The 72,089-nt window shown below is 39.6% G+C and overlaps 1 protein-coding gene across 1 annotated transcript; it reads right to left on the reverse strand.

Annotated features, from left to right (window-relative positions):
* Positions 1-14,576: 14,576 nt before the first annotated feature.
* Positions 14,577-48,286, reverse strand: SPOPL (speckle type BTB/POZ protein like). The gene is made up of 11 exons (XM_042877855.1): positions 48,131-48,286; positions 33,289-33,422; positions 33,000-33,121; positions 32,590-32,741; positions 29,501-29,628; positions 25,173-25,350; positions 25,019-25,074; positions 23,390-23,512; positions 21,065-21,207; positions 20,926-20,979; positions 14,577-18,814 (listed from the first exon to the last, which is right to left on the reverse strand). The coding sequence occupies exons 2-11, from the start codon at positions 33,364-33,366 to the stop codon at positions 18,670-18,672; spliced, it is 1,179 nt and encodes a 392-aa protein (XP_042733789.1). The 5' UTR covers positions 33,367-33,422; positions 48,131-48,286; the 3' UTR covers positions 14,577-18,669.
* Between the last annotated feature and the right edge of the window lie 23,803 nt (positions 48,287-72,089).

Here is a 72,089-nt window from a genome sequence, read left to right on the forward strand (position 1 = left end):
CATTTCATTGATAAAATCTCATAGGAAAAATTACTGTTAAAATATGAAAGTAACGATTAATTTGTTTCTTCTTCAGGTGACCAAACTAAACGTGTGGTTTTGTTTCGCCAAGAACCTAACTGCTTTGCTTTCCTTCTTCTCATACAGAGTCCCTCCTGTTCTAAATAATGTTTTTCAGTTTGTCTCTTACTGTCGATTCCTACAAGGTGTTCTACTTTGTATTCTGTATAGCGTGTCCTTGTTCCAGCTGTATATAAGCTCGGATTTATTGCTATGAGTTCAGTGTCTGGTGCTTTTGTAACTTAGCTGTAAGCCATGATTTTATTGCCATGTATTTTTACTCAGCACTGTAGGCAATTGAAAGAAAACCCTACATGCTATTTATTGTAGAGTATGTGGAAACCATGTATGTATATACACTTGAATATGTGTACATATACAGAATATATGTGTACATGTATTTGTATGTAAATAAAGAGAGTTTGCTAAATCTGTCACTCACTCGCAGCATATTTGGTTGTGTTTTTTCTCCCAGTTTTGTTTGGTGGCTTTATGGGGACAAAAATAAATGACAAAACACTCCCACAACATATTGCTGAATATTTGTGCCAAGTGCCATTTGTTCTTCTGTGAGGTATTTTAAGTCTGCAGTACAGTGGGCAAAATAAGTTCAGTAGCATTCATGAGGGTCAAGGAAAGAAGTGCATGCGTTGCTCAACACAGTCATGAGCTGCTTCAGCAAATGCCCCCGAGCAGGCCACTGAAAGTAGAAGAGCTGTGCTAAACGAGAGGTGCTATGGAGCCTCAGGGTCTGCATTACAGCAGCCCAAACATCTTCCTGTGGAGGAGACTGCCTGCATGGAGCTCTGGCCCTCAGCAGCAGCATCTCACCACTTTTTGGGTGCTGTGCATGGTGTTCCAACCACCTCCTCCCTAAGCTTTGGCACAAGATGACAGTTGTGACAGCTATGCCAGAAAACTCACTGTGAACCACTGCATTTTTTCCAGTCAATGCATTAAAAATCAGGTTAAAAGCATCACGGTACACTTTTTCGAACCAATTTTGAGAAACTGACTGCAAGAAAAGACTTGTGATCTGATTGCAGTCAAAACCAGGGGAAAAAGAAACCGCTTCAACCTAGCAGGTTCAGCACAACGTGCACCAATGAACCTAACAGTATGGCTTTGCACGTATTTAAATACTGATTTGCATTGATATAAAGTCCTTGGTAAGTGTGCCTGTTCCTGTTCTCCCCATCACTTGGATATACATCGCTAAAGCTAGCAGCGGCAGGCAAATGATGATATGCACCGGAGTCAGGCGGCTCTTTTTCCTTCAGGCAGTACATCGTACATAAATGCAGGAACGGCAGCCATTTGGTGTTTTATTTTTAATCACTTCAATGGATGTGGAAACCCCTGAACGATTCTGATGTGGCTGGAAACGCTCTCACAGCAACGAGGCGAAGGCGTTGGGTGCAAATCAGCCTCCCGTGCTGCCCTTTCTCCCCCGTCAATCACGTGTAATTCAAGGACATTAGAATGTGCTGTTTGTTTTATGCTCTGTTGACCAGCGTAATCTGGATAATGTTTTATTTATAGTATAATAATGATTTGTCATTATCACTGTTCCTATTCAAATATGCACAGTAGAAACGACAGTAACAAGCCACAAACCAAGCAGCTCAATGAGACGCACATCACTCAAATGCACTTCTAGCTGTAGGCTGTCTCATCCGAAAAAACAGATCCTGCCATTCCCATCTGTGCCTCGTGAACACCTCAGACGTCCAGCAGAAGCAGTTTTAATACAGCTAAGAAAGCTAATAAAATGTTTCTAATGGAATGGCAACTGGTACTGAACTGTACTTTGAGAATGTAGTACTGTATTTGTCACTGACAAAAAAAAAAAAAGCCCCTACAAATCGGTGTAATTCCTTCCCAGGTTACGAGGCAACTGGATGGCAAGAGCTGAACCCAGGTCCACCACCTGCTCAAGTCTGCACTTGGAAGTGACACGAAGTGGACATGATCTCCTGGACACACAGCAACACCTTCCTGCAGTGCTGCTGCCTCCAGCCCAGTGCGTCGGTAGGCTTCAGACAGAAGCAGGTCTGCAGCTGTGGGTACTCCAGCAGGAAACCTGGAAACTGAGGCTGAATTTTGTAGGCAAAAATTCACAAAGAATGCTTTTCCTAAGATGCAGCTTAACACAAACTCCCTGGATGCTGGGATGCAGAGGCAGTGTAGTGGATCATTAAGGCAGTCGCCATGCCAGAGCCTCAGCTCGACATCGGGCCACACCATCAGGCCACATCTGACTTATAAAAGCCATACGGGGTCAGAGTGCCACACTCACCCCTTTCAGCTACCCAGAAGCTGCTTCTGAAACACTTGCTGTGTGCCATTGCTCTCACTTTGCCATTACTGGGAAGCAGCACAGTTCTATTACCACTGACCTCAGACCATCGCCTCACATCTCAGCTGTCACTCCCCATGCCCGCCCCTTCCTGCTGTACGCTTTAGCCACCTCAAATGCAAATCTGGCTTCTCTATTCTCCTGCCTCATTCCCAGACTGTATGTGGCTCTTTTGTCATTATGCAGCCAATTAAGTTTTGGCTACCTTATCTTAACAGCTCCAAATAAGCAGGCGATATTCCTGAAAGGTGATACATTATAATTGGGTCCAAATTGGCAAGGAAGGGAACAGTGAAATAGGAAGCAGTGAGGTTATTTGCATTAGCTCATAAGGTAAAAATGAAGAAGAAAGCAGAACCAAAGCTATCAGTTATCTCCTAGTATTTTAAGATTCGTATCATCTGCTACAGCCAATGCCACTTCCCAAGCTGTGAGACTTGGGATTTTTGGTGTGGGGATCCTACAGGTGACAGTGATGCTGCCAGATCCAGATGCACCAACTGCAGTTACCACATAACAACTTGCGTTATTTTCTTGTAGTCTGCTCTTAAAACCATCAGTCCAAGTTTTCAAAACGTATCAGGCTGATTTTAGGTCGACTGTTTCAAAACTTGAGCTGATGTGTTCCAGCTTAGTGAGAACTGAGCAGTGAGCTGCCTTTGGTCTACGTAAGTCAGTACAACTCTGTTCTTGCCCCATTGCTTGGGTGTTCCTGAAGCACACACCAAAACAGCAGGCGATGCTGAGCAGACTTACACTGCTGACCTCACATCTTGGTGCGGGATATTTAACACAGATTTCTGGGGAGGGAAACCAAGGGATTAAAAATATTTCAAGAAGCCACATTTAGGACGATAAGCGAACCTATTCAGTACCATACAGTACTTGAGAAGTGGATTGAAATTAAGTAGTTTTATGTCAGATATATTTAACTGCGGCGTTTCTGACATCCATCACTGAAGATTTGGATTAGCCCAAGAGCTCTGGGGAAGCAAAGGAAACGATGCTCACCTGAGCTGGAGGTGATGCTGGCTGCCAGCTCTGCTCCCTCTACCACCTCCTCCTTCCTGGCTTCCACACAGATGCAAACAGCAGACCGAGCACAACCTGACTGCTCACAGTAACAGCAGCACTGTAGCTGAATGGCACTCGGCAGCTCAGGCTCTCTGTTGAGATCTGAGTGGCAGCTGTCCTTTTATCTGGCCAAAGGAGAAAGGTATTTTGATACGTTGCACCAGCAGAGCCCCCTACTTAAAACTTACAACACCAGTATTGAGTGGTGTTGCAAGAGCAGATTAATTGCAGCTTCCAGGGAAAACGGAGCTTATTTCACAGTGACTTTTATTCCCACTTGAATTAAGTTCCTTACGTTGCTCTGCCTCATTTGAATTTTTTGAATTGGTTTTGCATAGTATCATTTACTGATGTGCTATCTTTAATTACATAACACACATGCTCTCACCAACTGCATTATTAATGGAAGCGTTTTTAATTAAATGGCTCTCAGCATAATATTCAGTCATTAATTTCACACATCCGGGACATGGAGAGATTCTATTCTGATGGTCCGGAGAAGTTTGGTACTTTAGATGAGGAATACTTCCACAGTGATAGTTTTAGAGTGAAGTTGGAAATCATTACAAGCACTGAATCACCCTCTCAGCAGCTGGTGCCACCGTTCTGCTCTGCTGGGTGTTATCTATTCTTGGGCTGAACTGCTCCTTTTGCTCTCCAATGCTTCACTGCTGGTAATTTTCACATGCCTCTCACTGGGCTCATGTATATTCCACAGTGCATAATATCAGAGTTCCTTCTCAGGAACAATTTGGGACAGTTGCCACTAAGGCTGCTCCTTCTAGAAGGAAAAACCCCACACCCTCCTTTCTAATTGCACCCTGCCCATCTGCCTCAACTCCTATGCTTTTAGAGCATCCCTGCTCCCAGGTCTAGGCCTCTCCCCCTCCTCCCCACCTCCGGTTGGAGGGAAGAGTGACCTTGGAAGTCACTTTCTGGTCTTCCTAAAGAGCTCAAGGAACTCGAGAGTAATAGGTTCACACTACACACGTTTGGTGGGTTTTGCAGTATGCGCCCATTTCTCCTTAAAGGCAATTTCACATACAAAAAATATTCCAGTAAGATTCTTTTTGGGACTGATCCTGCTATTAGTCTCAAAGCAATCAAGTCCTGGGTTGAAAAGGACCACAATGCTCATCTAGTTTCAGCCCCCCTGCTATGTGCAGGGTTGCCAACCAGCAGACCAGGCTGCCCAGAGCCACATCCAGCCTGGCCTTGAATGCCTGCAGGGATGGGGCATCCACAACCTCCTTGGGCAACCTGTTCCAGTGCGTCACCTCCCTATGTGAGTAAACTTTTTGAATTATACTCTTCCCAAAGAGCTGTTCTCTGACATCTTAGGCTTAAAAACCTTCCCCCACAGCAAAGATCAGAAGCCCTGCACGTCCTCTACTCTGCAGGGAGGTTGGACTCAATGACCTCTGGAGGTCCCTTCCAGCCCCTACAATCCTGTGATCCTATTCTTCTGGCTGACATCACATAGAGGTTCCTCTCTGCTCATGCTTTTGAGATTTCTCTCTGCTCTGCCTCTCTACAGCTGCAATCCTCTGACACCGTGATGCTGCAGCAAGACATGGCCCCACACTCCTCCAGCTCCACCTCTGCAAAGAGCACCTTGTGAATGAGGAGACACAGGGGCTGTATAAATCAGAGTAAGTGCTGTGAGATCTGCCATCGGGAAGGTGAAATCAATCTCCGCCTTCCTGGAGCATCAGAAGAACAGAAAGGACTTCTGCTATGACAACAGGATAGTACACACAGACCTCCAAGTGCATTAGAAATGGATTTCAGAAGAGAAATAATTCCAGTGCTATTATGTGACAAGACTAATTATAAAATATGCCCACATCCCAAGCACTTCATGTCTACATAACACATTGCACCATAATGAATATAATTGAAAGTATGACTTCCATCAATATTTAATTAGCATTTGGTGCTAACTCATTATTTTGGCACAATTAATTTGACATCTTGCTATACGGCCGGCGCAGATCTCCTTCTAGAGGGCTGTTTTATTGGTGGGGCACGAGCAGCACCAGACATGTGCACCTTCCCCGAGGCTTCGGAGAGCTATGAAATATGGATGGTGTGATTGACGTTTTAATCTACTGCGGGATATGAAAACATAATATTGATGCTCAAAATATGCGTGGGTATTGGGTTAATGCATTTCTGTAATAAGGGAAGTATTCTCCTCAGCTCATGTCTTCAGAAAACAAATTGTGCCATCATTCTGCCTTCTATCCCCGAATCATCTGGCTTATGCACAATGATCACTCAGTACGGCTGACTAACAGAATAAAGCAGATGATCACAATACAAGGTGACACCTATGTGGGATACGTTTTGCAAAGGAATCATAGAATTGCTTTTGAGTTGGAAGGAACCCTTGAAGGCCACCTGGTCCAACCCTCTGCAATGAACAGGGACACCTATGGCTCCATCCGGTGCTCAGAGCCTGGTGCTGCTTGACCTTGGCTGTCACCAGGGATGGCAAAACGGGAAAAGGACATCCTTAGCCAAATGCTTCTCACCCAGAGGATCCTGCACATGGAATCTTACTGTGATGAAGGAGAAGCAGGGCTAACAACAGCCTCAGCTGAAGGAAGCTGACTTGTATTCCCAGATGTTAAGCAAGCAGTTTGCGTGTGTGCTCTGAACCACCCTGTGCCAGCAGAGACCATTTCCAGAAACGGAAAGCAACTGCTTCCATAGGAAGCATCATCTTTTGATGGGAGGCAGCAATAAAGCTGGAAGCAGAGCCCACAGCAGTCTTGTCTGAGCGAGTAGGATTTCATGGTCATGTTTTGACTCATCTGATGAGACCTCAATGGATCAAGGCTCGTATCTGGAACACCCTTCCCCAACCACCATCTCCACCACCTGTACTGTACAACTACAGTTCTCCCCCTACAAAATAGCTCCATTTCAGCAAGCACTATGAACCACGGACCCTGCAGTTATTAATCTCACAGAGCGTAGGACTGACTGAATTTTGTGGTCAATTTCAGAAGGATATATGAGCACATTTAGTGCATCAGGACTCAACTCCTGTACTTCTCAGTGGAAAACCTCAGGTGCCTTACTATTTCGATTGCAGCAGTGTTTAAAAGCCTGCAAGAGACTCTCCAGTCAGCATAGTGCATTCAGGGGCTGCAGCTCTAACCTCTGCTGTGGCCATCTTCACACATACACTTAGTTAGGGACCAAAGAGAGCCTTCTGTAAGTAAAACAAATAATTGCACTTCCAAAACACCACTGCAAAACATTCAAAGTAGTCACTCTTTGGAAGCCTGACCAGTTTAAAGCATCTCAAAAGTTGGCCACTGAAATTTGCTTACATTTAAGAGGATGGAGTGTTTAACAGAGCTCTAAGTAAGGTCACAAATTAAGAACTGGTACCGAGAGCTGTAAGTGAGAAGTACCAGGATCTGTTTTAAGAGCTGTTTTCTCTTTACTAAGCACACATCTACTTGTGTTATTAAAGATGAAACTCACACCTGATTGATTGTCAGCATTTTCCTCACTCATAAGGACATTTTCAAACACATACAACCTGTTTTTAAGAGAAAAAGAGCTTTTTAAAATGATTTTCAAGTGAAGGCAAATCTAATGAACAGCTTCTATAACTTTGTCACTTTCAAAGGCTAATAAGACAGCAATATTCATGTCTAGCATGCTAATGCAGCAGAATATCTAAAGAACCACTAACAAATTGAAGAGCATTTCCAGCCAGCTCGACAAGTACCATTTACAACCTACAGCTTTCACCTGTCTTTCTCAAATCCCATTACAGGGTTCCAGAAGGACACTCATCTCAGTAACACAATTCTGGGCAATGAGCAAAGAGATGACTGCACCCTGTCTGAATTCCTGCTGCAGATTGCCCAAGTGCAGCTGTGATAACTCTGCCATCCACCTACTCAGAAACAGGCTATTGACCAGTGCTCACAGTGCAGCCAGAACCTATTTCTCAGTGTCATTGCTCCTCGTCTGCTCCTGGAGCAGCTGTCACCCTGGGGAGTGGAAACAAGAAAAATCTGCTAGGTGCAAATGGAAGGACGAGTTCTTGGCCTGCAGTGCGAAGGTGTCATGCCCTGGCAGCTCCAACTCACCGGAAACAGAAGGAATTAACACCTCTGCACATTCTTCTTATCAATTATTTGATAACAGTAGCAGATATTTACTTGAGGCATAGAAGAGATCTGCAACAGCATCTTTCTCCTTCTGGTTTGCAGAAGACATTCCCACCTAGGGACTGTGCCCATGCATAAGAATTAAGCATGAACAACTTAGCAAATCCTAGACTGGTGGTTTTGCTTTGTACACAGAGCTTATAACCATGCCAGCAGTGAGCTGAGCTGCAATATCCAACGATGCAGCGTGCTCATGGGGTATACGTTAGGTATTGATGCGACAGCTGAGTCTGGCTATAAGACACAGCCACCACCAAAACAGGCAGTGATTGGGGCCCCACCAATGCCCAAATGACTGCAGAAGCACACACAGACCCTGCCAGCATGCAACTGAGCACTGAGGTCCCAGCCGTGCCCTTCCCATTCCTTTGGGCAGCTTGGGGGCATCGCCGTTAGACACTTAAACCCTTCTTATCTGCAGGAAAAGGCAGTTCTGACACTCAAAATTTAGCCTTGAGGAGCCCAATAAAGATGACAAAATTATGCCCGCACTACTGATATTGCCAGCAATATTGATGGTTCTGCGATAGGAATCTCTACATACAGCTAAATAAGCTTTTACTTTTATTACTCTTGTGACCTCAGTGGCACTGAGCATTGCTGAAGCAGCACTGTATTTTTGTGGGCTTGTTTGTAAAGAAGGAAACGAGAGAGGGAAAAAAAGATTACATCAGGAAACATTTGTCTGTAATTCTTGCTAAAACACAAGCAAGGATTTTTGTTATAGACCCTCTGCTGCCGCTACACATTTTATTTGCAGAAAGTTAGAGCAGATGTGTAGTTTGTTGCCTGCTAACACGAGAAGAGGGAAGACACTGAACTTTTAGCTAGCACATTAATCATAGAATGAATCATAGAATGAATCATAGAATGGCCTGGGGTTGAAATGGACCACAATGCTCATCTAGTTCCAACCCTCTGCGATGTGCAGGGTCACCAACCACAGACCAGGCTGCCAGAGCCACATCCAGCCTGGCCTTGGATGCCTCCAGGGATGGAGCATCCACAGCCTCCTTGGGCAACCTGTTCCAGTGCCTCACCACCCTCTGTGTGAGAAAACTTCCTCCTGTCAGTTAACTCAGTTACCTAGCAGCCAGCCCAGGGTGGTCAGCATCTTAAGAGAAGGGTACTGAAATACATATTGGAGCTCTTACCTCAAACCGTACTTATCAAAACCCAACTTGGTTATCATCACTGAATCCAAAAGATGTCAAAGGAGAGACAGTACAACCAGTGTATTTCAAGTTGTGAACAACACTGCCCAATCCCTTCCCACCACATCCTGTTCTCTCTATTCTGTAGCTTTCCAAAACCTAAGCAGTTTTCTGTGCTATCTGATGCCCTTTTCGTGGCACTTGGACCAGCTTACCAAAAACACACGTGGAATATGTTATTCGGTTGCTTAGACTCCATCCCAACAATTCCTGGATGTACATACAACATTTCTTTCAGGAAAATTCTTTTGGAAAGCCAGCTTTGCTATTCTGCTCGAGTATTTTGTATGGAATATTCAGAGGTGAGCATGACCAGGGCAAGCTGCCCCGCTACATACTGCATACTTAACTACACCAGTGACAAGGCAGGTATGAAATATTTGTTGATAAAGCAGCTGAGGCTGCAAGCACTCCATTGCTTTGATAAAGCACATCTGAATAAATTGCCCTTCTGTAGCTTTCTGGCGATGCTGATTTCAGACATGCAGACTGCAGTCCTTGCAGGCTTCCAGGGCTCTGGCAGCCTCATTCCTCCACCCGCGCCAGATTCAGTGGTAGCTTCAATCACTAGCACTGAAACCTCACAGTTTAGGAGCATTAGACCAGTCACAGGCAGAACACAGCCCTGAATCCAGCCAGAAGCTTTCTGAGGGTCTACCAGCAACAAACTATCCCAATAAACATCTTATTTCAGATCCCACTTCATCCCATTTCTGTCCTCCAAGCTGCAGGCTGGAAAGCTCTTGAGAACGGGCAATCCTCTCACAAGAAGCTGGTGTGACACAGCCACCCTTTGAGATGATGGGGCAGCACCAATCCAAGGAGCAGAATGCTGGAAGCTTATAGTGAACCATTTTGTTTGTTTCTACAAGGTTCCATCCTGCATTCATTAGAATCTCAAGGTATTTTTCTGCATTAGCAGTTTTAAAGCATCTCCTTCGCGCAAAATCTGTTTCAGTTGATTATTCTGCCAAATATTGAGTTGCATTTCTTCAAGCTGCTTCTTCACATCTTGCCAATCCATTATAGATTTTTATCCTGCTGTTCTTTTATTTATGGAGAAAATATGTACTTGTTTCATCTCTTTTCTTTCCTCTGAATTAGCATTTGTATAAGAGGCAGGACTAATTAAGCAGAAACCAAGATGTTTTTGGAGTTAAAGGTTAAGTACCTGCAGAGCAGCATGGAAAGCTTCAGCTCCTATGCAGACGAAATACAACAAAAGCAACAGCAAAAATACCCCCTACTGATTTTAAACAGAGTTCATATGATGTATTAGGCACAAATCTCTCCACGCATGCATGTTACGAGCAGGGCAAAACTGAATGACATCAAGAGGTACGCAGACACTGCATGCCTACATTCCCTATCTCCCACTTAAAGAGCAGCTGAGCAGAAACCTCTTTACAGAAGAGCTTTAAGACATCAGTTATCCCCAGATTATTTCTATGGCAAAGGCTGTTCAAGGCATCCACCATATTCCCCCTGCTTAGCTGAAAATACACACTTGAAAAGCTGAAAAACTCCAACAGCCCAAAGAAATTACAGAAACGTGGCTCACCTTCATACACATATCTATGTTTTTTAGAAACATTGGAGCCTGAATATGCAAATGATAAGAATGTATTAATTATCATTAGTCATTCCTTCACAAAGAGCAGAACTAATTGGAGAAACAATTTGAGAAAATTGAAGTACATGACAGAAAGCATTAAGATTCATTAAGTTTCAGTCCTCTGGTCTGTCAGCTTGTCAGAAGTAGATGTTTGCTATTTTGGCATTAATGGTAAAACACTCTTTTCCTCATCTGTTATACAACGTAACTCCTCTTGTAGTTTGCTCTGAGCTGACTCAAGTTGATGTGATGTGTGTTCAAATCAAAGGCACTGCTACAAAGTGGATAGAAGTTCTATTTCCATGTCTTTTAAATGATGAAACTGAACGTGCTGGTATTTTATTATAAATCATTTGCAGGTGTTATTATTTATATCATTTCAAAGATGCCAGCCCACATTCTGGGGAAAAAATAAAAATAAAAGGGTAAAAAGACAGAAAAGACTGCAAATCCAACAAGACATTTACAGGGAAAGGTTAAAAAGATCTCCATACTGTTCCATATAAAGCCTTCAACCATAGCCAGAAAACACAACAAACTATGCAATGAGTTTTGGACATTATTCATCACAACAGGAACAGCCAGAAGCATTTTGATATTTATAAGTAATAGCAGTGAGGCAGCTTAGAAGTTGCCTGCATGCAGAAAGACATTGCAGCAGCAATCAGAACTGAACAGCTCTGGTCAACTTCAGCTGCACTTCTTTATCAGACTGTGCCTTCACCCAGTTGTTAAAAAGGGCAGTGAAATCTTACATCCATGTATTTGATGCCCTCAGGCAATTCCTCCTGAGTTGTGCTGCTGTAAGTGTTATTAATTAAAACATAAATAATTATAAAAACATCATAAAACACAGTCCTGCTATAGGGGACAAATGAAGTCTTAGCACTGTAAGAATTCCCACAATTGTTTGAAGGGAATAACCCATCTGTAAGATCTGACAGGGACAAGGCGAAAAACTTGTTAGACATCTTCTGTTTCTATTACAACAGGGGTGTGAGCTCTATGGAGAGCAACACAGCTCTTAATTTGGGGTGGCACAAGGACCCTACCAAGCTTTAGTCCTTGCTGAGCAGAGCAGGCCAATACTTCAGCTCCATGCTTCAGTAGCAGGCAGTTTGTTTCAACATTTCAAGACTTGATAAACGTAACACAGCTGGCTCAGAAAATTATACATACATAATACATAAAATTCATTTTACAGCTCACACAATTTATTAACTTAAAAAAAAGAAAACACTGAAGTGTCTACTTGGCAATTAAGATTGAAGTGTGTTAGCCTGCAATTAAAATCTATGCTTTAAGAAGTCACGCTATTAGAATGTCTGGCATCCTCTCCAAAATCCATCTTTGCTACCAGAAATGGCTCAGTCAACTCTTCAGCAAGTTGGGAAGTCACAAACCGTAGCTGCTTAAAATTCAGCACAAGTTGCCTCCCTTCTGATTAGCAGCACAAAGTCTGACACAGTGCAATTTATTTTCTACACGACTATCACTGCTAAAACATGAAACACACATAAGTTAGGCAAAGTACAGCTTTACACTCATCTGAAACACGCATAAGTTCGGCAAAGTACAGCTTTACACTCATCATATACGTGCCTGATTAAACTACAGTATCTGCACAGAAATATTGTTATGCTCCAAACTCTAGTAAGAATGCAGCACAAATGTGAGTGTCAGGTAATGCCTTTGAAGCAACAAGAGCAGCCTCTCTGCTTTACAGGATGTTCACCACATATTCCTACTGCTAAAAAGGCTGCTTCAAAATACTCAAAATGAACTCAAAGCAACCTTAGTAGTTGTTCTACAAGCCAAGACCAAGCAAACTCTGCAAAATTATTTTTCCCCAAGCGCAGAATTACAAGCTCATTTATCATTTACACTTATTAGAAACCTAATTTTACACTTAAAGCACCAACTTCATATACGACATAAAACACAGTGATTATTTGGCAAACACAGGAATAGCACCTCTGTTCAAAAGCACTCATGAATCCTCACAGCTGCTTGTCTGTTTGCTTTGTCTAGATGCAGCAGTTCTAAGTAGAAAAAGCCTCCATCAGAGATCTGCAATTCTTCAATTCGGCTTCCACACATGCATTTCTTCCAGCTTTCTCTTTGAGAACAAGGAGGAATCTTCAAAAAAGATGATGTGAGATGTATTACTCTGGGGGAAAATTAACAAAACTAGCAGAAATATCATTCAAAAATGCTACAGCTTTAAAGTGATTACTTCCTCTATTATCAGATGATCAGAAAGTTAAATATAAAGTTACTTCACGTATAACAGAAGCAGTTTTACCTTCAATGTAATTTACCCAAATTTGGAAAGTAAAATCTGTAGTGGAGCATGCAATACTGTTGTTTAAATACTGATGTTAACAAAAGTCACCTAAACATGGGAGAACACAAATATTGTAAGGTTATATTCTTCCATACCAAACACATAGCGTTCATTAAGCTTAGGTAAGTCAAACTTGCAAGATCCTAGAATAAATCTAAACTTCTTAAGGTAAAATTAAGGAGCTACTGAATAGCCACGACAGCATGCAAACCACAGCCTGGACAAGTGGCACAGACACGCACCTTAGTTGGCATACATTACCCGTGGCTGCTTAGGCTGCACTCTGAAGTACTCATCTTCTGTTGGCAGTAATAGGGACTGCTCAGCAGCACATCAAACCACACTTTCAGCAGAGCTGGCAATGCTGCATAGTGAGAGATGCTTCTTGTTTTAATATCTTTTAAAGAAAGAGGAGCTTCAAGGATCGCCCTTCACAAAGCTGCTGAAGAAAAGCTTTCTCATGTTTTAGTCAGAACAAGATTCATACAGATTACACTGTGAAATACTCATGCCCATTTTCCACACAAAAGATTACTAGAGTCCAGTTTAGAAGGAAAACAGGTATGGTGTGCTTTTTTTTTTTTTCCCTAAATCAGAGATTGGCTGAGTTGTGTAGTAACCTGGTATATGATGATAAGATATGCATCTTACAGAAAAAAATACTTTAAGATGACTAAGGGTAAAACACAGCCTTCTTACAAAGAAGAAAAAGCACAACATCCTTCATCTCAAAGTTGAGCCCATGTGAAAACCTGCACAAATAAATTTGATTTCCATTCACCGTGCAACCCAGTCAAGTTCCACTGGAAGCTGCTGATGAGCTGTGATGGTACAAGTTACACCACTGCTGCTATCAGTCCCACCAGGCACTTCAAACTGAATCACTGCAGAGCAGTGATTAAGGGATGCAAGTTTTGGGCACACACTGAGAATCTCATTAGTACCTTCACACAGAGAAGTGGCATTCCACAGAGACACTCAAGCCATCCCTGTAGCCATATTTGTTACCCAAATCATCTTGGGAATAGCTGCAATTACCAACTGTGCTACATTCTTGCAATAGCCAAGTAACACAAGGCAGTTAATTGCATTCATTCCAATGGCCTGTGTCACTGTACAAAAGGTAACCTACCTTGATTTCATCTTTTCCCAGAGTCCAGTGTTCAAATTCAAATGCATAGAACAGCATATTAACAGTTCTACATACTTTTATTAAAGAAATTCATTTACATGGATGAAAGCCCGTGACCCTTCCACATGGGTTATGCTTACAGACCACTTCACCCATGTAAATGGGAACTGCACTGCAGTGCATGTGGTCATTGTAAACCTGTGTTCACGGACAGAAAAAGGAACTGTAGGTAAAGAAAGTCAGAAGCCACAAGCCTCACCTTCATAGCATCAACTCTCCCTCCCAATGAGCATTAGTTCTGACAGTGCATGCAAAAGGCAGCCGTTTCTCGGGCTGGCAAGTTATAAACTATCCAGAGCTCCCAGATATTTGCAAGTGTCAGTGCAGAAAAGTAATCAGTAGATTTCAGGGCAAGACAGCAATAGGAGCCTACCCAATGATTTCCGAAAGGACAGCAGTACGTTTTACACCAGACTGATACAGTGCTGGTAAAACAGCTTTCTGAAAGGACACAAAGTTAAGTAGCCATTGTGAACACACACACTGGGGGAATAAAATACAAGCCACACAGACACGTTCTGTATAAGTAACAACTTTATTGTAACTTGATGTGCTGAAACGCAAAAATATTTTCAGCAACAAGGTACAAAAAGTATTTCACCATTAACATCAGCTGATAAAAAAGGCTGGATGGTTCGATACAACTGTTTACATATCTGAATTCTCTTAATCATCTCCACCCCAAAACAGGTCCAAGTCATTTCACTGGCTTGATTTCTAAAATAGGACTCATTTATCTTAAGCCTTCAAAAAACAGGTTACAAATACAGTGAAGTTCCTTGCAAAACACTTGAAATAGTGAATTCCCTTTACAAACATAGTCCATTTACTGTAAGCAGAAGCCAAGTTATGAAATTAAGTCAGTGTCTTGCTAGCTAACGAGCTAAGCTCTTTACTACAGAAGCTGTCAACATCAGATAAAGAACATTCCATTCGTCAAAAAAAAAAAAAAATCAAGATATTTTATTAACCAATAGTAAAATTCAGCGTAACTCAACAACATTTCAGGCAGCAATACCTCACATCTGCAATTCACTGTCTTATGAAACACAGTTTCAAATACTGCACGTCATTTTATTCTCCCAAGGGAGAAGCCTTCCCATGAGGATTTAAAAGGAATAATCTCCACGTAGGCCTTCTACTGACCTGTAGAAAGGTGAATTTTGTGTTAAACACTCATTGTTGAGAAAAACATCAGAACTAGAGTGACTTATAAAACTAACTTCATGTCCATGATTATCACATTTTGACACACACTCAGCTTGTAACAGCAAATATTTTCACATTTTCACAAAATAGACCATTATTCAACTTACATCTGTTATTCCACACTTTTTGCAGCGAAACTTAACTGCAAAAGCAGGAGTCAACATGCAACAGAGCTCAAAGGCATGATCTATAACTTCTGTCTCAACTGCGTATCAAATGCCCTCCTTCACCTTTAAAAAATACCTTTTAAAAAGATGTTGTTTCCTGTTAAATCTTCCCTTCATCGCAACAGTTTCCTAAAAAGGCACAATGTGTTTACACTTCTGCATGCAGTAAATGGACTAGAAAATAAGGATTGTTTATTGAAGCCTCTTCCACCCAAAGCATCTCCTTAGGAGAGGTTCAAATGGAAAAAAAAAATAAAAATAATAATATATATAATACATAATAGCATTTTAACAGCAAATGGAGTCCTTATTTTTAGAAAGTCATTCTTGACAAAAAACACCACACAGTCATACATACACACACGCACACACACAGGACACACATGCAGGGTTCTCCCCAGAAAAGTATGCAAGCGGTGGTTCACATCTATCCAAGGGAGTAGTGTTGGCAAGCCAAAACGTGGCACCTTCATACGATATATTCCTAATCTGTATACAAAACTAAGAAAAAAATCCTAAGATTTCATCCTGAAAAAGAAAAACCCAAAATCTGTCCATCGTATTACACAGTCTTCTATCTGCTGCACTTAGAACTGACAACTGATGCTTTGAAGGGCAAGTATTTGAGATGTAAGGGATGAAAACAAGCTACTGAATCCAAAGGAGAGGGTTGCAATTAACAGCTATCCCACCCCAATAAGACAAGAACACCGCATGTGTTTAAAGAACAGAAGAGGTGAATTTTAGTGCACTCACTTAAGAATACAGCAACTGTTTCGCCTCTTTCTTAAGAGCTGACCAAACTTAAAAAGATACATAATAAATAAACCCAAATCCAATCAGATTACATGGTTTGTTTTCTCTCCTGTCAGCGTAATGTACGGTATACACTGCCTAATTTGAAAAGTGGACACTTCACAACGTAGGTAATACCACAGCACAGTGCCTGACATTTTTTGGTACAAGTGTGCTATTAAGCTTCTGGAAAAAAAAAAAAGTCTTTGTAAAATCCTTAAGCTTTCCATTAGATTACTGTATGTTGTTACTTCAGATCAAGCTGATCTGGACAATCACTGCAGTACTAAATATTCAAGTCACTCAGTGCGCTAGGGCTGCAAGTTTTACCGGTGATGGGTATGAGGGTATGATGTGTTCTATTACACAGTGCAGCCACAACAGCACTGTTTTGGAGGGAACCATTATCTTCACATCTTGCTGTGAAAAATGCTTGTGAGACCTTATTTTAGATAAATATTTAAAAATTGATATAAGGATAAATCTCTGTAAATATATAATTTGATGCCTTACGTACTATTAAAGTTTCTGGTTTTACACTTTATCCATCATAAAAGATTTAGTTGGAAGGTAAGAAAAATGCATGTTTAGAGACTATTTTGTTAAGAAATTGGTGTGGGCTTTTTTTCCAATTTGCCTTTGCTAATGGCCAGAGTATAAAAGTATACATTCTTTCCTCTAAAAACTTCATTTAGAGCAATTCATAAGAACCTTAATGAAATGAGGATGGAAAGAGACTGTAAGAGAGTAAACAACTCCTCCTCTCTGTTCCCTGCATAACTTTTTTTTTTTATTTTTATTTTTAATAGGCAAACTAAAGCCTTTATCCAAACACGATCATAAATTAGGTGAGATCTCCTCCCAATCCCCACTGCTAAACCCAAGTCTTCCCAAGGAAGAAATGCAACACATCACTATTACAGTAAACTCAATGTAATAACTCAGGAAACACTTTGAGAGTGCACTACTGCAAACTTTTCCTCTCAATTGTAAACAAAGCTATCAAACACTGAGGAAGTTGGTATTAAAGCTAAGGTTCATGGAATAAAGAACTGGCCCATGACAAGCATTTTATAAACGTTTCATCCTTTTCACATTATGCAGAATTCCAAAACCATCCACAATGCTAGTACAATAACTGAAATGCAAGACTGAGCAAGTCTCTGCTTGCTGACACATCTGACATTTCAGGGAAATATTCCTCCTGATGCTTGTGGAGCTTCCCAGGTGCTAACAGAAGCTGTGCACACACTGAGATGGGGAAAGCCTCTCCTCCACAATTTTGCCTTCCACGTGCCTCTTTCAAATAAGCAGAAGTATTCTGTTACTTAAATATGAAAGCTTGCAATAGTCACCTTCAAATGAGTCTTAAAAAGACATGCTTTTCTTTTCTAACAAAACTAAATCCCATGTGGCTGTGGGCATCTGAAAACGTATCTAAAAAGTTAAGCCACAATTACCTGTACCTCATTAATTCATCAAAAGCAAAATATATATGTACCACACAACATACAAAAGTTACACGTTAAAAGTGCATATTAAGAATCCATTTGGCCCATTTTCTTCAATTTACATTTGGTCATTCTATGCATTCTTTACTTTTCTATGTAACCGTACATGTGGGATATATTTTTTTCCATATACAATACTTTTCTGTTTTCACATTGAACTCTTCACCTCTTGTTCAGTTCTGCATTAAATGTAAACTAGCGATGGACCACAAAGAAACACAAGCAAGAGGTTCATATTCTGTGTTTCTTTTCACTGTTTGGACAGCTTTGACACACACACAATAAGCATTACAAACTGTAATGAAAATACATTTTTGGGCCAAACCATTGCATATTTGCCCCCACAATGAAAAATAAATTATGTTCAAAGCAGTATATTGCCATAAATAGCCTGTAGGCATTCGCTGAAGGTAAACAGGCTCTCCCCATACACAGCACTTGTCTAGGGTACATTTGTGCCTCTGGTTCAAGTGCTTTCAATGAGAGGCTAGTTAAAACCTTCCAGTTAGCACAGGACCAAACTATAATAATCTTTTTTTCTTCTGAAAATAATGGAAGATCCCTTTCAAAAAATTAATCTTCAGTTATCAACTTTACTGCATTATGGAGCTAGTGCAATCCTGCAGAGCCTAGTCAAAAAGACAAGGCACATTAAAAAATAATAATAATAAAAAAATCAAGATACATTAAACTATATGGACTAGAGTCATTGAAGATAATTTAAGGCCTTTCAGTGAATTAGAGTAATCAGTCTAATTTAAAGCTGAGGATTAAACCATAAATTATCCATCTGAAAAGCAAACAATAGGCTTTTTCAGCTTCTGTTCTGTGGACAAGGATAACAAAAACTCTTGTTATGGTTTGTGAAAACACCTCTGGACATGGAGGAGTAGAGTCAATTCAGTTTCTCTAAGTCCATGGAAGATTTCAGGACTGTTTTAGCCGTTTGCGTGGAATGCCAAACTGTGGACACTGTGCAGACGCGAGTGCACGAAAGGCCTCTGCTACTAAGTGAGGGTGGGAGTGGATCATGGACTTCCAGCCTGCTGTTTCCATTATGTCTGTTGCTTGGCTGAAAACAAAAGTATTGAGAACAGTCACACACTTTTACAAATCAAATGCACAAACACACGGCGGAGAAAAGAGCAGGCAGGGCAAGATTACAGTGGAAGAGCAGCTGCACATTACAAGACAGACATTATGAAAGCAGTAACAACACTGTTGGGAAGCAGAACCAAATTCGGGTATACCAGTAACAGCGTGTGTAGTACACAGGCTACTCATCCTGCTCTATTCAACACTAGGCAGACCTCAGGTAGGGAACTGTGTCCAATACAGAGCACAGTGTAACATAACCACCTTTCAATCACAAACGAAAAGCAATAAAAATGTTCAGATAACTAGAAAAATAAAAGTTCATTGCTGAGAAAAGAAAACCAGGGGAAGACATGAGAATCTCATTACACAGAATACGCTCAATGTGGGGGTGAAGGAAAGATGACAAGATGAATCAGCTGAAACTGCAGCAAAAATGACTAGTTGGCGTACTAGAAAAAGTCATGAAGACAGATTAGCTAGGTGACAGCAGAACCCTTCAGTTAGAGATTGCAGTCTGAGTATCAGTGGATGACAGATACCTGGGGACATTCAACTCTTTTCAGTACAAGATCCCAGGTTGCATTCAGACTAGCTTTCAGCAGCCACTGTCAATTTTTAACAACAGATTTCAGCAAGCATCATATTGACATTCATGAAATAATAATGTATTTTCTCAACATATTTATATTATTTACAAAAAAGTCGATGCAATATTGTTTTGAAATAATATAAAGCAAAGCCATAACATTTACTCTGCAAACAAAGAATACTATGCTGGTTGAGACATGTGGCACATGGACACAGGATAAATTTGTTGTTTGGAACAAACAGCTTAGCCACTGATCCCAGACTTCCACTGATGCATTTTCATAAGAATCTTCATATTGTCTTGGGAAATTGCCAGGCATAAAGTTAGCATCTGATCTCTACGCTGTGTAATCTCTCTCAAAGAAAAGTTTTTTTGCGGATTTCTAATGCCAGCCTTTAATCTTCTGCTGCAAGTCAATAGAGGTAAGTGCCTTGAGCAATAACACCAACGTTTGGACACCTTAGTTCTCAGTTAGTTAAGCCAGGCCCTCTCAAATTGCTTCACTTAAATCATCCGCAATGCATCAGGGAAATAAAGACAGCCAGTATCCTTACTAGCAATTACCCTAGACCAAAGCCAACTAGTAAGCTCCAAATCACAGGAAAAATAACACACCGACCAGTCCACGCTGGTCACAGAGTTTTATTAGTTTTCCTACTTCGTATGTCACGATTTCTTTCTACCATACCCTTCCTTTTCCACACCATGCTCATTCGTGACATCTATGAAAATCAAGTTCTTCAGGGAAAACACTAATAAAATTACTGGTATAAGCACAAGTTCTTGAACTGTTCCTGGAGATTCTGACAGCAAGAAGTAAAATCCTGCTGTCCTTTTACTACATTTCAGCTTACCACTATTCATTGTGAAGCTGGCTGTCTTCTGCTCCATGATTTACTTGAGCTGCTTTAAGTACATACTGCAATCAGTCCTACAGTATGAGGGACATATTCTCAACTGATCTTTAGTGCAGGCATGAGCACTTAGAGAATTAGTCAGATCAAGGGACATGACTGACGGGTTGTGTGGCCTCAAAAGTGTAAGTGCTCGCACATTGGAATGTTTGTTTGTAGTAACAAAAATGTTGCCAGAGGCATGAAAAGAAACTGCCCTTCTGTTTTTGGTAATGCTGCAGAATCAGACTCATCTAAGCAAGTCTTGAAATCACACCAGAGTTGTTACTGCACCAGGCACAGCATGGTTAACTGAAAGATTTCCTTTACTAAGGGCTGATGCTGCTTTTCTCACAGCACTGACTCTTCCTAGGAAAGGGATTGAAACCTAGCTGTTTTTATGACCTCGCACCGGAGGGCACTTAACTCCCCATATCATCTAAAAGGGAAGTCACAATCGTAACTGTGGTAATATCTGCCAAATCCTATTTTACTTACAGTGAGTGACAGGCCTCAGTAGTGTGGAAATGAAGTAACAGTTCTTAAGATCTGCGGTCTATGTAGCAGTGTTTGTACAGAACATCAGGAAGCAGGGAAACTTACTTGCTATTCCAGTTTTTCCCATCTTTACACCCAAGTTGTCTAAGAACACTGCACCTGAAAGAGAGAGCATGTGCCCATATTGAGAAGGTATGCAAAGCCTAAGTTAAAATATATTTAGATTCTCATTAACATTACTTGCCTGTTAATAAAGTCTATTGCTTGTGCTTTTAACTGTTCAGCGCTGTGCAAATCTGCGAGGATAAGGATGTCAGCAACATTTTCTACCGAGAGGTTACTACAGAGTGCTTCCTCACACATGACCTTCAGCCGTTCCAGTGCATACTGATAAAAGAAAAAACTACACTAATTATTGTTCAAACTTATTCTTTTTACCGTTAGTTCAAAAGACAGTTTAAGATAGACCCAGCCATGAAAACACTTAGTGTCTCTCAAGCTTAAGAGCCAACAGGAAATTCAATATGCTGCATTGGAGTCTTCAAATGGTAAGACATCAGGCTAGAAATTATTAGAAGGACTTAAAAAAAAAAAAACAAAAAACAATCAACAAGAAGTAACTCATTTAAGAGTTTGTTTTCCTTCAGTTTGGCAAAAGAAGAAGAGCAAGGAAGACACAGGTACTTTATTAAAACCATCATCAGGTAAGTTTACATCTCAAAGCGAGGGGCAAAAAAATGTACGAAGGAAAGTTTCATGAAACCTCTCAAAACAAAAGTATATTAGTCTGCTTGAAACTGGCTTGCTGTGAGGTTGCTTTTCTTCCTTCTCTGAATTTATTCTTTTAAAAACAACTACTTATAACTTTAACACAGTCTACCAGAAAAGGTATGTAAAATGTTTCCATACTATATTCTGCATGAATAAAATGTGCTTATATTTTGAAGGATGTCATACATTGAATAGGTTTCATTCAGCTGCATACACTTCTGCTGAAATCATCCCCAACCCATTTAATTTAGCAATCAGTTTTCAAGACTGAAAGAAATTTTAGATGCATAAATGGCACATATATAGTCGAGTTGCCATCTAACACAGTTTTATGAGTAACTGTACCATGCAACAAACAAATGCCACTGAGGAAAAGTGAAATTCTTGGGCCAACTTTCAATGTTTCTACGCCTATGCATTTTTCACGTCCATTTTTATCACTACACTATTCCACAGGATACTTCTATTTCGAGAACACAAAAGTTATGTTAACTCTGTACATACCATGTAATAAAGCAGTGCAATCTCTCTAGTAATATGCAGAACACTATTTTTAGTTTATTATTTCATACTCAGGAGAAATTGAAAGACTTTAACCATTACAGGAAGCTGAAGGGACCTCCTTGCTCACTATCTTTACGCCCTGCTATTGCGGACTATTATGTAGCTTCACCTTAAAACATTCCCCAGGATCTATCAGTGTGCTCAATAAAAGCCAGCATTCATAAAATGACACTGTTCCACCTTCCCACTTGGGTGTATAGAACTGGACAAAGCACTGAGTTTCAGAAGATGAGAGGCTGGCTGGTATTCATTTCAAATGAATACACGTGGTAAGTCACCAAAGCCAGGGCAGTGCCAGTTCAAAAATCCTTATAAAAAAAAAATAGAATACTAAATTGCCAAGAAAATAATTGTTTCTTGAAATTAACTACTGGGATGGCTTACAATACTGCCATAGTTGACTACAAGAACAGGAAGCTTTGCCATCAATGTTTTGAGGATGTATTTACACAACCAATTTAGAAATCACACAGGTGGTTTAAGAAATTACCATACTCTGAACTGTGAGTGAATAGGTTACAGATTACATATATTTAAAGGAACATTCTCTGAGCTCTAAGCTACTTACAGCTCCTCAAGGAGAAACAGCTACTTGTCCTCTGCTGATAGCTAACTAAAATCTCAATCTAAGCTATGAAGGAGTGAAAAGAAGAAAGAAGGTATTGCATCAAGTTTAAAAAGTTAAGACAACTCTAAGTTACAATTTCAGTGTCGTTTTAAGTCCTCTCACCTCAAGTAGTAAACAAGAGGAGGTAAGTAGATAATAATAGACAAGATTCCCAATGCAGAAGAGACTATGAAGTTTGTAGGGAAGACAAAGACCAAAGTTCTGAAGTAGTAGTAATTTTATGGAACATGGTTTATTCAAATGCTTGCATAAATCCTCGTAAGGAATATCAAGACCTAGGATAGATTTTAAGATCCACTTTTCCAAATGGTATCAATGGTCTCTATTTTTTATTTAATTAATTATAGTGTATTATATTTACTATCCTTACTATACTTACTTACTTAAAGTCTGGAACACTTGGGTAAAGAAAAACTTATTGACAGATTGCTAAAATTCTACTGATAAAGAATTCTGTTCTTCCCATTGTTCTGTATTTCAGATGAGAACTTTCCTGTGGTATTTCAAAAAATTGAAACATATATCAAACTGAAGGAAGATTATTTTTTTAGAAGAACGTTCTACAAACTAACATCAATTTTGAGACCTTAGGGGTTAGTTACTTACTTTGTCTGCCGCTGCCAACAAATTGTCAGCCATTTTTTCAAGGTTTGGTGCTTTTCCTGTGTAAATGAATCTCATCATTTCTTTAAAAACTTCAGGGTCTACATCATTTATTTCCACACGGTTCTGGTAAAGGAAAAGAATGGTTATCAAAAACCTTTGGAATTCAGCTATGTTTTTGAAGCGAGTATATCAAGTATTACCTGTGTGCACATCATGCTTTCACTTCACACCCACCATACAAAACCCTTACAATTTCAAACTACCATTCCACAACATTAAGCAGAAAGTAAATAAATAGTAGCTCTTAAGAGTCAGGTGGAAATCAATTGGGAAACCTTACACGACAAGAATTAATTGCATTTTCCTTCTTGAAATATCTAACTTTGTGGACTGCATTACACAAGCTGCATCTGAAAATCAAGGTAGTTTCAGGAATATTTAAAAGCGCTCTGAGTTTTGAATCTGACAATGACATGCTTGGAAAATCAGAAAGCAGAGCAACAGAGAACACTGAACCAACTTAAAAGTCAACAGTTCCTGTTTTCTTCTCAAAATCCAAAAAGCAAACAAAGACTTTTTGCTTGGACATCTAATGGGCATCACATATCTGACAGTCTTCCTAATAGAACAGTGGTATTGCATGCTATCCCCTATAAGCAAATAAGGGAGGAAGGAGTGACAAAGATGCAGAAGCAAGCATTAGCCTTTTGAAGCAGGTACAAAACCACCAAAGCACAGGATGATGTACAAGAGCAAGGCTGCACTGGAGATTTGTTGTTAACATAAAGCTAGTCAGCAAAGCACATTACGGAAGGTGGGATGCATCTGATTTTCTTTAAATCAAGAATTCCAAGCAAGTGCTTTCTATATTCCAATTCTGCCTGAGAAAGTTTCTTGGGAAACTGCAAGAAGGAAAAAAATGCCACACAGTTGTATTGCACTTGATGGATTCATAGACACAAGTGCTACCACAGCAGCCTGCAAGATTAAATGATGATCATCCATTACAGTCCTTTTAGCAAGCTGATCACTTCCTTGCCTCTTCATAGGTTCTGCCTATAACCAACCCATTTTAGACGTGCATAAAAGCAGAGGCAACTCTCTGCTAACTAAATACCTATCCATCCAAAACACTTATACAGGTCAAGCGTTTGCAAGGAATCTGAATGAAAAGCATTTCACTGCCTCAAGGCTTAATGCGAGTTAAAATTCACCTTTTGGTCCTTTCTGTCCTAATGACCACATAAAACTTTCGTGTTTTGCTCTATCGTGCTAATCAAGTCCATTGGCTTAAATGGGAGTTGAAGCTTAAGCAAAAGGGGAAAGAGTACAAGATGAATTGCATTAGCAGCTGAAGTGTTAAAAAACAAAAATGCAATCTAAGGCAGATTTAAATATTTGACAGAACAAAGTCCACCAGAACCTTTCCACAGTCAGCCCTATATGCCCTTTCTACACAAAGAAACTCCCACAGAACTCATGCATGGGAGACTGCAGGAGTACCAACTCCAATCACGCACTACCACACAGCACACACCTTCCTGTTAAGCAACACCTGAAACACTCAGCAAGCTATCCCCATTTCACAGTGTACAAGTATTTATGTGCAAAGTCTTCAGTAAGGCTTACCTTTTTGCTTTCTTCCATTTCATGTTCAAACATTGCATTAAAAACTGGAGATCGTGCTAGAGCAAGAGAGGTGAATATTTATTAAATATAACCAATTTTTAAGCTTTCAGCAATTTTAGTAACAAAGTAATAGCAGTACAAAAGTAGAAAGTACCTGCAAGGACAGACTTATGTGCTTTGAATTCTTGTCCTCCTACGTAAAAACTGCAGTCTGTAAATCTTGTTGTTTCCCAGAGATTCCCTAAATCTTCTGCTAGTCGACATTCAGGTACCTTCAAAGTGTTTGTGTTAGACTGTCCTGATATATTTACCGAGTCTTGGACCACGCTTACCTAACAGAGAATCACAGCAAGACAATTCTTTCATAACTGAACGCCAACAGTAATTAAATTACAGCACCTATTGCTAGAAGTTCAGCAATTCCAAAGCAAAGCAAAGCACAGTGGTGTCTCTGGCGTTAAGCCAGAACCATAAAACAGTTTCTTACAGTTTACTTACAAGTAACATAAAACAAATAGGATTTTACTGATAGGCTAATGTTGTGCGCTTATCCAACCAAACGATAAAAAAGCAACAGTAAGTCAAGAGATATGGTTCCTTTGACACCATAAATACATGTTAATTCTATTTCAAGGATAAACTAACACTTCAGTCTTCACACGTTTAAGTAAAGTGTACACAAAATCAGGTTATAAACAGATCAGTAGGACCACTAGAGCACAGAAAAGATTTGCAAAATACCAGTGGCACAGCTCTCTTGTTACCCCATGTTACTCTCGCAAGTAATTGTTTCTTCAAGCAAGATTAAAAGCCATTATTTGAGAAGTGCATGCCAACAGAATATAAAGCACAGTAAATAAATAATGAAATGCATACTCACACGTTTTAAGTTTTCTGCAGAACTAGATAAACTGAGATACATGCATCTGAAGTGAATGCTACCACTACTCTCCATGCTTAAGTCTTTCACATAAGTAACAGAATGGTAGCATTCTTACTCGCCTTTGTCAAATACCTTTGCATACTAACTCCTTTTAATCAGTCTGTTGGGAAAATGCTCAGCAGGTTTTATTTCTGTTGTCTGAGAATACGCGTCTGAGAATAAAACCTTCCTTAAAATAAAACCTTCCTAAAGAAGAAAAGCTACAGGATTTCAATTACCGCAACTCTCAAATGCAGAAAATTAGAATTACATATGAAGAAAATGCTGATATTGTTAAGATTGGTGCTCTGCTTGATTTCTAGAGGCAAAGCAACTGGAATAAATCTGGCATAAAGCAAAAATAGCACAGCTAAGCTTCACAGAAAGTCAGTGTGAACCAACCAGCTCAGAAGAGGATGACGATCCAATTAAGACAGCAGTTTGAGGATTTGACTCACTGACTAATTCCCTTTCATCCCATACCCCCTTGTGATTATAAAAACTTTCCTTCTATTCTTCCACCTTTTAAAAAAATGGAATAAAAACATTTTTTTCATTTTCACAATAAGACTGTATCTTCAAAACATCCAAAGATCAAAACTTCAGTTTTCATAGAAGGCAATCTCACGAAGTATGAATATACATAAATGGAGTCTCAGCTTCACAAAGCTTATCATTTGTCAATGGAAAGAGTTGGCTCCTCAAGACTTCACCTTAATTTTCTGCTCCAAGTTGTCAGCACAGATATCTCTTTCCTTGTGAGCTACAGACTCTTCCTAGAAAGGTCTGTCTACATATTCTTTACATTTACCCAAGCTGGTCTCCAACATTTCAGAACGTATTTCAGAAAGATTTCCAATATGTATTTGATGGTTGTGCAACACTGTATGAGTTATTCTTTTTAGATGCAACCTGAACAAAATTTTTATCTCCCATAGCTGAATGAACGTATTGTATCATCTATTGGTAGGATCTTTAGAAGTCATTACTAACTTACAAATCTGATGTTTCATGTATCACATATCCAGGCAGTATGCTTACAATCTAAGTGCTTTGGGGTTCATTGTAAATGAATCATTACAATTAAGCTACAACCCAATCATTTTAACACCAGAGTCATTTTTTTCCCCCAAAACACTTTATACTAAATATTTCTTTCAGGCGCTTCATAGCGGTGTTCATAAAATAACCCATGAGAGTGAAGCTATTTCTTCCCTAAAATGCAGGATGAGGAGAAACTAAAACTAATTGCAAAGAACCTATCTTAAAGAAGAGTAGTATTTTAGGCAGGAGATCCAAGTACTCCACGAGGTCCGATGTACTTACATCATAGAAAGCTATGCAAGATGCAGCTTTTCACACTACAGTGGCTGCACAGATCTTTTTTAAATTGTATATCCTCGTGTATGTGGATATATAAAAATATATGAATTATGACTTGTCCAAGTTCAGTAGGCAAGATGACAGCTAACACGGGAAAAGTCATTGCTTTCTTGAGTTTGAAGCTGGTGGTCCAACAGTAAGTGTGATAAGCTGTGGTACTCCAGACTGCTCTCTATGTAAGTCACCTAAGAGCTGCAAAAGCACTCCGTAGGAAAAAAAATCTGCAGATAAATTGCTGTTCTATCAACAAATGAAAACAGTTGCCAGACTTTGGAAAACTCAGATTCTGTGAAACTACAAATTTGACCTAGAGGCTTCAAAAGATAGTTACGTAGTTATATTCAGTAGGGCTGGCAGGGCAGCACTGGATTTTGCGAAGTATTTGACCTAACCCTTCAGTTTTCAGTCCAAAGACATATCCAGTGATCTTGAGAACATCCTGCAGCATCTTGGTACACGCTGCCTGAGAAGACCAAATAATCCTTCTGCAAAACTAGGGGGATAAACAGGAGAAAGCCAGTACAGGTGCTATTCAGTGATCATTACTGAATACCCACCATGTCCAGGAGGCTTTATCAAGCAAAGTATAAATCCTTTTTAGGAAGGTAAGTCAGTCTTCATACACAGATACAAGTAGGAAGGTGAACACAGAAATAAGCGCTTCAAATTTAAAAAGACAAATTTCAGACCCACATACAGATACAAGTCCTTCAAAGAATACCTGTTATTTTTAGTTGCTGAAGAGCAAATAAACCTATTTTTAAGAAGCTGCATCTCCAATCTTTTTGTTTGAATTTGAAACAAATCAGAAGATATTCTGAAACCCTCTCTGCGTGTAACTAAAATGTTGTACTTCTTGCAACACTTACAATCAGGGTAGGTCAAACACTTGAACACTCAAAACTTCTCCACGTTTTGTAAGGAAACAGTTACGTTCAATTATTAGCATCAAGACAAAAGTATTTTTGAGAGGAAAAAAATATTAGCATTTGTTCCCTCTAAAATTAAAGACAGTTCCAAAAATGAGCACTGAAAGCAACTTATAGCAAACTATTCATAACAAGAAAAACTCCAAGTGAGGAAATACTCCTGAGTATCCCTGCAGAACCATAAAATACTTGTTACCTCTGCTTTTATCACCAAAATAATTGTATTCATAACAAATTTATCATGCAGCTAATTTAACTTGTCTATGTGAAAATAAGATGCGCTATATTTGCAATATCCAGTCTCAGGGGCCACATTTCAATTATTCTTCCTACACAGCATAACGACATATAATTAAATTGTAATCTTGCCAAAACAATTTTACACATTTCCTGTAAATACACAGATCAAAGCAAACTTATTAGCAGTTAAAGCATCTATCATCCTCCTAAGCCACTAATCACTCCATGGCAGCAGAGACAGCCAGTCAACATGCATTTAACATACACAGTTCTTATACTGCAACTTTCTCTAGTTTCCATTTTTAACATGTAGTAAGCATTTCACTCAATTTTAATATGACATCTAAGGTTACAAACAAAACCAATACTATAAAAGCATCTCATAACATTCCAGGAAGTTAAGCTTATACTGCAGTTTTCCATATTCATTCTCAGTATTAAGAAATATCCCAGAAAACTTGCATTTGTTCAGGAAAAAAAATTTACAGCTGCTGTAAAAAAATCAAGTGTTTAATTGAAAAAAACCATTCACTGATTAAAGCCACAAATAATAACACTGCAGAGTAGATTCCAGCCAGCAGTTGTGCTTTTATATATATATTTTTTTAAAATGCAAGCCAGCACACAGATATTTCCTTTTACCTATCCAGTGATGAACAATTCTTTAATTCCAAAACACCACTTCTTTATTTAAAGGAAACCTTAATAAAATGATACTCCTACAGACACCACACATCAGCCACCTTTTCATAGATAATTCTACAGCAAATTTCAGTGTACCCTGGCTGATTTGTGGAGTTTACAAGCAATCATTTCAGAATTGTTCTGCACTTCGATATAGTGTACAAAAAAAGAAAAGAAACAAAATACAATGTAGACAATGCAAGCAGTAGCAACTCTTGCCATATTTATCACTTCCAGAAAGCAACTGTCATAGAGCTCTTTAAATGAACATAAAGCAGAAACTTTGGGCTTTTTAAGGAGAACAAAAGCTTAAATTACACCCACCTCACAAAATAAGGTCAGCTTGTCATCCGGTAAAAGACCATTAGCTTCATCTAGTAAAAAATCTCTTCGGATAAACTTCTTAAAACCCCAATCCTTGCCTTGCACAAACCGATACGCTCTTTGGCTTTCTGATAAAAAGACAGTTATGTACAGATCAAGCAAGTCAAATACAAATATTACCAGACATTAACATCTGAAAAGTCTATACTACCTGCAACTCAAACCACAGCATCTCTTTAGATTTATCTTAGGCACCAACCAGCAAGAGAATTTCCCAATTCAAGCATAAGAGTCCAAACAGAAACTGTTCATCGGGAAGTACCGTGACAATGAATTTGTCATCACAAATGCATGCTGACAACACTTCTGCAGTTGTCATAATAATCTATTTCAGCTTCTTCCTGAAACAGAAAATCTTGTTTCCCAAGTTCAAATTACTTCGGAATAGAGTAAAAGAGCAGCAGAAAAAGAAATGAAAGCTTTCAGCTAACTATTTCTCTGGTTGTAAAAACATATGTTGACAAATGCTTTGCTTTTTTTAAGCTACTATGACTTTTTTTTTTTTTTTTAATTTAACAATTTGCTGTGACCACAAAACCTTTTATTTTCCCTGTTCTAATGGTCTCAGCCCACAAAAGGGTTCCCATGGTCATATTAGTGCAAATACATGCACTGAGTAAGGTTAGTCACTCTACATGGCACGCCTGCTATAAGATGGTCATTTGTTCCACAAAATGGACCACAGGAAAGTACACTGTATACTTTTATGTGAAAATAAAACATGGGAAGTTATATTGAGAAAGAGTGCAGAAAAGAAAAAGAGCAAGAATATTTCTGAAGTTATAGTAGAAACTTAAAAAAAAACCAACACCACACACACTCTCATATGAGGGGCTTTTCTTTAATTCCAAAAAAGCTGGGTGAGAAATTGTATCAACATTCACCTGCTATAAGAACGCATGTAAAACACAGAAGCAAAGGCAAATGCACTTACTGAAGTGCAGTGTGGGGCCTTGAGATGAGGGAATCAAAGTAGAAGATTGTTCATGTTTTTAAATCTGTACGCCAAGAAAAAAAAATTGTCTGCCGTTGTAAAAACACAGTTTAGGTTTTTGGCATCTCTGTCAGCATTTTTCACATTTTTTTTTTTTTAAACCAACTTTCCAACGTCTCACGAAGCCCATGAAACTGAATAGAAAAATAAAATCAAATTTATTCAAAAGAAAAAAAAAAGTTCTCTAGATTCAGTCCAAAGCTTTGTTCTGCAGCCTTAGATGCTACTGCTACCAGCAAGAACCAGTATCAGCCCTCTGAAATTACAAGATCAGCAGCCATTTAAACATACAAAACTGTAGAACTAAAACAGCATAAAGTGTTTTCTTTCTAATGAAGTCAAAATGTTAGTTTTACCTATCTTATACAAGCATTGCTTGAAGCAGCAGTCTGTGCATCAATTATTAACAAAGGATGTCTGAAGTTGGGCATCATTACATGTTATATATAAAAACAGAGCATCTCCATGAGCAGATGGTAAACGGCTGGAAAGACTAAGAATTAAGATTTCTGTTGGCAATTTCCCAAGATGAAAATATGTTTAATTTCTACAGTGTCAAAGACAGGACTGATATTATAGCATAAACTGAAGACATCTATTCACTGTATTTTTCTTGTACCTTGTGAATTCTAGCATTTAGAATACCAATAAGCAAATCATCTTCAAATCCCTTCATCCTACACTGAACAGCCCTCACTGAGGGCAGCTCTCTCACCTTTACTGAGAAAAGAGCACAACTGGGTGCCTTTCTCAAGTGTCTGCACAGTCATGCACAACAGTGCGGGGAAGAAAAAGGAAAAGTAAGAGGCCTGTGTACAACTGCAGGGCCAAGAACTCATTGGCCTCATGGAGATGAGTCTTGCAAGGACTGACGCAGTAAAATCTATCAGTGGATGAATATGGAGCAAAATATGTACATCTATTTCTCTTCCAAGGAGTCAAATTATTTAACGCATTTAGATTTGCACTTCGCTTTGTGAATTTACATTCAAGATTACAGTGGGTCTACTCACATTAGGAGAAAGTAGCACAGGAATTGCCATTTTCAACCAAAACTTTAAGACCCAATATGTAAAGAAATAAAGGCAAATTAGAGATTGAAAACTATAGAGCAACACAAAAACAGTAACTAAAAAACCTAAAATCAAAGCAAACCCTCCTGAAGATTTTGGAGCTAAGTACTGAAGAGCGACAGATGTTCAAAACAACAAACAAACAAAAAAAAACAACAACCAAACCCTGCAGTACAAGAAGGGAAAGAAAGCTTGCATTAAATTGTTGACCTAAATCAGATTTGATGATCTTTTTCATATTCCACTGAATATCTGCCATATCTGGCTGCAAGGTAGCCTTTAGAAGTCATACTATCATTTATGTTTTTACTTAGCATACACTAAAATATTTTATTTAAATGCTCAGTCTAAAATGTCCACAGCCTGCTACACTATCAGGGACCTTACAGTGTTTAGTGTTAAGTCCAACTTTCAGAAATGTTTCTATAAGAATTACAGCTTTACCAAAAAGCATTTCCAGTAAAGGTTGTGCCTATAAGACGGAAAACAAGAAGGCAATTAAATCAACTCATCAATTATTACAAAGTCTTTGAGTTCCTTGGGTATGAGATCCATGTTTTTACACTAATTAGTGTAAATCAGATGAAGTAGACAAAAACACTCTAAAGGAGCATCTAAAAAACATTTATCCTTATATAATGTGGCACTATAACTTTCACTGTAGTTAGAAAAAAGCAAAAACAACTCTAACAGGAACCAAGAATAAACTGCTAGAAAAGTTAGGCTACAAGAATCTAGAGTGACAGAAGTTAGTAACCCACTGCAATTTATAGTGCTCAGTGAACAGAACTGAGAACTGAGTGAACAGAACTGTGCGAAACAAGATTTTTAATTCAGTTTCTAAAAGGATCTTAAAGAAGATATTTCAAGTTTCCTTAGAGTTAAATTCTGTTCAAGAGAGAAAAAATTACTAAGCAAACCTTCTGTGGAATGTTCTTATAAGTCTTGTGAGATTCTCTTACCCATTGCTTTAGTTTCTTCCCTTTTCGCATTCAGCAGTGAAAATTTGAATTTTGCTCTGACTTCACTTTTTGGACAACTGACTAAAAGCAAGTACAATGACAAGTAGTCTTTGCTTTCATCATCTAATCCCTTTGGATTCACTCTCAGGCACCTAAGGGAAAGGAAAAAATGTGCCTTTTAAAATCCTACACAGAATAATTTCAAATAGATATTCATTTTTTAAAGAGAGAATGCCATACCCCATTAAAACAAGTGTTTCCCTACTTCAAACTATAAAACCAGAAGCAACCTGTACCTGCAATTAAACATCACAAACAAAGTTTTGATACTTATTTGTAACCTGAATTTTCAACTTTTGCTAGTGAAAACAAAACAACAAAAAAAGCAGTTGCCAGAATGAAGATCTTACCACTTCATTTTGTCATTTGGCCCTGATGAAAATGTAGAACTCTTTAAAACTTCACCCATCTCTTCTCGGCAGAAACTGAAGTTATTAATGGTCCACATGTAGGAAAATTTCACTACTTTGACCTGAACAAAAGACGTAGAAAATTTCAATAAAATATAGCTCGTATATCAACCATTAGCTGTGAAAATATTAGACTGTCAGCACAATTCAGTGTTTTTAGGGTGGTTTTTTTTTTTGTTAACAGTAATTATGAATAGAAAATGAAGCTGCTGGAATTCATGCAAATTACCTGTGTGTAACACCAGCTTTCAGCCACAGGTCCACTGGACATCTCCCCAGGAGGAGGTGGGGTGGGAACCCTTGACATTGCCACTTACTGCAGGTTGTAGTATCTAAACAGCAATCCAAACTTCAGCAATTCTTCTAAAATAAAAGCAAATATGAAATGAATATAGATTTGGTTGCTTTCTGTAAGTATGGGAAAAATACTATGTTTTGATCCTCAGTGGATGGTCTCTTTCATGTCCTCCACGTACCTCTTCTATTCTAAGAATTACTCTCGTATATTAAAGCCTGCTGGCATGGGAATCACTCCAAATGATGCACATACAAAGCCTTCAAGGAAAAACACAATTCTCAGTTTTCATCAGATGAGAAAGCAGATGCTATAATCAGCTGTCTTAACAGAACTCAGTGAACAAAGAAAATAAATCACCAACTAAGTCTCCAGAAAGATAGAGATCACCAAGACGTTCAAGTGTAATCAAATACACAATTCAGCAGGCCTCCCATAAGCAGCAGAACTTTTCTGTCAAAATAAAACTTGTATTTACTCATGGTAACCCTCGGTATTTAATTAGAGCTTTCCACAAATGTTAGCAGGTGACAATCAGCCACTGTACATGTAAGTAATGGAATTTGCTTGGTCCTTTTTTCTGTTTTCCTTTTAAGTCGGAGTCACAAGTATTGCATAAGCTGCATTTACACAGACTTTGTTTAGATGTTCACAATTCATTTTCATATTCTAGACAGAGCCATCCAGAAAGAAATTCCTTGAAAGGATATATGTGAACATCCCTCTTTCATAAAGCAAGCATTTTGGTGCTTATATGACCATTATTTTTGGAAGTACATCCTACTCAGTGATAACAACCAACGCTATTACCCAAATAGCTGATGGAACTTATATAGAACTATAGCCTAAATTTTTTTAGAGTTTACTTCAGCTTCACTCAACCCATCTGCTCTTCAATTCTCCAAAGTTAAAGAGAAAGGAATAAGAAATACAGACCATTCCTCATTGTCAGATACACAGGACCGACCCAGTTCTAATACGTCCCTAATTCTTTCAGTACCTTAGGACAGGCAGCTCCTAGAAATCCATGATCTTGGAAGAGGCTTTGAAGGGCTCCCTTTGTGAAAAAGGGCCTCAAAATTGGCTGTATTGTAGTCTCTCCACCAGGTGCCCACTAACCTCAGGCCAACTACTAGTAGTTACCTGTTCCTTCCCACCTCAGCCAAATCAGCCTGACAAACTGAGAGGTGATGTCTGAGACTTTACATTGACAGCTGGACTACATGATCTCAGAGGTAATTTCCAATCTTAATGATTCTACAATCTACATCATGGGTGTCCAACCTTTTGGCTTCCTGGGCCACACTGAGGGAAGAGAAATTGTCTTGGGGTGCATATAAAACATACAATATAGTTAGTGTACACAAATACCTCGACTTTTTTATATTATTAAAATACTAAAAAAGGGCAACAGAAACAAAACTAGTGGGTTGGACACATATGGTCTAAGTAAAGGTGGTTAACTGTCACTCCATCACTTCCAGTTCAGTCTGTCGCTGCACCTGGTTCTACGTTGGGCATTTGTGCTTGAGACTGCTCCGACCTGCTGCATGGCTTTTGTTATTCACTACAGCTTCTGACAGAAGCCATGACTAAGTACGTTTGTCAAGTCATTCACAAACTTTGGCTGCTCATAAAGTTTCTAATTACTGCTTTAGCAGCAGACGACTGACTTCCCTGAGCTCCTGACATGCCTTTGCAGAACAGAGAACAAGAACTTTGAACAGGTAAGATATACTGGAGTCTGAGTTTAGGAGTGTAGATTGTTTATTGCTTGGTTTTGCTCTGTTTTTAAATATGCCTGAGTGCATAGTTTTGAAGAATGCAAACCAAGCCCAGCAAACTGAACAAAGGAGATGGTCTGGCAAGTTGTACCCAAGGACTGCCAGAGAGCAGTGGGTAGCTATTGGCAATACTAATAATCTACCTTAAATAACTTCACCTGACTAATTAATCAGGATTTGGAGGCAATGGTAGGGATATTTACCAAAATTACAAGCTGAAAGCAACGAGTCATAGAAATGCTATCCTGACACACAGAGGCATCAGGAGAGGAAAGAATTTCCTCCCACCTGGTGCTGGTGCCCAATTGGCCACGTGTTCCTCACCCACAGATAGTGACACAGGACTAAGGACAGACTGAAGGTGAGAAGAAAGATGCACCTACACGCTCAGCTTTTGTTCTACGTACTATACTTTGCTTGGGGAAAAGACTAAATACTACCTTGAAGAAACTGTTTATGAATCATTGATCAGCCACTGTCATCAGCTCAGACAAAGAGGTTTCCAAGCACCAATCCCCCCTCACAGCCTATTAGATCAAATGGCTGGGAACAGACAGAGCCGTAGTTCACAAAACCTGTCAGGGAATCACGAGGTGGAATTAAATCAATAAAGTGCAGGAAGACAGGCTTGTTATCTGCAGGATGAAACCACTTACTCAAAGTAACACAATTTCACGCTGGAATCTGCATTTACTCCTCTGCACGTGGTTCTGAACAAAGCATCAGAGGTGACAGGACACAGCCACGACAGCCACGTAACATCCTCCAAAAGTTTTCAGGCAATGTTATAGCTGTCTGGACAAGGCTTAACCAATTCCATTTTGCTAGGAAGAAGACTTCTCCAACCACCAGAAGAGGCACGCATGATTACGTTCACTTGGGAGCACTCAAAAGCTTTAGGGGATGAGGACAAAAATTTCTGGCTTTAAAAAATGGAAAATAGGTATATTTCTGAAATGTGTTAAGGAACTTACTCCTTTTTTTTAAATAAAGTGATATATCCATACTAGATGACACGCAGATGTTACTGACAACTCTTAGACCCTGAGAGTTTATCTTACTTCAACACAAGGGAGGAGATGCTCAAAAGTACATTACTTAACCTGCACTCTTATATCCTGAACAGAATGGGCTTCTTGCTTCTCCTGGCTTCTTAAGGTACTGATGGCAACTGCTAATCATTCTGCCAAATAATCCAGTCTCTCTAGAACTCAGAACTTCACAGAGCTCAGCATTACTTGCAGAGCAGGAGAGGGCAAGTGGAGGAAAAAAATATATATATATCAAAGTGGTTCTTCAAAGCACATTTCGCAATTGAAGTACTTGCCTACTCAAAGAAATATGTGAATTGAACTCCAAGCTAACTGAAGTTGATTACCATTATTATTTGCTCATGGAGTGTAAACAGAATACAGACAATCCCCCATAAAAATTATTTACACTGAATTTCATTAAAAGCTGTATCGGTTGTTCAAACTTTCCTTCCTGTAACTTTTAAGACACCTTCAAAGATGCCTTATATGTAAGCATCATGTTAAATTTCAAGCATACCGTCATGCTTCCCTTACCAACGTTATATTCAAAAACTCAATATTTATGAAGATTATTCTACATAAAGTAACTTTTCAACTTCCAAACTACAGAACTCCACATTCAGTCTCACATCTTGTGTTGGAACCAACAGTTTTTATACCTGAAAAATGACAACATATTAAGAAAGCACTGCAAGAATATCAACAGGAATTCTCTAATCCCTCAGTAGTAAATCCACAAAACGCTTCAAAGCTTAATTGAAGAACTGTCTTTAGTGTTAAGAGGATCTTTTGCCAGCTTTCATGTAACAGTGGAAGCTCAGTGGAACTACTATACCCTAGTATTTGTTTCATCAGAGTAGTTGTAGTATTAACATGTGCTTGTGTGTGCCTGTTATATAAGTAGTGACCATAGCAATGGTCTTTCTATTTATCTTTCTATTTCAATTAAGTATTAGCCAACAAATTACTGGTAGAGCTGGACAGACAAATTGCTTTCCATAGACCATCCAATGACTCTAGAAGGGCACCCCTGCCTGTCAGAACCGAACCACTGATCAGTCTGCCAAGCAAATCGGTGACCCCATCCCACCCTGTAAAAAGCACAGGGGAAAAGCACACCACGAGCTGGAAGGGCAGTCCTTCCAAGGCTCTTCTCTGCTGTCCCTTTTGGCAAAGGGTTCAGCCTCCAGGATCAAAGCACTTCCCTCCCCTGCTGCATTTTGGCACATCACAGGACTTCAGCGCTCACCGCATGATAGAGCTGAGCAAGAGCTGGTCAGGCACAGCATGGGCTTCTTCTCAAGTTCTGTCCAGTGACTGAAGAACAATGAACATTTAACAGGAAAGTCACGGTGCACTCCCAAACCATCATGGGACAGAGTTTCCACAGGCCAAGGAGCCCGCTCTGCCAGAAACAAACATCTCTAGCCAAACTACATCAAGCATTCAATAGCTAACAGAAACTAGAGTTACTTACTGTCTCAGAGTGACCGAGGTTAGGGTCATTTAGCAATGATTAAGGAAAGCCTAATAAACGAGTATGCCAAGCAAATCCCACATGCATGTCTTGTGTAATTTCAACTGAATGGCCAGTTTTCCCTGAAAAGGGCTGAACATCTCAAGGAATGCAAAGCTGTGACGAACATTCCACCCCCAGCCTTTGGAAATACTGATATTTCATCACTGACTGAAATTTAAACAAAAACCAACTTTCTGAAGGTTAATTGCTGAACAACACAGTGTTCCTCCAAGTTTTTATTCCAAGTAAACAGGTAGTTCAGAAACCACATATAATTTGTGTACTCCCACAGCCAAAACTTTGCGGGTTTTGGTTGTTTTTTTTTTTTTTTTTTTTTTAATCTAAGGTGGCAAGTCTTCTAATCAATAAAATCATCTTACAGAAACCCATTCAAAAATAACAGAATCATAGAATGGTTTGGGTTGGAAGGGATCTTAAGATCATCTAGTTTCAACCCCTTGCTATACGCAGGGACATCTCCCTCTAGACCAGGTTGCTCACAGCCCCATCCAGCCTGGCCTTGAGTGCTTCAAAGGAGGGGGCATCCACAGCCTCACTGGTCAGCATCTTCAGCGTCTCACCACCCTCATAGTAAAGAATTTCTTCCTAATATGTAGTATAAATAAACACACACTAGCTACAGAGATACCACTTTCAGTTTAATTTGAAGAAATATTACCAGAGAATAAGTTTATTTACTTTTCATGAGTTACTTTTTAAAATTGAAGGGAAATTACAGAGAACATACCAAATTGTATTAAGATTCACTCTATCTGTTCTTGGGTAAGAGAAAATACAAAAATGGACTCAAAGGTAGAAGTAACAGAAATGAACCAGAGCAAAACAGTCAAATCTGAAGGGAAAGACATTTTCAGGCCCCAGACTAAGTACCTTTTGAATTTCCCATCTGATTCCCTGGTCTGATGCTCTACTTGATTCACAATTCCACGTAGCATCAACTTAAATGACAGAGCCATGCTCCTTCCAGCTTGGTGCAGAAGTACTGACTGCTGTAAGAACCTGACTAGCTGGGTCAGGCTTATCTCAATGAGGCATGGAACTCCTGAGCAGATTAAATCCACATGAAACATCTTCCTCTCCAAATCTTACAGACATAAAAATATCATCCAGTTGAAGAGAGAATTTGTGATTTTTTTGTTCTTGTAAGCTGATTATGCTTGGGAAAACTCATAAGACCTTAGTAGTAGTAAGAAAATGTGGTAAAAGACAGAATTGTTCTTAATTGGCAGGATTTGCATTTCCTCATGACTGAGCATTATAGAAGGATTGCTACACATTTCCTATATAGCAAACTGTATTTTATAACCAAATTTTCTGCTGGATGATACACAGCACAATAACAGACATTTGAAGGATCTGTTTAGCTTAGGCAGTTTTCCAATTTATTCAGTGTCATCATTTGCACCTCTGAAAATAGACTCGGGATATACCTAGAAGATAATTGAAATGTAGTGTTTAATATTTATTGAATCTAATCTCTATCACTGCTGCATTTGAGTGCTTGGAGTAACTGATACTTAACTGTGGGTTATATATATACTTATATATATACATATACATACACACAAGTGTGTGTAGGTCTTTATATATTCCCACCTCCTTCACACTGAAGCTGTCAACTGAACATATACTACATCTTAATGTTGTTTGTAGCACTTCCAACACAAGAGTTTTCTTTTCAGGGCAAGCAGAAGGGAACAGCAGCTGGGTTACACACAGAGAAGTGTGTAACGGAGACTTACTGAAGATGTGCAAGGTCTTTAATAGTTAAAAGGAAGAGGGTTTATAGAACACAATACTAAAAATGCTTACTTAAGCATGTATTTACTTGGAAACCACACAAGCCTAAACCAGCTTTGGGGCATAAATCACAAGCTCTAGCTGCTTCAGGGTAAGGTCTCACCATCACCAACCTCCAGTACCCACACCATGAGCTGAACAGTAACTTCAGAAAGAAAAACCAATGCCCTGGCCTGTCTTGTGACAGCTGAGAAACTACACATGCATCCCCCTCCACCCTGTGCCAGGGACACTGAACTCCAGCAAAGAGGACAGACAGCTGGGGTCAGAAACATCTTAAAATAGCTACAGCTGAGACATCAATTTAAAAGCACATCCTTGAGGTGGCTACAGCAGAAGTCCCAACAAGGCAAAACTGACCACGTGTAAAACACACAGCTCCTCTAGAGGATGGCTTTGCAACTGTTAGCGACAGCACTGAAGATGGCAGTTCAAATTTCACAGGATTATACTGTTAGTTGTAAAAACTACAGCTGAGTATGTGTCACTCACAAGCTTTTCTCTGAATTCTATTTTCCTTAAGCTTCTGAAATATAAAGATGATCTTCCTTCAGCCAAGAGGAAACGTTGCCTAGCAGAGTTTGAACTCTGCTAGTTTACATCAGCCAAGCTTATTAATAAAAATCCCTCAGCCTCGTGTTACTATTCTATAATACAGGAAACCAATGATGTTCCATATTAGATAACCTAAACTATTCCCTATAGGACTCATCTGTACATTTCCCTGGAGAAGAAATGCAAAACTGTTTCTTACAGCATTTCAATTTCATTTTAGTCTAGTTTTATGGCATCCAAAACATTGGCATTTCCACCACTGCTCTTCCCGGGAAGCTATTCTATTCTAATAATCTACTGCTGTCATTTTTTCCCCCCATGGTATAGAGCCAAAGCGATCTTTCTCCTTCCTTAGTTTCACTCCATTTCTCTTACTTAAATCACTGTCAAGTGGAAGTACGCTAAATGAAGAATTACTATATTTCCATATAGTTCAGTTACACACAATCAAGAATTTACCAAATTGAAAGCAGTAACCTTGATTTTCTTCCTTGCATAACAACAGTACCCTTCTTTGGAAGATTTAGTTCATGATGGGGAGACTGTCTTTTTTTCATTAAGTAGAGGAGTGTAAAGCATTGTACTGCACACTTTGGAGGTGGGAGCTTTCATCTACTACAGAACAACAGCAGCATAATGCTCTGCTCACTAACCCTTGCAGATTGTTATTACCTGCAAAATTCACATTGAGATGCTAACAATTGCTTTCAGTAGCCAAAAGCTTATACTAACAAATGTTATCAGATGGGGTTTTCAATCATTTACTTCCCCGCTACCTATCACAGCAACAAGTGAACAAATCTGCCTACACAGCTGTATCACAGAAATGCTCTGATAGGCACAGCTCATCTCAAGCCTATTCTATACCTCATACCAAAACACTCACAAAGAATATTACATTTTGTGGAAAGAGCAACAGCTTACATTTATATGCTAGGAAACTGAACAAAAAACCCCTACACGTGACTTCCAAACAGCAAAAGAAAATTCTGCCAGAGAACTAGACTGCACTTTGATGCTAACTCACCTAAACAGTCTCAAAAGAGAATTTCAGTGGACTTGGTCACCCACATGACCAGAAGTGATCAGAAGTCACCCACAGCAGCTGATTAAGCAGCACCACAGTAGAGGCGGGCAGCTCAAGAGCTGAGAATCACTTTCACTTGCTCTGGTGAATATGAAGTAGGAATTTCTGAAGGTACAGCACTGTGAACACATCTGGTGAAAACCATCACTACCAACAGAACCTGAAACAGGCTGAGACAGATGTCAACATGATCACACAATGTTAAAAAAAAACAATCCTAAGAGTTCTTAACCTGTGGAGGCTGGTTTCCAAAGCTCAAATACAAGTACACAATCTTCCCTACTCAGCTGTTTCAGAAACAACCTGGTATTTGCTGTTTTGCAAAGCAGTATTCAGCTTCCCCCCCCCCCCCAAGAGCTATTGCTTTAAAAGTTGCTAGAACTTTTCTAAGGCTTTCAATTTCCATTGAACCATTTGCTGCCTCACAAGAAATGATCACTTAGCAACAACTGCTGTGGCTTTACAACACTGAGCCCCACGGCTTCCCCAGCTGCTTTTATTGCAGCTGCAGGCCGCTTACCTAGGGGTAAGGGAAAGAAAGCAGGGGATGGCCCACATCAGGCAATGCTCACGATTGCCAGAGAACTCGTTCCCCAGAAGGCTAAAACATCATCTGTTCACTTGAAGAAAATCCATGCAAGACATTTGAGGATTAGCACCGGAGCCTAGGACCACATTTAGAGCAATAGGAAAACACGCTGTCTTGCAAAAAGCCCTAGTGACTGAAGTGTGAATACATAAAATCTTATTCACCCTTTGCTAAGCAGGATGTTTGCTCACTTTTTTCACCTCCTCACACCATCCTTTGTTCCCCTATACAGACTGTGTTTTACTGATGGTTAAAAGGAGCAATAAGGCACACAACAAAGGCTGCTACAGAACCGCTGGGGTGGCAAGGCTTATCCGGGCATGGTGAAGCTGATCTCAGTCTGACAAGTGCAACTGAGCTGACAAAAGGCAGCAAGTTCAATCAGACCAAGCCTTGATCGCTTATCAAAAACATCTTCAGCTGCTTTTGCAAGATTGCTGTGAGAAACATGCTCAGCAGAATGCTGCTAACTACGACTGCAGCCAGCTGCACCGCTGCAGGCACGGCTTCTGGCCAACAGGCTGAAGTCCTGGACACAGTGGCCTTTCAACTCCACCTGAAGTCAAATCTCCCCTTGCTTGACTCTCATCCTCAAACACCAGAGCATATGAGGGCCTCCACAAGACCCAGGAAGTCACTTTGCTTCCATCTTCAGAGAGGCTGAAAGCAAAGCTGCGTTCTGCCTGCCCACACCTGTCCTCCACCACCCAGCAGCTCCACAAAACTGCTTTCACAGAAAAGGAAAACAAACAGGCCATTTACCGTCAGAAATTCAAGAAGTCACTAAGATCAAGTGATTGCAAACAGACACATTTTGCCTGTAAACATTACAAGAGCCTCTGGGATGTTCCAGTATAAATCAAGCCATCTGTATTTGCCATACCTCTGCTTTCGAGTCAACGACGTGCACAGTGCTTTTGGTTTTTTAAATTAAAAAAAAAATAATAATAATTGCACAAACGATATCACATATTTCACATTAACGATTCTTCCCTTTTGACACCAGAAGTTCTTTTCCCTCATGCACAGAGCTGCCAAAGTCTATGCTGGCAGATACTGCACAGATGAAACACATCAAAACTAGATTACACTCAATTTATTCCTCTGAAACCACATACACCAAACACACTACTAGTGCTAACAGCAGTAAGCTCACATCAACTGCAATGCCTGGTACAGCAATGTGCTTGCTATACATCAATCTACTACTACCCAAAGAAGCTAACTAGAGATTTCAGATAATTTGGTTTCTAGTCTAACATTAGATTGATACTACTCCAGTTTTGGAAGTCTTTAAATGAGTTTATGCAGACTGCAAACAGAAGTTTCTGACCGCATAGAAAAAGCAGCTAAAATCAGGTACAAATTTAGTTGTATGTGATTAACTGCTGAAATTATCTTCACACACATCAGAGACATGAGCTGGAAGTACTGCATTTTGTCCTCTTTTACAAGAACAGTTACTCAGTTTGATGCGTAAGTATCAGTGCGGCCAGTAAATGACGTTCACTAAAAGCAGTTTAGGAAGTTTAATGTTGTAACATATTACTTCGTCCCAGAAGTTGAGGCAAGCTATATTAAGCACTTGTTGGCTAAATTCATTACCAAACAATTGTGCTGATTTTATCTTCAAGAGTTTTGATTACAATTGTCTCTGAAAATAAACCTAGTTACCAAAGAATCCATCTGTTTGGTGCCACTTTCTTCAATTTTAAGAGTACTGTTTTGTTGCTGAGGTAATGTCTACAGATTAAGCAATTCAGAGCCTTACTGTGTTAAATGCTGCAGACAGTCAACAAGTCCTTGCTCCAGAGAATTTTAAGAAATCATTAGCTAATACGAATCATTGCACCCATACACTAAGTGTTCAAAATAAGTGACTCGTCTTCAGTTTTCAACTGAAAGCAGTGGGTTTGGGTTATTTTGTTTGGTTTTTATTTGAACACTGCAAATGATCACACTTCAGAGGCCACAGGCAATGCTAATGGAGAAAACAGATCCATCAATTAGAAACTGAGTATGAATAAAGAAAGCCAGGAACAAAACTTCTGGGAAATGCAGTTTTCCAAAGAAAATGTCAACATGGAACAGAGAACAAGAAAGTATGACACCAGAGGAGAAAGTTACAGCAACTATTCCTCAGGCCAGAGAGAGCTGTTTCTACATGCAATTTCAGCTGTTCAGGAAGCAACAGCTGAGTTTAAGGCAACTAACATCAAACCCTTTAACACCCAAGCATAATTAATTTTCCAAACATTTAATACACAACAAAACAAGGCATTTCAAATAAATCAAGTGCAAGTCATCACTTCCCACCATTCCCTTCATTGCCATTTGTAGCCTTGCATGAAAACTGACTTGGAAGTGACTCGACCAACTGGTATGCGAGCACCTGGGAGGGGATAAGCATTAAAGCAGCAATCAGGAAGAAGAGAAAGCCTGGCTCCCAAGTTTCATCCGGAGATCTTCTCCACAGCACAGCACAGGCTGGTACAACAAGATGTTCCCACCCCGTGAACTCTGGAAGTTTCCCAACTGTTGGAGACATTCCCTCCACCAGCAGCACTGCCTTAGCCAAGAGCTACTCTATTGCATTCTCCCTGCAACACAATTACTTTTTCATTCTATAAAGCAGCAAGTTAAATGACATGTCAAATGACAAATTCAAGTTTGTATTACTCAAGAAGGAAGGTCACAATATAGTGCAGAGAGCAAACATGACTCCCACGAAAGCAGATGGGACTTAACACCAACTGTTCAATATTGAACCCACAAAGTAACACTAATTAAAGGCTAAGCAGTTGTGCATTCTACAGAAATCATACAGCAAGAGAACAGATCAAACCTGAGCTTCAAACACAGCTTACTAGCTAAGCAAGCTACAGCTTTTCACAGAGATACACTCACAAAAAGCATATAACCACTTTGCTAGTGTTCAACCTGTCTTCGTTGGGGAGGTGCTCCAGTCCCCTGATCCTCTCAGTTTCATTCTGTACGTTCAGAAATGAATTCAGGAAAAGCACATTAGATATTTCTAATGCTAAAAAAAAAAAAAGTTGTTAAAAGCATCTAAGTATGTATAGGAGCTTCTTTTATAAAGACTCACCACAGAAAACCTCTCCTCTGCTCACCTAGCATTCACCTCTACACAAAGTCCACTTAAAATCAGTTAGTCCATCTTGAGCATCTGAACAAGCAGCATGGAAAAGACGACAGTTTTTTTCCGCTGAAGCAACTGTCAAATTCTCCAACTGCGAAGCAGGACAACATACTAAATTGGGTTTGTGTCACTTTTGCTGAGGACTTCCACAAAATGAAAAAGAGTAGTGATCAACAAAGAACAGCAAACATTTAAAAAAAAAAAAAAAAAAAAAAAGATAAATGGCTTTGGGGAGATGCAAGGTAGCATCACGAGTAACTCACTCAGGTAATTCAGGAAATCCGTATGTATGATCTCCCTAGATTATTCCATGCTAATGAGTCTGTGAAACAGCAGGAGCATTCCACTTTCCACTACATTTCCTAAATGCTTCATGCAAATACTGGTAAAAGAACACTGGCAGATAGAAGGAATCTCTTTGCAAGCATTCAGACAAAGAACATATAAAAACCTTTATAGCCAACAAAGAACAAATTTAAAGCTGGTTACCAAAGGTTACAGAAGAAAGCTATTAAAGAAGCAAAACGGTATCGTGAAAGTTGAAGGGTTTTTTGCCTAAGTTTGTTCCACTACTGATCACAGTCCTGCCAAAGCACACGGATGGAACAGATAAAAGCACTACAAAAACTGAAGCCTTTGTGCACTGCAATACACATGCTATATAACATAGTACACACACTACTTAAAGCCATCCAACAACAGCAAGTGGCCACCCTGTCTCAGAAACAACAAAACTGCCATTATGAATCTCCCTCTACACTTCACACAGCAGCAGAAGTTCTCAATCAAGCACAAACTACGTGGAGATTTCCTCTTTTCATTTGAAGCTAGGGTTCCTGAGAGATTCCTTTTGGGATGGCTGGGACAAAGAGCCATACGGAAACAGACTGGGAAGTTTCTCAAGAAATCAAAGCGGAGAAAGAAATCTAATGTGAATACGTAAGTATTTTAAAGAAGGAGGAAAGAACCATGAGCAATGATATGGAAACCTCTTGAACAGCCCTCTCTGAGAGGACGAAGCAGAACTCTATCACAGCCTCAAGCCAGGAACAACAGCTCCAAGACATCAGACAGCCAGGAAGGCAAGGGCTTCCTACTTTACCCTCAAAACCTGGGAGTGCAAGACATGACAAAACAGTGTTTAGTTATTGGGTTTTACTTCCTCTTCAGCATGAGGACCACCCCTGTTGAGTCAGGAAAGGATTGCATGTTCCTCCAACTTCACCATGATCACTGACTTCTGCAGCTATGCAATTCACACCAGTTGATGTATCAGTGTATTGTTACATTAGCCCATCATTGACAGTGCAGCCTATCAGCTGATTTGGTGTTTCCTTAACCACATCCACCAACTGCGATTCCTAAGACAAAGTGCTTTAGTATTCGTAGTGACCTAAAAAGATACAAGAGAGAATGACACAACACTGACATTTTTTAAATTTAAATTCGCTTTCATAGAATCATAGAATCTCTAAGGCTGGAAAAAATCTTAAGAATCATGGATCCAATCATGGAGTATTGGGTACCTATAAAATCTTCAAGTATCAGGTTGATACACTAATTAAAAGCAATCTTCTCAGTCTGATTTTCCTGGACATGATTTAGCGAAGGCTTGTTAAGATTAATACAGTCAGATTCTGGTTGGACTTGATGACTTTCAAGCTCTTTTCCAACCTGAGCAATTCTGGGATTCTAATAGCCAATTAGGTACAAGGGCACACACTGGAAATCCTTCACAAGCATCCAGGTTTGTCCCAGTTACGCATGTCAGAAGGACATGTGTAGGACATCAGAGGAGGGCCACAAAGATGATCAGGGGACTGGAGCACCTCCCTGTGAAGACAGGCTGAGGAAGCTGAGCTTGTTCAGCCTGGACAAAAGAAGGCTGCAGAGTGACCTCATCGCAGCCTGCAGTACCTAAAGGGAGCCTATAAACAGGAGGGGAGTCAACTCTTTGAAAGAGTTGATAACAGCAGGGCAAGGGGAAATAGTTTTAAGTTGAGGGAGGGAAGATTCAGGTTGGATGTCAGGGGGAAGTTCTTGACTCTGAGAATGGGGAGGTGCTGGAACAGCTGCTCAGAGAGGCTGTGGATGCCCCGTCCCTGGAGGTGTTCAAGGCCAGGTTGGATGGAGGCCTGGGCAGCCTGGTCTGGTATTAAATGGGGAGGTTGGTGGCCCTGCATGTGGCAGAGGGGTTCGAGATTCATGATCCTTGAGGTCCCTTCCAACCCTGGCCATTCTGTGATTCTGTGACCAGGTGGAGAAAGCAGATAACAGTACTTTCAAGTATTTTTACTTTACAGTGACTGGTAAGGTAGCAGTAACCTTTTATAAAGGCATATTTTACTTCCTGAAATAAAAAAAATCCAGCAGAAACCGAAAAACAAAATGAAGAAATGTGGTGGTGTTTGTTTTAAAGCACTAAAAACACCTGAGCAGCCATACAAAGAGCCTTAGCACCGCTGTGGCACAAAACCTCCCAACCATATGGAATAGCTATCAAAATAACGCCTTCTGCAGAGCTGATAAGAGCAAGGAACGACCCAGCTGGAGTCCCACAGCGCTTCCCGGCAGGAGGTTGGAAACAATCCTTTTTGTTCAAACGCCATTCCTGTAACTCCTGACACCGTGTCAAAAGTTAGGAACACCTTCCCGAAGCGCGGCCGCCTTTCTAACTGCACATCCGCGCCCGCTACAATGCGGCCGAAGGCTGAAGCGCCTCGGGAGCTCTTCTGTTTCACTTCTGCCTCCTCGTTTCCCTCCTCTGACGTTCACTGACGCATTGATTCACCGGCGGATTTCACGAGATGACATCACCGGGTGAAACCCAGCCCCGCTCAGCCGCACTTCCTGCCCATGTGTAAGATGGGGGCACGCCGCACCACCGGCACAACCCTCGCTGTTATTTCACCTCCACCAAGTTTTTTCAGCACCCCCAAGCCCAGCTGTTGCTGCGAGACGGGAACTTCCCCGCAGGACGGCTTCGCACCGGTCAGCAACCGCACGCACGGATCCCACCCGCGCGCACACGAAGCCGCACGGGGAGCTCCGCGGGGCCGAACCGGGCCCCCTTTACCCGCACTACCGGGGGAGGCCCCGCTGCCGCTCCCTCAGGCCCGCAGGCCGCTGCCCCGGGGCAGGGTACCGGGCCCGCCCCTCCGCGCAACAAAGGCCTCCCTCCCGCCCCCCGCCGCCCTGCTCCCTCCCGCCGTTCAGGCGTTACGTACCGGAGCGCGGAGGCTCTCATAGCGCCGAGGCGGGGGAAGGCGTGGCGGTCACCGACGGCCGACGGCTGGAGGAAGAGACGAGGTCAGACGGGAGCGGAGCCGCATCGCTGCCCGCACCGAACCGCGCCGAGCTCACCGCCGGTACGCCGCGGCTCCCGTACAGCCCAGCCGCTGCCGCCGCACTTCCGGACAGGGAGGGGTCACGCGGTGCCGCGCCGCGCCGCTTCCATCCGGGGCCTTGCGCGAGGCCACGCCCCTCACCCCCCGCACCCCCCGCACCCCCCCCACTAAAACCCCCTGCGGGGCGGGGCGCGAGGCGGCCGTTGGGACGGGGGTGGCGAGGGTAGCTTTCACTGCACTGAGGGGACGCGGCAGCCGGAGGGCCGTGTTGTGAAACAGGCACCCAGTCCCCATCCCAGGCTCGGAGCTTCCCGGGACATTTTTTTTTTTTTCCTTTTTTGTTTCCAGTTGAAGTTCAGCTGCAAATTACCCTGCATTGCCAGCTGACCCAACCAGCTGCGGCTGTTGCCGCTCTCAGCAACACGTCGGTCACACACACACACAGCGCTGCGTGCTGACACAGCCCTCGCCTTCCTGTCCCTGTCAGCACGGCTCCTGACACGGCTGCTTTAATCCCTTCCCACTCACTCGCAGCACCCAGCAGTTGTGAGAGGAGCCGTTTCCCATGGTTCTGGTGGGAGAGATTGCTCCAAGTCACCGGCATATCCCGAACCGAAATGCCGTATACGGCGCTGCAAACAAATGTCTGCTGTGGGCGCAGCCAGGTCTCAGTGGCCCCTCAATTCCCTCATTCCATTTAGCTGGAGGAGCTATTGAGAGGAGGAACTTCTAATTGAACAGCTCTACGGTGATTTTTTTTAAGATTTAGCACACGGGAAAAGCTAAGATATTTTTGTAGATAGCAACTATCGACCATCTCCTTTAAATTTCACTTTAGAGAAGGTCTGCAAGGGTGGATCATTAACAGAAGCTGTGAAGAACGCATGCATATTTGTCAGCAGACAAAAGGAGAGATTACAGCTCAGAAGTTTTTTGGCAGCCACCAATGCATGAATCCATTGGCCGACAAACTTCTTTTGCTCGCCCTCAGATATTCCTTTGTGTGGGCAAATGCCACAGATGGGCCTGTAAATGATTGCCAAGTAAAGCAACTAGCACTTTCCAGATCTGAGCCTCCAACTGATTTTATGAGAAACTGAATTTATTTTCCTGTACTACTTTCCCCTCCCCCCCCAACAACAGCTCTGTCCTTTCCTCTGCTATTCCCATTTTCATATTCTAAATTTGTTTCTCCTCTCTGCCAAATTAGAGTGCAGCAGCCTCTTGCATCACGTTAAGGTGAAATACCGTCAAGTCTGGACGCATCGTTGTTTGTATTACAGCAGCACTTAGTAGGTCAGTTGAGATAAGTGGCCCTTTATGCCAGACGTTTTACAAAACATATGAGACAAAGGGAGAGTTTAAGTCCTAATTGCAAAGGACAGAAAACGGTAAATAAAAACAAGACGGAATGAAATGATCAACTATGCTTCAAGAACAAAGATCCCAGCAGAGGCCAGGGGGAGAACTCAACTTTCCTGAATCCAGAGTGAATTTCTTACTTAGAAGGCACTTTCCCAAGTCAGAAAGAAGCTCCGCAGGAATACACACTTACAGCATAGGCTTATTTTTGGCAGAAATTCTAGTTTTCTTTGTTTTAACTACTATATCCTTATCAAAGCTTTTCAGGGAAATGTGCCATGTCATTTTACTGTCTATAAAGAGGTAATAGCCAAAAAGAAAAACACCTCTGTAGATGTTCTTTCTTTTCATCTAATACTGCACTGAGGTGCTGCCATCCTTCTCTGTGAAGTTCTCCCTCTGTGGACCTACTCTTGAGGGTGCATTTCTTTAATCACCATGCCTAGCAGTTCTTAACAGAATAATTTTATTTATGAATGCTCCTGCAAAGAATAAGGAATCACTTTGAAGAAGTGTTTGGAGATGTGAACTGCTGTGATCTGGGCAGACAATACAAACTTTTGTCTTTCCATGGTGACCAAGCTTCAGGCTTCTGGGACTTTAACCTCAGATAAACCCTTCAGCATCACAATCCTGTCTGCCTGTGCTGTTCGAAATAGAGAACGCAGTCCGTGTTACCGACCAGATTTCCTCACCCTCGTTGTGTGATGTGAGGTGGACTGTATGAATTCAGCTGCTGTACATGATGTTAAAACAGACTGTTGCCAGTGCTAGGCATCTGAGCATCAGATAGCTAGGCATCAGGCCCACAGAATTTAAGGGAAGTAGCTGCATATGTAAAGATGCACTTCAGTGATATGCAAGTTGAAGTTAGAAATGGAAGTAATTCTGTACTCAATAGGTAACCACATTTCAATAGTGAAATTATGCGTTCTAATTTCTCATTCATGATACAACTCTTGGAGATCCCTTCGGTGAAAGGAAGCGTTTCACACACACATACAAACACTTCTCCAGATTGAAGGCGAGATTAAATCACTAAAATCAACTCTGAGTGAAACACAAAACATGAGTAGTAATTTTGTCTAATTTCTTAAGCAAGTTAGTATCAGTTAATAACAATGATTAAAAAAAAAATAAAAAATCAATGGCAGGCAACTCATGATGCTGTTGGTGCTGTTTGCTTTCTGTATTGCTTTCATATCTGTTGTCCAAATGAAGAAACTTTGAGGGAATTGTTACAGATCTGTAATATTTCTGTCCTACCCTATTTATTTTTAAAAGAGCAACACTTCAAAAATACTGCCAGGCCGTATGTTTGGTTTTGCATTAAAAAAATTCGAAGCCTGCTTTGGCTGCTGTGAGTCTCACTTTTATGCTCAGTTTTAAAAGGATATAAAATTTTAATCAAAAAGTTTTTCAGTCTTTGTGAAAGCTGCTACATTATAAATTTGAATTACTTTTTGGTATTAGAAATTCCAGGGTGTTAGGGTATTCATTACCAACTTATATTGACTTCACCACCTTAACTTTTGTATATTTTGCCTCTAGGTATTCTTTGTAAAAAGGAAAACAATAAATCTTATTAAGCTACAACAAACAACTAATTTCTTACACGTTAGTGAAACTGCTGTAAAATTAATTAGTAACATTTCAGCAGAACGGTCCTTCATTTGAAAAGGTCAAAGTATTGAAACCAGCAGCCTTCCCTATGCTAGCTTTGGTAGAAAGGTTTTAGCAAACATGCAATTTCTGAGAGAGACTGTAATTATTAGGAAGAGTCTGACAGTGTTGGGTGGGTCAGATTCAAGTCTCAGTTCTTCCCCATTCAGGCGAGATTTTTGATCCAGTCTTTTACATCACCTTAACTGCCAAGCTACCTGCTGACTTGCAGTAGGAATCATACCCATTCTTCCCTGCTTATGCTAAAGAAACATTCATTTTAGTAGAAACTTGAACTTGGGACTTCAAAGCTTCGCATAAGTTCAGCAGATGTTCTGTGCACTTCCTTTCCTCATGTATTAAAAACAAACACAAAGATTTTCCTCCAAAACGTGAAACAGGAAAACACAGTTTTGCTTTGTTCCCCATCTCTTTAGAAATACAACTTCCCAAGCTGTAACTTGGAAACTAAATGCATTCCTGTATGCAGTAGAATTTTTTTTTATAACATTCTCAAGCGGGAAGGATGGAGGTTTTTTTTATAGAAAGGATGAGAAAGCCTTCTTTTTGTTGGTTTTTTTTTTTTGTTGTTGTTGTTTTGTTTTTTTTTTGCATATCAGTGTTCCTCTCCCAAAGAGTGAAATAAAAAATCTATACTTTTAAGTGTAATACAGAAACTTTCTTCCTGCTCTCTAAAATGCAACAGAAATGAACATACACTTGTACACTTATACCAACAAACAATAAAGAGCATATTTTGCAAATTTGTGGCTTACATTCATGAATTTGATAGTGAATCCAAGTGCATAGTCTTCGTCCTCATTTAAATACAAACTGCCTTTAAAAGCAACTTTCAAAGAGAAAAGCACGTGTGAAGTTCTGCATTTTCTTTTATATGCCCCAACCATCATTTATAAATGCATATGTACCTAACATCTGAACATAATTCATTTGGCTCTGAGGGAATACAAATAGATTCACAGAAGATTCAATAGATTCTCCACTGAATCACTTTGCTAAGTTACATTTAGAGAGCAAAAACTCCACCTCATTTCAGAATGTAAGGAAGACAAGTTATTTTGAACTCTTGCTTTTTTGAGATTTTTGCCTCTTGAAATTGCCTCCTGCCTTCTATCTGATAAAATCCTTAATTGCACTCCTCACAAGAGTACTTTTCAATAGCAATATTCCCAAAGTCTGTAGAGCTCCATGCCAGGGCTTGGCTCAGTTGTCACTACTCATGGGAAAAGCCGAATACTGCTTGTAATTTAGTATTTTAGGATTGAGCTCTTCTGTAACATTATGCAGAACAAATATTTTGAGCATGGAACGGTAAATATCTCACATATGATAATGACTAAAATAAATCTGGACTGTCATTTTAGTAAATGCCTGTTTTTATACACAGAACAGGTAGTTACATCTCCAAGAAATACTGGAGATTTGTATGATACGAGTCACTTATTTACAAACAGAAGTAAGTCAACATAGCTGTCTTAAATGGTAAGGGAAAAGAAATTAAAGCACATTCTATAATTACATGAAAGATACCAATACACGTGCTGAATACAGAGTTGAGAACACAGAACACTGTGATTGCTAATAGGACTGTGTTTGACATTTAAAATTTTGAAGTAGCAAACTTTTTCATTCTAAGATAAATCAGAATTTCGTATCCATTTGTTATTCACTTTGGTGCTTACTGAGACTTAACACCTTTTCTTATGAAACAGTGCTCACTTTCAGTTCTGTAGTTCTCATTAGCACAGATTTTGCACAGCTGATGATTTCATTAGTTCAGTCCTCCTTGCTGACAAGCACTTTGCACCTCAAGACATCATGATTCATAAGCTTCCTTTTGCTATGGGATTTGAGAGACCAGTATGGGAGTACCCTATTCCTACAGCAAAGGCTCAGATGAATAATGTAGTATGAGTAAAAAGTGTCAGTCAGCAATGGAGATGTTCTGTATGTATAGATAGCTTAAAACTGCTAGTCAGGAAAAGGTAGATTGATGCAGATAATGATCTTCTGTAAGATTTTGTCTGACATAAGAAACACAGTGATAAAACAGTCATTTTGCAGTACTGTAATTGGATACAAACTTCATTTGAGATTTTGTCTTTCAGCTGCTTTACCAGATTTACATAAGACAAGTGCCTGTTGCTGAAGAATATTATACATTCACATTATCCTCTGAGAGGTTCAGGATTCCACTGTTATCAAAATGTAAAAGTCACTTTTGTTTAAATATTCTATTGACACCACTGATTTGGAAAATTTGAGACCTGCAGTAGTTATTCATCATGACAGCATATTTACATGCAGATTTCATTCTGTATGTATTTGTATTAATTAAAGAATAACTTTCAGTAGCTCTCCCATATATATTTTAAAAGGCCAATTTTCTCACAACTCAAAGTTGAGTTGTTTAATTTCTTTTGTCTCTTTTTTTTTTTTTTTTTTTTTAAAATACCTCAAACATTTTAGTTTAATTAATTGAAGCTTAGGATCTGATATTTTCATGTCTCTGTTGTATCCCCAAGCATCTCTGTTGGTTCAGTAATGATCACATCTAAAAAGCAGGAGCTGACCTGACAATTGCAACACAGTGTATTTAAGTTCAGAACAAGTAAATAATAGCTCCCTAGTGTGCTACAATGATAAAGAGCAGATAAGTAACAAAATGGACATACTTCTTGTGCTTCAGTAGTTGTATAATTAAGAACTGGAATATAAGGTATCTTTCTGAGTTTCAGTTTTTTAAGATGTATTTATAAGGATATGAAGTAGTTAAAAAAAAAAAAAGCTAAAGACACTCATCTTGGACGACTACCTTGAACTGCCTTTGAGTGCCAGCACACTCTTGAAGTGTGTTACCACCTCAAATGAAATTTTAAAAAATACCTTCTAAGAACACAGTCAGAGTTCGGATTTGTCATCTAAAACAAATGTTCTGTTCTATGAGTTTTAAGGTAACAGAAGATGACAGCAGCATATCCTCAAAATGAATAGATTCAAAGGAAGTCATGATCTCATAAACACAGAATAGCTCAAGGCTATCCACGGTTCTCTGAGTCATATTTCCTTAATGATAATTTTAAGGTCACTGCTGAATACGATCAGTTTATTTTGAGAGACAAGAAATAAATCAGAAGCAATACCTGGCAAGAAAGAAACAGAGATCAATTGGCACAATACGTAACTTGAGCTCAGTTAATCAAAATGCCTTTTGAAATACTTTTGATTTGTAGCTTTGGTATTCTGTTGTTCTAGAAATCTGTTTTAATTTTTCATCCTGTACTCTGTGAAGAAGTCTACGAATTCCATAATGTCTGGATAGAGAACAATTTGGTTTTAGTACTTTGATCAGTCTTTGTTGACAGAGTAAGCTTTATCAACCATTACTGAGATTAATTTTTGTGATGTATTATCATCAGTTTGGCTTCTCCAAAACCTATTTTGAGTGCATGTAAGTAGCTAGTTTGCATGAACAGGGGGGAAAGAAGGTCACTGAAGGTTACTGAAGGAAAACTTAGTATCCTGTCAGCTATGCTGAAAACAGTTTATGCTTGTTTGTCAGTCAATTATTCATTTATAATCTAATACAATTTAAGATCTGACATGGAACATCACCCTTTGAAGAATTCTAACCTCTGATTTTCTAGACGTCAGATCCTTTATAAACTCATGGTGTGGCATCCTTAGCTTTCACCCTCGTGAACTCAAAGCTTTACTCTAAGGAAAAGGTTAATGTCCAGCCCTGAAGTTAACAGAGTTAACTGTGCTTGTAATCCATCCGTGCTGTCTTATCAGATAAAGAGCTTCATCATCTAGGATTTTGAAATTTTAAATAAGGAGTCTTCTTTGGATGTAGTAAGTTGGATAGCACTTGCCTGAGAAGCATAAATGGCAAGAAAGAAGCATACGGATAAGATGCCACAAATCTGTGCATGTGACTCAGAAATTTATCATAGTTCTAGAATTCCAATTCCTCTAGGATAAAGAACAATCTGATTCTAAGTCTTGAGCTGTTGATATTCAGCATTCCTTAGATGGAATTTCATGTCAGTGAACAGATTCACAACACTACAAAATGTCGGAAAAAGCAAATAACAAAACAGTAACGCAACACCTACAGTCAAGCCACCTGCTCACCTGGGTATCCACACCTAGAAGAACTTGCACAATATCAAAAACAAGAATTCAGTCTTCCCATAAACTGGCCTGATCATGAGAAGTGTAATAGGAAAATGAAGGCAAAGTTGGGATTTTCTCTTCTCTTTTTGTACTTTCGCATTGGGAAGCAAGGACAGAAAATGATTGACCCTGTTACAAGGAACAATTCCTGAAATACTGGAATAGTAATAAGTGTCTGATGAGAATAATGACCTGAGACAGAATGAGACTGTACAGTGGGAAGGATGAAAACATTAGTGGCCATTAACGCAGAACAAAAAAACAAAAATACAAAAGTTCAAGCTAAAGGAACCTGGAAACAGAGTAGTCAGACACCGTGTGAGAAAGCAGACATTGGGTTCAGCATATCCGCAAGAGGAAGAAGAATGTTTAGCCTGTAAATTTTGCTGAGAGTTGAGTGGACAAGAACAGTATCTTTATTCTCCAAAGAAAATGAAAGTTGAACTACTTATGATCATGCATAGAGACAACAAATGAAAGACGAACTGACAGCGCGTGACAAGATTCTCTCTGCTGTTCTCCATGTGCACTCTTCATATCCTGAAAAAGCTGATGCCACTTCTGCCACTCAGCTATTAGACCAGTGGCCAGCTGGGTTCTGCTGGCTGGCAGAGCTGCAATTTTGTTCCAGCATCACTGATAATCAGCTGTATTTGAAAGGAGATAGGTGACTCTGAGAAGAGAACTTGAGCTTTTTGAAAGCGGTGGATAATTGCTGGCTTTCAAAACGTTCCTCATAAGAAGATGACTATTTGTCAACAACCGGCACAGAAGAGCCCTGCCTTCCAGGAAATCTACCTCTCAAAACAACTGAGTAAGGATCTCACACGAGCCAACAGGTTGACTCACCATAGATATGTTTCACTTCTCTTCTAAATAAAGTTACATATTTTCTTTTATTATTATTATTTATTTAAAGATAAAATATGTCATAATGAAAAGTCAAAACCAAATGTTTGTCTAACATCAAAACAGAGTTTTTCCACTACTCCCAAACAGGTTAACTTCTCACACTACCTACCTTTTTTCAGACATGCCTAGACAAAATTTAACATGGAATCACTAATTTCAGTACTGTTCAACATTCTGGTAGATAGTGAGTATTTAGCCAAGTATTCAGTGTGGGATGACAGAAGGAGCAGAAAGGTGCTATAAAGAAAGGGAAGAAGATTGCCCACCCGTATCAGAAGATTCCAGATCTGCAGGGGAAAGCTTCACCAAGAAGGGATCTCCGAAAAGAAATCCTTCCGTAGTGGCAATCAGCCCTTAAATGAGGTCTAAGAAAGTATGAGGTCCAGTCATACGGCTGAATTGCCTTCACCTGTGCTCCTAGGGCTGACTGGGTCCTTTTCCCAGGTGCTCAATCTGTAGCTCAGGCCGTGACTCAACAGTTCCATATATCTGTTTAAGAGAACCTGAGAGCTTACAAGTCCTCTGTTTTTAAATATTTATGAAAACAAAGCTCTCTGTGAATGACTGTGTTATTTTCACACTTCACAGTTTTACAAACCCCAGTCTTTGATCTAACAAAATCTCGCAAGTGTCACAATTATAAACACTCAAACTGAAAGGATGTAAAGCGTTCTCAGTTCTGTAAACTGGATATAAACCAGAAGCAAAGAAGATGGCACATGTTTCTTCACTTGAAAAACTTCACCCAGAATCTTCTTTCAGGGACAGCTTGAAAAAACAAATTGTACTGTAGTTTTGCAATCTGTCACAGTGGAGGACAGCTTCTCAGCTGTAGATGCCTTCAAATGAATCATATATCATTTCATCTGAGAATTTATAAACCTTTCTAGTTCAGTCAGTTTTTTTCTCTCTCAATATCAGAAATATTCCGTCCAGTTCTAATGTGGTATATACAGGAAAAACAATCATACAAATCCAAACCAAGTGTTGGAACACCCCATTAATTGATTTTTGTATATTTTTTCCTAATTTTCTCTTCAAAATTAGCACGTCACAATAGAGCAAAGTGAAGAAGCATCTATTATTTAATGGGAGCTCCAGGCTGAACATGATGGCTTGTACTTGGTGAAGCTGAAATCCAGGCTTAGTGGATGTCATTAGTATCAAAGTACAGTTCAGTTGAGAGGTTATTGTCTCTCTCTTGAGAAGAGAGAATATGTATAAGACCCTATGCAATAGGTTAGTTTTAAGGTTCATGAAAATTCTGCCAACCTCAGATTTGAAATATGTGAATTCAACCTTGGAGTTTTCCCTGTTTATGAGAAATCTGCTTCAGTGCACAAGAATTGATATAGAATCTGGTCATGCTCTGGCACAGTGCACATAAAATTGAAAAAAGAAGACAGTATTTCCTGATCTAATGGTACAGTAGAAACATAGCTTCCTCAGTGGCTGCCTCTTCAGTATTCATCTATGATCATACATAGAGTAGGATTGTACTTTAATATGAATTCTGTTCCAACACGTTCTCATAGGTGATAGCTTTTGAAGTTTGACAAAGCCCTTAAAAATATTTTACCACTAATTTTGTTTTTGTTATAATTCCTCATCAGGAACTTTGCTAACAACGAATAAGTTGTTACTTTCTCTTTCCTTGAGTGCAGTTCATATATTATTTTTCAGTTGAGCGTTTTGATTAACTAAATTGCTAAGATTTTTTGTGAAGTAAATGACTAATGATATTCATGTTTTATAAATGTGGAAGAATAGAGAAGGAAAGTGACTGTCATGGTGAGTGGCACGGTGAGTGCCAGGGCTGGGAAATGAAACCTAAGATCTTTACTGCCAGTTCTAATCTAGCTGATGTTCCATGGGTGGCATCTCCTCATCCCCATACAGAAAAGCATAAAAACAGCTTCAGCAGAGCAAAGTCAAGCATTCACAAGATAGGAAATGACAAAATAAGAATGCTTATGTAACTAACAGTTCTGGTCTGAAGGTACTTGTTCTGTGCAGTTTGCATCCATGACTGATTTAAATCAAATCTGCATGGAAAAATGCTTTGCTACTGAATAGATATGGTGTCATGTTTGTAGTGTTATGGCTGGAGTCAGAATAGTAATGTCAAATCTGGAAAGAATCCCAGTGTCATCATCCTCTTGCCATTGTAAAAGTCTCTTCCAGACAAGGCTCTGTTTCCATTCCCTTAGTGGCTCATTCCTTTGACCTGTCTATTTCTGAGTTGTTTTTTGAATATATCCCCAGGTTATCCCTTAGTCCCTTAGGTGGCTCACATTTGGTCTGTTCCTGGTTGTTGGTCTGTTCTTGCTTCTGTTTTCTCAGTCTCATTCTCAGCAGATATGCTGTGCTTGTTCCTTCTACCCACTACAAGATCATCTCAAAAACCTGTAGACCAGTAGGATCCTTATTTAAGGTGATAAGTAGAATTAAGTTCCTCATTCTGGAGTTACACTAATAAGAAGTCAGTACATTTTTAAGGGTAGTCTTTGAATGTGTTAAAAGTTTAATCAGAAGAGCTAATTCCTGAGCTCTCACCCATCTACTCTTGGGCAGGTCCGGGTGATTCTTTTAGAAATATACTCTTACAACTTTCACACCAGACAGCATGCAGAGCTTGCTGACCTTTTATCAGCACACTAGGTTGATGAACCCTATGTAGCGCTTTTGTTTGTGTTTGGGGGAGGGGGTGAGCTGAGTTGTGCAGAAGAGCTGCATGAAATGAGCTAAGAAGTTAACTAGCAAGTTTCAGCTCACAGTAAGATTCTTATGCATGAATTATAAACCTTCCGTAACAGAAACTGTAAAGGAAATTCAAATAGACTATTAATTATAGCAACGCCAATACATTAAGATGAATAAGATTTTCTAAAGATATAAACTAAGCAATTTCAGTTCCTTTTATTCACTTCGTTAGAACTGAATTCTTTGTAGGTGCATTTTCTCTAAGCGTGTGTGCTAATTTAAGAGCTCCTGTATTGGAGTCGTTCACCTCAGCCAAGGCTCAGAAAACACTGTGCTCTTAATGCCACCAGAGTTATACTGCGATTACATGCTCCAGGATGCCTCTGGCTTTGTATAATCTTCATCTGACCTGTGGTAAATCCATGATGACTGTTCTCACCTTCAAGGAAATTGAGTGAGATTAAGGCTTCTAAAGGCATAGACTTTTCAAAATTAATCTCATATGCCTAAAACCTCTTGTCTGTTTCGGAACATGATATAGTTCAGCTGGTCGTGATGTTTTGTTCACTTGACAAAACTCTTCTGAGGAAATTCTGAAACTTCTCCGTTGAAAAGGGCAGTTTCAGTTTTCTTGTGTGATCTGAAATCCCAGATGAAATTTCAGACCCAGACAGAGAGAATCAATCCAGCACTGCCTATGGCACGGTGGCTGTGTCATGCAGTGAGGAAGTAGGCTAGTGGTTCAAGTTCCTTCTCTGCCTGGTTCAGATCAAAGATTTCAATCTCAGTTGAGACTCTTAGCATTCACTTCACCTAATCCTTTTCTCTTTTTTTATGTTTTCATTATTATTATAATTTAGATAGGCTACAACATCTCTTAGAAAAGATGCTGAAAAATAGGAATGAGAGTTGACTTTTAAAAATTCTGAGTGCAAGCTCTTTTACCTAGCATTCATTCTGCAGAAATAAATAGGTTGATTGAAGTTTTACAATGCACAGAGCTGATACATATAAATATGGTAACTAGAAATAATAAAAAAACACCAGAGAAGACAGCATAAAGTAATATTCCTAAATGTACTTATAATGAACACAGCAGAATTCTAAAGAACCGTCTATGAAAGCCAGTCTTGTGAGTGAGAAGAGTGAGAGAATAATTATGTTTCAATGAATAATCTTCTGGAATGGGCTCTTTCCAGATGTGAATGAGGTAATAAGGTCATTTTATTCCATCATTCGTTCTCCTGTGTTGTTACTGTATTATGTCCCTGCATATGTCATTGTAAACAGAAATTTTTAATTACATCTTCAGAAAGTGTTTGTGATGATTGTATATGTGGCTACTTCAGTGTTTTTGTGGAACAGGCACATCCGCCAGAAGCAACAGTGAAAAATATGCATCAGCTTAAATGGTTTCATGTTTTTCCTGGACAATCTTATTCTCATGGGAAGTATAATCACAGGCTTCCTTTAAAGGAAAGAAATGTTTGGACGACACAGAGGGACAAAACCAATTTCTTCTTACTAAGCATCCCTAAATGATTAAACACCATTTTCAGAACACATGAAAATATTTGCTGCATTTGACTTGTTCCACGACATCTCTGCCAACCACTTCTTCCCTTAGCTTCTTTGAAAAAGATACTACAATTTAAAATTAAGGAAACTCATCAGCAGAATAAAAAATAAAATCAACTTTATAACAGATGACAATAGACTATCACAAAAGGAAGAAAATAACTTCTCTGACATAATCTTTAGTGTTTTATTGCATATGGTTATTAAGGTGAGCCCAGAACAGTGTTTGTTCCTGTATGCTGAGGGGTATGTCCAAAACAGTGGTTTCTCACTATTTCCAACTCACAGGTTAGGTACCCACCACTCTACATTTAGCAGATTGAATCCCAGATCTCTTTTCTGTAGAGATCCAAGGGCTGAAAGTAAAAACAGTCCTTTACAGAGACTCTGGTCTCCCAGAATCAAAGGAGATATTCTAATCCATCCAAGCTGAAGGCCTGGCCTATGAGAGGCAGTGGTGCCCATCAATGCATGCTGCCTCTATTTTGTTTCATTTTCTCTGCATTGAAATCACAGAACTTTTAACTATTCACTACAGTTCTTTCCTGGAAGAATACCAGTAATTTAAAGGTTAATAGAATGCCAAGTTCACTGTAATTAGAGCAGAAGAAAAACATTTCTGTAATCACTCTTACAGCTTTCGTGCCACTCCACCAAGATATGGCTCCCGGTCTGATTCAGAAGGTGGGTGTAGAGATCTGTGTGAGCGAGAACTTGTGGCAGGGTGATCAGGCTAGTGCAGAGATGATGTCTGAGTCACTTTGGAGCATGCTGGAAATCTGTCTTTAGGCGACCCACTTGGGAAGAATAGAAGCCAAAATGTCAAGGATGAGCACATCCTAAAAATGTATTTGATGGAATCGGCTACCCTGGAAAAAAAAAGTCACAACACGCTGTTAATCAGAATTTTGTCTGAAGTTGGTTGCAGCCAGGCCTTTATTCCTGGTCAGTTGTTGCTGTGCCTGGTCACGTGCATGGCATCTGCAGTGAGTGCCTTGCAGTGCATAGCAGGGTGGAAGTGGTGTGTTAAAGCTCAGTGCATTAGAGAGCAAACAGAGTAGCTGAGCTGTCCTGCTGTTGGGAGGCCTCTGCACCATGTCTGTGAAAGAAGGTAAGACCTACTTCAGAGGAGTCCCATTAATTCAAAAGTCTTGCCATTTTGACTTTCAGATTTTTAGATTTCTGAGGTCTAGCTTTACATTTCACTGCCTGTAGTTAGTCTTGTATGGCTGACTTGTTCATGATGGAGATTTCTACAAGAATTCATATTTTTGAATCGCTTTTTATAAAACTCACACTGTTTGGTCATATTGCTTTAGTCTAGTCTGGTTGCTTCCTTTCTGGATTATAGATGCTTCTAATTAGTCAGCTGTAACAGTCCCCAAGCTTGGCCTAAGCACTTTATTCACCTCCTTTTTCCTTTCGGAAGGTTTTAATGGCTGCCTACATCTTACTGTGCTTATTTCTTTCATTCAGCTGGTTTATAATGTTTTGGGGCCTCATCTTCTAATTTTAGGTTATAATCAGCAAGACTTATTGGCTGGGGTATGTGGTGCTTGAACAACTACTGTGCCTTTGTCCGCATTGCTTTTGTGCATAATATGGACTTCCATTTATCGATATAAAACAAAATTTTCACAGAGTAGTGTGTAATCCTCAAATGTATAGAAATACTTTTTGTTTTTGTTTGTTTTTTTTATGTAGATAGGACTTAAATTTGTAGTTATACAAAATTATTCAATGTTTAAAGAGCATAGAAAGAGAATAATCATTGAATGATAGAAGTTGTTTAAAGAAAAGTTAAGAAGCTGCTTTCCATGCCTTTTAAATGGCTGGTTTATATGCAAGCACTGAAAGTCACCCAGTTCTGAGTAATTTATGCCCTTGATTTTATTCAGCATTGAATATATTTTTAAACTCAAGCAAACTGTTTATTTTTGTGTGTGTGCATTTAAATATTTAGATGGAAATTGAAAATCGGTGGGACAAAGTATATGTCTGCACACACCTACCTACAAAAACATCTTCATATGAGCATTGCTAACTTTAGTGGAGATGCATTTGCACAATTGCTCATGAAACGCCTCTCTCTGATGGATACAGAAATCACTGTGCTGCCACTGAGGCAGCGATAGGGCAGAGTGCAGCACTGCAGATGTACTAACTTCTTTCTTTAAAGCAATGTAATGCTGTTAGCAAGGCACTGTTCTTGGGCTAATTAGCTCTGTCCTGCAGAGCGTACTCATTCGGTAGTAGCTCAGGTGTCTCCGTGGTGTGTAGTATTGTACGGTGGAGACGTGCCCTAAGAAACCAATCAATGAAGAGCAGAAAAGAAGAATAAAAGTTAAAAGCAGCCACCGTTATTTTTACTGTCACGTATTTCCCAAGTTCCCTTTGGTAGACCCGTTATTAGTCACCTCGTAGCTTACATGTGTCACAGCAGATGCGGATTTTTAAAAAGGAGATTGCAAAGAAGCAGCTCTGTTTCATTTCAGAGCTGGGATTCCCTGGAGGAACTTGGAATGAGAGAAGCGGCAAGTGCAGGTGAAGGTCAGAAAGACTGGAGAGGAACTGGATCATGCAGTAATAGACAGGAGCAAATAACAGTAAAAGTTCCACAGCAAAGGGAACAAGCATGCTAGATTAGGAGGAAGATAAATAGGCCTTTGAAACTTCAGATCTTCTCCTTTTCAATTTAACATATGAAAGTGAATTATATCTGAATGCTTTTGGGGATCTCATTCTGAAAAATAGCCAAGGTTCTTTTCTTTTTGTACAATGTTCCAGTGGCTCAGTTTTCACTCTGAAACCCAGGTGGGAAGCAAAATCCTCATAATGTGTTCTTCACACTTAAGAAAGACAAGTTCTCCAGAGATGATAATTACAACAGCAAGTGGTGCTTTTTTGTATTGTCACTGCAGTGATCAGGACTTTTGTACAGACTCTTAGAATGTTGTACCAAACTGCTCCTAAGTGACTTCAATGATTTGGAATTGTAAATAGATATACTTCAGCAGTACTAATTCAAATGTAACACCAAAACTGTATCCTTGAGTATGTAATGCTGTATTATTTTTAAGTAGACTAAGCTGTTCAATTTCTCCTGGTGTCATATCTGTAGTCTGCATTGAAATATGATTAAAAATCAGAGAGACCAGAGACCTTCATGGCCTTAGGCTTAGTATAGGCTTTTTTAATATAGGCAAAACTGATTTGGAAGAATTATAATATCTGAGTACTTACTAAGTTTACCATCTCTCCTTCTTCTGAATCTTTGTTTTGACCAAATCATAGAATCATAGAATCATAGAATCACCAAGGTTGGAAAAGACCTAAAAGATCATCCAGTCCAACCGTTCACCTATTCCCAATAGCTCCCACTAAATCATGTCCCTCAACACAACATCCAGCATGTTGACATGGAGTAGGAACCAAACGGATTGGATATTTCAAGGCAAAACAGAAATTGGAGGAGTCATATCTCATCCTTTTTTTTTTTTTTTTTTCTTTAATGGAAAAGTTTTTGACACTTTAGCTAACAAATGCGTGGAAGAATTAATTCTATCATTTTTATCTGAACCAAACTTGAATCTTCAGAAACCAGGAACCTGCCCTTCAGTTAGCTACAATTGCAAATAATAAACAAACCAGTTTAGTATAGGGAAAAGGTGAACTTATCCACCACTTTTAGGCTCAATTTCCAGTGGCAAATTTGCTTAAGCAGAACTTAATACTCTTTGCTCTCTCTTCTCATAGGAGTAGGTCCTAAAATTGTGCCTGTTCAACCAGACTCTGGCAGGGAGTTTGATTAATGGTCTTGAACTTAGTATTTTTCTTGTCGGGGGCAAGACATCTAATAGTAGACAAACAGATAAAGCTGTAACCAGAAACTGGAACTGTGTTAGTTAATCAGCATTCTTTACATTGCTGTAAAATTTAAGGGAATGATGGGCATGAAGAAGTCTTCCTAGCAGAAAGCATTTTCAGAGGACATGTGGCTTGCTCAGATTTGTAGGAAGGTGTTGTTAACAACCCTCGGAAATGGAGAATGCTTATTTAGATTGTGGATGGACTCCAGAGAAAGGTTGCTGTCTTTCTGAATGCCCTCTCTCTACTAAAATGATGGTAGCAAGCAGTCTTGGCAATGGGAACAGTTATCTAGAGAATAAATCACAGCCTTGTGCTGGAATCCCTATGCATACTTCTGAAGGACAGTTTAACAGTAAGCTGGAGGTTATGGTATGAATGTCTAAGAGCTCTTATGCCTTGTTGAATCTTCATTTTTCACACATTTTTCTCTTCTCAGTACTGTTGTCCTTTAGCTCTTGTACTACTTACTTCTCTAACCACAGATTTGGGAAAGCTGGGAAAATATGCAACTAAGGGTTTTCTGTCAAGTCCTTGCAAACAGTGTATTAATGTCTAGTTCTGATTATGAGATACTTCATTTTAATTTGATACAGTAAGTAGTGGGAAATGTACGGCTCCTATATTAACTGACATAAACTTCTTAGAGGAAAATCTGTAATGGATTTAATGCACATGTTGATGGAAAGCAACATTTCATTTTGTCAAATTTACAGCTAATGACACTCTCAGAGCCACTTGAACAATGAAATAGTTTTGTAAAAGAAATTACATGAGCTAAATCACCACGTAGGTATGAAACCAGTAAGGGTTCTTTACTGCTCATACTCTGAACCTCTGAATAACATTTTAACTTCATTTTTAAATGCCCATACTGCAAGACTATTTCAGCATCTTCACGTTCAGCTTTTTTATCCAGCAGCAAGAGGGATAATTTGCCCACACAAGCTTTGCAGTTTTATGGTAAGAATAGTAGTAAGAATAGTTTTGCTACTGCAATTACGGGTGAAAATTATTTCTTTTAAATTTGCAAATATTTTCAGTTGATACTGGGCATAAACTTACAGACAGCTATATAATCATTTATATTATCTGCACGAGTATTCAAAGGTCCAAATACTAGCATAAAAAAGGAAAATGCGATGTAACATTCTTGTCTTCTGTAATGTGTAATTTCTCAAGACTCCTATCAACAGCTCTGGTTTTATGATGAGGAGAATTGTCAAAATAGGCAAAAAAGATTTGGTACCTTTTATTGTTATCTGAAATTAATCTTCATGGATATTTTTACGTGCACATTTGTTAAATGCAATAGTCACCTCAGCTGAAACGATTTTCTCCTTTACCTACCCCATATATCTAAGCAGCTAAGGAAAAACGTTTTCATTTGTTTCTGTCTTAGCACAGTAGTTGCACAATATTTTTCATGCCAAAAACTCCCAGAGCTCTCAGTAATCTACTGAAAAAACACAGGAACGTAGTCCAGAGAGGGAAAATTTAGCAAAAAGTATTGGGTAAAACCCTGTTAATAATGTTTCTGCTGTGAAATGATGCCTTCTGTGCCTTTCAGCTGACACTGTTTCCCTTGCCAAATGACTGCTCTGTTTGCACGTGCTGGCTTTCGCCTCTTTAGATATAAAATACTGCTGTGGTTGTATTAATAGTGCAGCCAAATGGTTTAATCTCAGGAAGGGACAAGAAGTTTTTATGTAATTGGATAAGAGTATCTTCTCCTGGCTGAAAGTTTAGGTTGTAGCCATTTATAACTTTCTATTTTCAGCTGAAATCTGAACCCTTGTTCTCTGCATGGAGAATGTTGTTTTCTGTTAATATTCCCCTGTAATTGAGATAGGAAGCTGGATTATGGAACAATATTAGGCCTCTACATTTCTCAGGGTCACATTCACTTATATTATTTTTTTTTCCTTAAAATACTGAAGATGTTCCATATGTCTGTAAGTCTTTTAATATGACTTTGCTATCTAACACTTCATAAACCTGAAACCCAAAAATTGCATGAAATGCAACATAGTAGGAATTTCTGCTACAGATGTATTAAGTTGTTCAGTACTGTTTCTGGATCTCAGAATGTACTGACCTGTAAAATAATAGTAGAAATGGTGAGTACAAAACAAAGAGCTATTTCTTATTTTCCTGAGCACCAGTAGATGTTACTTTCTATGCTTTTCACTGTAGGGAAATTATTCTTTCCTACTACATATAACAAAATATCTTTGACGTTATGTTCCTAGTATGCTTGATTATTATATAAACAATGTTCAATAGGTGTCTAGAAATCACATCCTCTTCTCACTTTAATTCAGCTAAAAAGGGGCAATTAAGCTGAGGAAATAAACATGTATTTCACAAGGAACTGCAGCAGCCTGAAATGCCCTCTGTTCACAATCTCGCAATGGAAACGTGTTTTCTTTTAGTGAGTGCAAAAGTTTATACTGGATGCCCAGCATGAGTCTATCTCATATTGGAGACCCCTTGTTAATAAAGATAGCTTTCATGTAAATATCCTTCAGTACTAAGACAGGGAGAAAAGTATAAACCCAGGATCAAATTATGCTAAATGGCTTCCTGCTGCTATTTAAGCCATGAGGACTATAGCTAGCTCCATATTTTGATGGACACAACGCATATTTTGTGTTTTGCATGTGACACAGCCAGAAGCGAGAGAATTTACTGCAAATGTTATACATGAAACTGCCTTGTCCTTTATTTTAGGAGCAATTTTGTCATTACTTTTCCTGTGCAAAAATGTGCAGGTTCCACCAAGTGAGTTTTGACATGAATTGAAACAGGTTCTTGGGTACAGATTTGCTTTAACCATCACTTTCATTCTCTTTTTGTGCATGTAGTGGGCTGCGTTTCTTTTTAATGACACTTGGCTACATCTGTCACTAGGCATTTAACCTTTTTTGAAAATAGATGTATGAGAAGACCTTTACTGAGCTAGCAGAGCTTGCTTTCAAAACTCAGTGAGTTCCCAGTCGTACAAGCCCTCTGCAAGATTAATTCAAGTCAATAGAGGATTTAAAAGTGAAAGGGGAGAAAAATCAGGTCAGCAAGAAATATGAATAGAATGATTAAATCAGTGGGAAATGCTGTGGTAAAAGACAGAGGATTCCAATTCCAGTTATTATAGATTGGGAGGCTGAGATGCTTAATAGCAAGGAAGGAGAGGATTGCTTGAGAATTGGATTGAATAGGCAGAGTACATCCAATCAGCCTACTTCCAATAGATTGGTTGAATACGTAATATAACGTGATAAAAGTGTTTGGTCTCTCCGCTTTTTAACAGGACTTCTATGAATGTAGTCCAGATAAAAAGATCATTTATATTTCCTCTCACCAAACGGATGAAGCATTTGATACTGTGATACATTTTTGTGGTCCTTGTTTTATAACAGTGCTGGCAAAAATGGAGTGAACCTCATTCATCATGTCCTACTTAGGAAGATGAAGATTAAGCCCTGATCTAATGGTTAGTGCCAGAGTCATATTACCAGTTATCCTTTGCTACCAGTATTTTCAAGGAGTTGATTTGTTCTTTTAACTCCTAGGTCTTAGCATAGTTACAACATTCCCAGTGGCACTGAAAATGGATACAGACAGAAAGAAGTGCAATTTAGGTTTTCTGACTCTTTCTAGGAAGAGTTGAATTTGGAATGAAAATCATCACTTGTCTTAAAATTTGTATATGAGAGGAATTCCCAGTCTTGCTAAAGAGCGCAGTCATCTAGGTTTCATCTCGTGAGATATAAATGTTCCCAGGAGGTTTGGATCAAATAAACATTTTAGGGCTGGGAATGACTTTTTCCAGACTTGCATGAAATTACAAACACAATGGAATCCCAAACATTGCTGGAGAATCTCATCAGTACCTCAGTATAAATATGCATCATTGGGGATGAGACAGGCTTTCTCACAATGGCATTACAGATGTACCCAGTGTGATGGCATTTTAATTCTGTTCTGAGGTGGTATAGCACTGTCACGCTGTAGAAACTAGAGATTAGAAAGTCTGTGTCAGCCTGTGCATTCCCCATACTGGATGGAGGAGAAGCTGTGTGAAATAACTAAGGGCACAGAAGGAACGGTGAATGCCTAGATTAAAGTTTAATGACAAAAGGTATGCATACCATGAAGATCTGACTTGTCTCGCTGTCATCTGACAATTCACAGTGCTGTTCAGCAGTGTGAATCTGTGACATGCTGTTTACACCTACTGATGCTAACTCCCTTTGTGGGCATGATTTGTGTATTTAAATATACGTACGTATATAGACTTGGCTCTCATCACTGCATGGGGCAGGAGTACAGAGCAGTCAGAGATTCAGAAGTATTTTGTTTATTGTACACTGCCTTTCTTATGCAGAGAGGCTCTGCTCTAATCAAACTAAAGCCACTGCAAGTGTGAATGAGTGTTTACGGCGAGGTATCATGCAGTTAAATAAATCTGAGTGAAACGTTAATTTTCTCCTTTGCCCCCTTCTACGTGAGCCCTAAATATTTTTGCCATTATTTTTTTTTTCTAATAGCCTTGACAGCTACTTCATGAGTCCAGTTACCTGATGTCAGAACAGGACTATGATCTGCCATCCACATCAAAGTAAATGTTGGGGTTTTTCTTTGCTGTGCTTTTCGTAGTTATGGATGCTAAGCTTCAATAATGTGCTTAGCACTGTAAGAGGCAGGAAGAATGACGCTTCCTGGCCCTGGGAGTGTGCAATCTAACAATAGACAGACAGCACAAAGTGTGCTGGAAGACCTGGGGAAGGTGCTTCTTAGAGAAATGTATCTTCTTCTAAATAATGGTTGGACAACTGACAACATTTACATTAACATTGATTAGTATTCATGGCTTCAAGATAGATGAGAGTTTAGAGAAGGGATTTGCTTCTTCTGCAGATTTCATTCTACCACATGCAGAGGGATCACATCACCCTGCCACTGATGCTACACTCATATAGGCTCCTTTCTTCCTTCTTTTTTAATTTTTTTTTATTTTTCTATCTTTTAAAGTGCTGTTTAAGCTTGCTTGTTGATCTGTGCTCTTTACATTTTGCACAGTGACTAACAAAGATACTCATGGTGCAGAGGAGTTTGCTGACTGCAAAACACGTAATTAGTACAGTACTTTAGGCACTTCGCTGCATACTAAGGAAGTTTTGATGGCCTTATATTGATGTCAGATATTGCTGTACCAAGAAATCATCCCAAGAAAATAAGCTTCTTTAATCTGTGGTTTTTGGTAAGTCCTTGAAAGTAAAATTGATATATTTGGGCTCTTCCTCTTTCTTAGTTATACGGATATATGTGGGATTAACACTTCTATCTCTATTGATGAACATCTATCTTCTAGTTAAATGACTATTTTTGGAAGGAACAATTGTCTTACAATCAAAAGGTGCCTACAGTCAGAAGTGAAAATCTTTCAAGTGCAGTACCAGGGCATTTGATAAGTCTTTTGGGGTTGATTTGGGACATAATCCATATGAAGAAATAATTTGGCATGTGCTTAATTTATGGATTTAAGGACAGCGTATCACTGCATAACATCAGTTTGAGAAAGTGAGGAAATTTGACTCAAGGCTCTAATTAATTTTTAGTGGGGTCAGTGAAATTTCTGTGTGAGGAACTAGAATAGACCTAAAGAGAAAAGAAGCTCTTTGGAGTAAAGCTGATGATTACAACAAAACTCCCTTTAACTCTTTCACCCTGTTGAGCTTTTGTTTCTGATACAGATTCTGTGCTTGCTGTGTTTTAGGCTGGATTCTGGAAGCTGCTGAGCACTCATTATTTCTCACTGCATAATTGAGAGAAATCAGTCGCCAGCACACACTAGCAGTTTCGTGTGTTTTTAATTATTATTTTGACTACTGTAAAGAAAAGGCTCTCCCATTTAAAGTTACGATGTAGTCATTTGCTGAGCTTAATGGGATGTAGAGGGTCCAGGTTTCAACAAATAAATGTATTGCTGTTATTTAAATAGTAAATCAGCAGTAGATCTGTCATGTTACTCAGATGACAATAGTCATGATTTGTTGTAATTAGATATATTGATGACTCCTCCTCAATCTATTTGCAGTGAAATGGCCACCAACTGCTGATGGTGACCAACTCTTTATGTACTGGTTTGTTCCTTTTCTGTTACTGTCTCTGCCTTAGGCCTTACCTGCACTGAGTGGCTTCAACAAGTAATCCTTGCTATTTCATAAGAACTTCCGTAACTCACCGGATTTTGGTTCACAGTCTACTCAGAGACTGGTTTTACCTGCAGATGTTAGGCAGTGCTGTAAATGAGCGTTTCATTGCCTTTTCTACAATGGTTGAGTGGGAGTTCATTTAGAGTGCGCTGTAGGATGCCTCTCTGGAGCTTTGACATCCTTAGGATCAGTTCAGCCAGCCCTCTGTGCCCCATCAAGCTTTGGTTCACAAACCTGGTGTGTGCATTAAACTGTGAATCAGATTCACTATAAAAGAAAATAGTATTACGCAGTTACTTTTTTTCTGGTAACAACACTTTCTTGTGATTTCTGACTTGTTTTTCAGCAGAAATGGTAATTCCTGGTAGGCTGTGTTTCCAGCCACATAGCCGCAGACCCAGGCTTAATTAATGATGCCTGTGCCCTCTTTGAAATGGAGTAGGCAACAAGTCAGAGCGCTCCTTTTGACCAGAGACAGCGTCTCCAACAACAAGCCTCAGCTTGATGCATTTCATCTCTGTGTGCTTGTATCTCAGCAGAGGCTTGCAGGCTCTGACTTGCCAGTTGCTAAAGCCATCCCCCTGTTGTCAGGCTGCTTGGCAGTGCTGAGCTGGCTGCATTTGTTCCACAGGATGCACGCTGCTGCACTTGCTCGAGCCAGACACCAGCAGCCCGTTCTTGTGAGTGGGTGGCAAAGCTTTGACAACAGAGGCCAAAGAGAAAACACTAATACAATGTGGGATCAGAGCTGGTGGCTCAGCTGCACTGAAATGAATCACCAACTTGGGTTCAGTCCTTCACCCTCAAGCTGGCAGGGGCTATGAGTGCTGATAAGGCAACGTATTCAGCTGGCACAGAACACATCCCATTTCACTGTATCTCAGCTGTTCTCTAGTGTGAGGTATATCCAACTTCCCATGGCTGGGTTGGTGATTCAGCATGAGAGTTTTGTTGGTTGTGATGAAAGGGGAAGTCTAAGATAGTGAGAAAAATAAGAGGAACCTTCATTTTTTGAGGGACAGATTATGAGATGCGGCAATAGAGAACAGAAGGCAAAACATACTTTGCTGCAATAAAACATTGCCCTTCACTTGTGAGCTTTCATGTGAGAAGTTCACAGATGAGATTTGCAAAGGAGCTTACAAATAGATTGTATCTTTGCTAAATAAATGCTAACTAAAACTCACGTTCAAGCTGTAATACTACAAATTTAACATGAGAATACGTCACTGAAGCTGCTAACCTTGGCTATGTATACCCACAGAATAGAAATCCAGTGTTCTTTTAGATCATTATTATTACTACGTAGTTTCTAAGGGGTTATTTTCTCTCTCTCT

The sequence above is a fragment of the Lagopus leucura genome, unplaced genomic scaffold, assembly GCF_019238085.1.
Source record: "Lagopus leucura isolate 7727_CA_CO unplaced genomic scaffold, USGS_WTPT01 Super-Scaffold_100019, whole genome shotgun sequence".
NCBI lineage: Eukaryota > Metazoa > Chordata > Aves > Galliformes > Phasianidae > Lagopus > Lagopus leucura.

Excerpts from the sequence above, each read along its gene's own strand:
- SPOPL (XM_042877855.1), bottom strand. The coding sequence starts at position 33,366 with ATGTCAAGGGTTCCCACCCCACCTCCTCCTGGGGAGATGTCCAGTGGA. Across the intron at positions 32,742-32,999 it reads CCAAATGACAAAATGAAGTG|GTGCCTGAGAGTGAATCCAA; the intron begins GTAAGATCTTCA and ends CCTTTCCCTTAG. Across the intron at positions 18,815-20,925 it reads GGGAAAAACTGGAATAGCAA|CCAAGCAACAGACATAATGG; the intron begins GTAAGTTTCCCT and ends TTTTGTTTTCAG.